Here is a 72,089-nt window from a genome sequence, read left to right as displayed (position 1 = left end):
AGTTGTGAATGAGAACTTAAAAATATATATTTTTAACTGCTTTTGTTCGCTATATATCTCTCTGAACCTGTCAGGGTTCCACCTGTCACCAGAGGGCGGCAGGTACTGTCCTAGAGACATTAACAACACTCAGGTGTGTCCTATTTACTCATGATTTCCCTGTTCAAAGAGGTGTGTTTTATGTTGTCTTTTGCAGAAGCTTGACTTGTTTATCGTGTGCGGTCGTTTCCTGAGTGAGTTTTTTGAGACCTAGTGTTGTGTTTTTTCTAGTGCACAGTGATCCTGCGGCTATGGTGTCTCAGTAAAGTATTTATGTGTACCCTTAACCAATGATTCCTCATTCCTTTTCGCGTTATGCTTGTAAGGCTCCGATTGTCAAAAAGGATTTCCCACCCGTCTTCTACTATTGTTCTCCTCTTCAGTCACAACGTATCCGGTGACTTGCCGTGTAGACCTGAATAGAACTACAGAGTTTATTCTATTTCCATTCGCTTTGGAAGATGCTTATTGAAGATAGGCTAGCCAGCCGTGTCGATGGTTCCCAATGGGGTGATGAGAGTAGCGTACTATGGGGGTTTGAGCAGAGTAGTAGAATGGTCCCACTTCAATTAGCTTTCTAGATACTTAGAACAGCTAATCAGCTGTACCAGTGATTGTTCAGGTGGTGACTTTATTGGCTCTACCTCGTGTTGAGATTCAGAGTTCAAACCACGTTAAATGTGAGCTGGAGCTCTATGTCTCTCTGGTCTGACATGTTAATTTCGATACCAATAATTTATGCAGTTTGTTTAAGAAGGGTGGTTCTGTCAGGCTGACACACACTCTTTCCTCACTCCGGGGGATGACGTGTCACTTGAAAAAAGTTATGTAAAACCATTATCTCTTATGGCTCCTAAAACCATGTCCCGCTTAGCACTAACACAAATGTCATATTTCATTCACAACGCATCGGATGGACACTTCGTACATGTAGCGTATGTACTTTTCAAGTTACAGTATTTCCAACCAAACGACATTAGTGTCCTTTAGATCGTCTCTTACCATTCCCCACATTCTATGTTAGATGCAGTTAACATACACTTAGGTTGGAGTCATTAAAACTAGTTTTTCAACCACTCCACAAATTTCTTGTTAACGTAAAAAAAATACCTAAAGTTGTATTACAAAAGTAATTTGAAATATTTTGGCAAGTTTATGAGCAACTTTTGAAATATTTTGTAGTGACGTTGCGCATTTTGGAAGCTATTTTTTCTGGATCAAACGGGCCAAATAAATTGACATTTTGGATATATATGGACGGAATTAATCGAACAAAAGGACCAATTGTGATGTTTATGGGACATATTGGAGTGCCAACAAAAGAAGCTCAAAGGTAAGGCATGTTTTATATTTTATTTCTGCGTTTTGTGTAGTGCCTGCAGGGTTGAAATATGCTACCCTCTTTGTTTACTGTTGTGCTATCATCAAATAATAGCTTATGCTTTTGCCGAAAAGCCATTTTGAAATCTGACACGGTGGCTGGATTCACAACGAGTGTAGCTTTAATTGAGTATATTACATGTGCGATTTAATGAAAGTTTGATTTTGATCAAATTTTTTTAAAATATGCAGCGCTGCATTTTCCCTGGCTTTTGCTCAAAGTGGGACGCAAACGTCCCCTATACCATAAGAAGTTAAAACCTCTTTGCGATAGGGGGCAGCATTTTCACTTTTGGATAAATAACGTGCCCAATGTCAACTTCCTGCTACTCATGCCAAGAATATAAGATATCCATATCATTAATAGCTTTGGATAGAAAACACTGACGTTTCTAAAACTGTTTGAATCATGTCTGTGAGTATAACAGAACTTATGTAGCAGGCAAAACCCCGAGGACTAACCGTTCAGATTTCTTTTGTTGAGGTCTGTCTGTTCATTGAGGTCTCATTGGCAAACTATATTTCTTAGGAACTTGTTTTCAGTTCCTACCGCTTCCACTGCATGTCAACAGCCTTTGGAATTTGGTTGAGGTTATTCCTTTGTGCAATGAAGAAGTCCGGCCATCTAGGAAATGGGTAACACTGTTGAGAGTTATGTTTGACTTGAAAAGTAGAGTTAGTTTCCTCTCGTCCTCTGTTGAAAACAGATAGACCCGTCTACAATTTCATCGATTATTAACAAACTATAGTTTTGGCAAGTTGGTTAGGACATCTACTTTGCATGACAAGTAATTTTTCCCAAAATTGTTTACAGACAGATTATTTCACTGTATCACAATTCCAGTGGGTCAGAAGTTTACATACACTAAGTTGACTGCCTTTTATACAGCTTGGACAATTACAGAAAATGATTTCATGGATTTAGAAGCTTTTGATAGGCTAATTGACATAATTTGAGTCAATTGGAGGTGTACCTGTGGATGAATTTCAAGGTTTACCTTCAAACTCAGTACCTCTGCTTGACATCATGGGAAAATGAAAAGAAATCTGCCAAGACCTCAGAAAAAAAATTGTAGACCTCCAAAAGTCTGCTTCATCCTTGGGAGCAATTTCCAAATGCCTGAAGGTACCACGTTCATCTGTACATACAATAGTACGCAAGTATAAACACCATGGGACCACGCAGCCGTCATACCGCTCAGGAAGGAGACGTGTTCTGTCTCCTAGAGATGAACGTACTTTGGTGCGAAAAGCGCAATTCAAAATCAGAACAACAGCAAAGGACCTTGTGAAGATGCTGGAGGAAACAGGTACAAAGTATAGAAATCCACAATAAAACAAGTCCTATCTCAACATAACCTCAAAGGCCGCTCAGCAAGGAAGAAGCCACTGCTCCAAAACCGCCATTAAAAAAAGCCAGACTACGGTTTGCAACTGCACATGGGGACAAAGATCGTACTTATTGGAGAAATGTTCTCTGGTCTAATGAAACAAAAATTTAACTGTTTGGCCATAATGACCATCGCTAGGTTTGGAGGAAAAAGGGGGAGGCTTGCAAGCCGAACTGTGAAGCACGGTGGTGGCAGCATCATGTTGTGGGGGAGCTTTGCTGCAGGAGGGACTGATGCACTTCACAAATAGATGGCATCATGAGGCAGGAAAATTATGTGGATATATTGAAGCAACATCAAGACATCAGTCAGGAAGTTAAAGCTTGGTCGCAAATGGGTCTTCCAAATGGATAATTGATATAACAATTTGTCTGGTTTGAGATAATGGCTAAAGTGTTCCACTCTGATATTGTTTAATGGTGTGAAATGTTTGAGAATCATAAGAAGATCATTTGAGGATGTGTGTGGCTCTGTTATAATTGTAATACTAGGGTATTATAGTCTTTAGTAGGGATGTAAGCAGAGTGAAGTTGTAAAACAGATAATAGAAAACCATCAGAGGTTTTCAAACCAAGAGGGCCCCAACGGGGGAGGGGAAGTGAAAGCCTTGAAGAATGAGACAAGATTGATGGTTCTTTCTCTACAATGTGGTTAGTGGAAAAGTATTGGTTGTTTGAGTTGGGAGTAGCCTAAAGAGAAGAATGTGCGTGTATTTTGGACTGGATCCTAAGTTGTCTCCTAGAGCTCTCGTGAATAAACATTGATTTGACTATTGTGAGCTGGGAATTCTGTCTGTTTCATTTAAACCAGAACTTTACAAACTCTGGGTTGCAGACTGATTGGAATAATTGAAATTTATGAACATTGATAACAAAATTCTATATCAATAATGACCTCAAGTACACTTCCAAAGTTGTGGCAAAATTGTTTAAGGACAACAAAGTCAATGTATTGGAGTGGCCATCACAAAGCCCTGACCTCAATCCTACAGAACATTTGTGGGCAGAACTGAAAAAGCGTGTGCGAGTAAGGAGGCCTACGAACTTGACTCAGTTACACCAGCTCTGTCAGGAGGAATGGGCCAAAACGTATTGTGGGAAGCTTGTAGAAGGCTACCCAAAACATTTGACCCAAGTTAAACAATTTAAAGGCAATGCTACACTCAATTAGTATTTGGTATGTAAACTTCTGAATGTGATGAAAGAAAGAAAAGCTGAAATATTTCTCGCACTAATATTATTCTGACATTTCACATTCTCAAAATAAAGTGGTGATCCTAACTGACCTGTGACAGGGAAGTTTTACTCAGATTAAATGTCAGGAATTGTGAAAAACTGAGTTTAAATGTATTTGGCTCAGGTTTATGTAAATTTCCAACTTCAAGTGAAAATAGTTCCAGTATTTGCTTTAGAACATGTTAGGGTTTCGATGGGAAAATTCTTCTTAAAACAAAGCATGTTCCTTGGGGGTATTTGGAGGTAGACCTAAATCTTCTCTCCTTGATTTACAACCGGGCGTGAGTTGTTAACCCACAACAGTTCCCCGAGAGGGGGTCTGGTTGAAGTAATTTATTGCAAACCTGATCTAACCTATTTGGATCCTTGCAGGACAGCCATGACAGTAGGCTAGGTTTGTTCACATACACTTATTATGACTGGCAGTATTTTTTATTTGACAAGGCAAGTCAGTGAAGAACAAATTCTTATTTTACAATGACAGCCTACCAGGGAACAGTGGGTTAACTGCCTTGTTCAGGGGCAGAACCACAGATTTTTACCTTCAGCTCTGGAATTCGATCCAGCAACCATTTTTTTTACTGGCCCAACACTCTAACCACTAGGCTACCTGCCACCTCAAAGCATGGTACAAGTAGCTGTGTTGTTTCCGAGCAACACACCCAGTGTTAGAACAAAGAAACAAAGAACAAAGAAACATGTTTTCATGGCAGAAATGAGCACGCGAGAGTGATTTAAATTATACATTTCATCAAAACTGTTGTCCCTAAAAACGTATTCAATCCGAAAGGTGTTAAGTCTAATGGTCACTTTATGAGCAGATTGTCTTGTTCCTATCTGACACCTAGATATTGAGCTAGTTCTGGGGGGAAAAAATTGTCTGATGACCCTAATGCTAACGACCCTGTTAAAAATCTGATATGTGGTTAACAATAATGTCTATTATTAATGCAGTGACCACTGAACCAAGGTCTCAACATACATTGTATTTGTCAGGATTATTACTGTATATAAATATCAATGATGATAGTAGGGTTGTCCCTGAATAGAGTGCCCTTTGCGTCCCTTTGATATTTTAACCTTTATACCCAGACTACACTGCTCTCGTCGCTCGTGAGCGTCAACGAGCGTCTGCGTTGCCAAGGGCTAAAATAGAAGTCCTATCTATTTTGACGCAGATCGCGCTGCAAGTCCTGCCTCTCCCATCTCATTGGTTTTTTGAAGCAGGTACCCACGTGACATCTCCTCATTGGTTATAGTAATACTATGAAAGTTTAAATGCCAATCAACATATAAGTTCAAAGATGAAAAGCCTGGAAGGAGGATCGATGACTAGAAACGATTCGGTTGACCGTTTTACGTGTGGATTAATTGTTGGAGTAGAGGACCTTGTGCATTTCATGTAAAATAACAACTCAATGTTTATATCCCAGGACAAATTAACTAGCAACAGCAAGCTAGCTAAATTGGATAAATTAGCTATCTAGTGCAAGCTAACTAGCTAAATTGCCATAAATGTTTAATGCTTTTCGACCTGTCCCCGACTTAATGTAATTGGTTCAGAGTTTGTTTTGATAATATAACCTGCGTGTCGTGATCGCGTTTGGTGTGGGGGGACAAAATAAATTTATGCACGATGTCGCACGCGTGCGCAGCCGGTTTGTGTTCCGTGTTATACTACCAACATATTTTACTTGCATGGATTAACAACTCCTTGACCCCAAGGAGAAACTATTGGAAAAAGAAACAAACTTGGCAAAATAAACTTAATTATTGAATTCTTTAAATAAAAAATAAGCAAAATTAGTTAATTTGCATGTTATGTAAAAAAAATATATAAATGTTTCCCTTAAATGTGTAGCTTCCCAATTATTTAGATTTCTGAAGAACAAGTTGATTGACAAAGTCCTGAATGAAGCACCTTTTGGGCTATGATCAAAAATATGCCTCTGGTCAACGGTAGTAGAAATTGAGCACCAATATTGACATTGGTGCACAATTATGTGCCATTTTTAATATAGACCATATGGAACATTCAATGAATCTGCATTTTGACATGTCCCTCACATTTTTTCAACTTCTGTGAAGATATCCTTTAAAAACATTTTTTTAAACCATTTAACATATATTCTAATCATAGTGTAAAAGCAGGTGAGCTCATTCTACTCTTATTGGCCATTTTGTGGTGAAAAACTGAGGTTGAGCATAACACCTCAACCCTGTTACCCATACTCTTCATGACATGTTACAATTAGCTGAAATAAATAGTTTTAAACTACCCAAAATACACTATTGGTGGAATGACCCCGTACATAGTCTACAAATCCTGTGGTCATATGCTTTATCTGACTCATCCAATCACAACCTTTATCTCAATTATGTTCAGTTACTCCAGGACTCTACGTGGACCAACAAATAGTGACTGGAGTTGTAGGAGGGAATGTCAACATTCGATGTTACTATAGTGAACCTGGAGCCAGAGGGAAGTGGTGCAGGATGAATGGCTCTGGCTCTTGTGTGGCTGTGGGAAGTTCTGGGACTTTAGATGTAGCATTTGTGATGTTAAAGCAGGAAATAATTAACTCCAGCAACTTTGTCTTTATGGTGGCCATGGGTGGACTGAGGATTGAGTATACTGGCTAGTACTGGTGTGAAAAGGGAGACCTACAGATGCCTATTCATGTCACTGTCAATCAACCAACCACAATATAGAGTACCACCACGAGTAAGTACAAATTAAACACTTATCCAATGTCCAATCCATGTCATATCTACCATCTGTATCACTCGTACCATATGGATTAATTGTAATCAACATCGCAATTACCAGGTTTTAATCTTATCAATCTAAATTATACGCTGTCAGTTTATTGGAGCTACTGTATAATCTCTCACAGTGATAAAAGCTCCAACCACTTACTAAACTTCACTAACAAGTGCTGAGTCTAACACTTCTCAGCCCATAGTCACCCCTTCTGTTACAGACCAGAACAATGGGGGAACTAACGAGAAGTGACAGGAAAGGATCCAGAGGTTGTATTCAGTCTGTTGCATATCTCACACTTTTTAGAATTCATGGTATTACTGTAAGGGTGTGGGCACCTGACTAGAAAGGCTGATCAGAGCAGAGACCGGTGTCTGGGTTAACAATAATACTTTAGTTTCACAAATTACAAAGAAATCTGTATTTATGTCTGTTATTGTTTCAACATTTACCACTTCCCCATTGGTAGATATATTTTTGTGTTTCCTGTGACGTACAGTATATACGCAGTTGTGGCATTCTTCTCTCTTTTGGTTAAATTCCTTTTTATACAGTTAATGTGTTAGGCAATGAAGTATTTCCTCTCTGTTGTAACAGTGCAAAGAAAATGATTCCTATGATCAATTTCTGTGCAGTAGCTGTGCGTGGGTAAAATCACTGGGAAAGCCAAGGTAAGAAAAAAGCCATATTACAACCTACAGTATGTGTTGTGATAATTGTGCTTTTCTTTCAAAAACATGGACATTTCTAAGTGACCCCAAGTGTATATATATATATATATATATATAGATAGATAGATAGATAGATAGATAACATACAGACATAAAACTGTATTTTTTTGTGAAGAATCAACAACAAGTGGGACACAATCATGAAGTGGAACAACATTTATTGGATATTTCAAACTTTTTTAACAAATCAAAAACTGAAAAATTGGGCGTGCAAAATTATTCAGCCCCCTTAAGTTAATACTTTGTAGCGCCACATTTTGCTGCGATTACAGCTGTAAGTCGCTTGGGGTATGTCTATCAGTTTTGCACATCGAGAGACTGACATTTTTTCCCATTCCTCCTTGCAAAACAGCTCGAGCTCAGTGAGGTTGGATGGAGAGCATTTGTGAACAGCAGTTTTCAGTTCTTTCCACATATTCTCAATTGGATTCAGGTCTGGACTTTGACTTGGCCATTCTAACACCTGGATATGTTTATTTTTGAACCATTCCATTGTAGATTTTGCCTTATGTTTTGGATCATTGTCTTGTTGGAAGACAAATCTCCGTCCCAGTCTCAGGTCTTTTGCAGACTCCATCAGGTTTTCTTCCAAAATGGTCCTGTATTTGGCTCCATCCATCTTCCCATCAATTTTCACCATCTTCCCTGTCCCTGCTGAAGAAAAGCAGGCCCAAACCATGATGCTGCCACCACCATGTTTGACAGTGGGGATGGTGTGTTCAGCTGTGTTGCTTTTACGCCAAACATAACGTTTTGCATTGTTGCCAAAAAGTTCAATTTTGGTTTCATCTGACCAGAGCATCTTCTTCCACATGTTTGGTGTGTCTCCCAGGTGGCTTGTGGCAAACTTTAAACGACACGTTTTATGGATATCTTTAAGAAATGGCTTTCTTCTTGCCACTCTTCCATAAAGGCCAGATTTGTGCAATATACGACTGATTGTTGTCCTATGGATTTGATTGATTTGTTAAAAAAGTTTGAAATATCCAATAAATGTTGTTCCACTTCATGATTGTGTTGTTGAATCTTCACAAAAAAATACAGTTTTATATCTTTATGTTTGAAGCCTGAAATGTGGCAAAAGGTCGCAAAGTTCAAGGGGGCCGAATACTTTCGCAAGACACTGTAGATGGGGGGTGCACCCTCTGTTGTTTCCTGAAGTCCATGATCTTCTCCTTTGTTTTGTTGACGTTGAGTGAGAGGTTGTTTCCCAGGCATCACACTCCCAGAGCCCTCATCTCCTCCATGTAGGCTATCTCGTCATCATTGGTAATCAAGCCTTCTAATGTTGTGTCATTACCGTGGCCTTCTTGGGTACAGGAACAATGGTGGCCATCTTGAAGCATGTGGGGACAGCAGACTGTCCGCAAACACACCAGCCAGCTGATATGCGCATGCTCTGAGGACATGGCTAGCGAAGCCTTGCGAGGGAAAACGCGTTTAAATGTCTTACTCACATTGGCCATGGAGAAGGAGAGTCCACAGTCCTTGGTAGTGGGCCGCGTCGGCGGCACATAGATGGGGACACTGTGTCCCTGTCCGCCAACGATACCCCCAGACAGGGCCAACCAGGCAGGATATAATCCCACCCACTTTGCCAAAGCACAGCCCCCACACCACTAGAGGGATATCAATAGACCACCAAATACACCCTGAGACAAGGCTGAGTATAGTCCACAAAATATATCCTCCACTGCACAAGCCCGACGGGGGCGCAAAACCGGACAGGAAGATCACGTCAGTGACTCAACCCACTCAAGTCGAGAAAGCACTTCTGTGAAGTGTGGACAGTGTGGGGTAATGGGAAAAGTAGCATATTCATCACATTATATAGGACAGTTTGTGGAACATTACTGTTCTTCGTCCTATTCATTCTGCTTTACTGAACACAGATGCTAGCAGTATATAGATTGTATACACTCTTACGTCGTCATCCACTACTCTTTTGATATCAAAAGAGTGTCCCCTGGCTCCAGATGTAGCTCACTGTCAATATTTGCTAGATGACATCATCAGTGATTAAGGGTCTTACCACTGCACATTGGACTGTCAGTTCATTACTGGGATTTGATCCTTTCTTATTTATTTTCATCCTGACAAACTTCCCAGTCCCTGCCCGTGATAAGCATACCCATAACATGAGTGGTCCAGTCTCAGTTCTTACTAAAATTTGCTAGAAGACCAGAGACAAGGTTTGAATATTGCTGATCATCAATGATTCCCAACCATATTGACTAAGTATGAGCAATTTTGACAAAAACAATGTATATATATTGTGATCACAAACATATTATTCTATTCTTATTTACAATAAACTTATTTATATTTTTGACAATTTTTACTTCACTACATTCCTAAAGAAAATAATGTACTTTTTACTCCTTACATGTCCCCTGACACCCAAAAGTACTCGATACATTTTGAATGCTTAGCAGGACATGAAAATGGTCTAATTCACACAATTATCAAGAAAACATCCCTGGTCATCCCTACTGCCTACTGATCTGGCAGACTCACTTCGTTTGTAAATGGTGTCTGAGTGTTAGTGTGTGCCCCTGGCTATCTGTAAAAAATATAAAATCTAGAATATGAGGCTGCCTGCTTTGTTTAATATAAGAAATTTGACATGATTTATACTTGTACTTTTGATACTTCAGTATATTTTAGCAATTACATGTACTTTTAACTGGGTGACTTTTACTTTTACTTGAGTCATTTTCTCTTAAGATCGGCCCCTTTATTTCAATTTTCGCCTAAAATGACATACTCAAATCTAAATGCCTGTAGCTCAGGCCCTGAAGCAAGGATATGCATATTATTGGTACCATTTGAAAGGAAATACATTGACATTTGTGGAAATGTGAAAGGAACGTCGGAGAATATAACACATTAGATCTAGTAAAAGATATTAAAAAGAAAAAAACAACCATCATCTTTGAAATGCAAGAGAAAGTCCATAATTTATTATTCCAGTCAAGGTGCAATTTAGATTTTGACCACTGGATGGTAGCAGTGTATGTGCAAAGTATTTCTGTTCAAAATGTTGTATCAAGACTGCCCAATTGTGCCTAATTTGTTTATTAATTACTTTTCATGTTCTGTGCACTCTCCTCAAACAATAGCAGGTTATTATTTCACAGTAATAGCTCCTGTAAATTGCACAGTGCTGTTAGATTAACAGGAATTTAAGCTTTCTGCCAATATCAGATATGTCTATGTCCTGGGAAATGTTCTTGTTACTTACAACCTCATGCTAATCGCATTAGCCTACGTTCGCTCAACTGTCCCACAGGGGACCCACCAACCCTGAAGAAGTTTTTTAAGGCATCTTTACTTTTACTCAAATTATGACAATTGGGTACTTTTCGACAGCTTTTTCCACCACTTTTTTTTACCTCAAGATTGTTTATAAATCTCAAACTGAAAATGCTGGTGTAGAGCGCTCAAATAAAATGTTTAGCTTCACTGTCCAAATACTTATAAACAGTTGAAGTCGGAAGTTTACATACACTTTAGCAAAATACATTTAAACTCAGTTTTTCACAATCCTGACATTTAATCTGAGTATAAATTCCCTGTTTTAGGTCAGTTAGGATCACCACTTTATTTTAAGAATGTGAAACCTCAGAATAATAGTAGAGCGAATGATTTATTTCAGCTTTTATTTCTTTCATCACATTCCCAGTGGGTCAGAAGTTTACATACACTCAATTAGTATTTGGTAGCACTGCCTTTAAATTGATTATCTTGGGTCAAACGTTTAGGGTAGCCTTCCACAAGCTTTCCACAATAAGTAGGGTGAATTTTGGCCCATTCCTCCTGACAGAACTGGTGTAACTGAGTCAGGTTTCTAGGCCTCCTTGCTCGCACACAATTTGTCAGTTCTGCACGCAATTGTTCTATGGGATTGAGGTCAGGGCTTTGTGATGACCACTCCAATACCTTTACTTTGTTGTCTTTAAGCTATTTTGCCACAAGTTTGGAAGTATGCTTGGGGTCATTGTCCATTTTGGAAGACCCATTTGCGACCCAGCTTTAACTTCCTGAATGATGTCTTGAGATGTTGCCGCAATATATCCACATCATTTTCCTTCCTCATGAAGCCATCTATTTTGTCAAGTGCACCAGTCCCTCCTGCAGTAAAGCACACCCACAACATGATGCTGCCACATGCTTCACGGTTGGGATGGTGTTCTTTGGCTAGCAAGCCTCCCCCTTTTCCTCCAAACATAACGATGGTCATTATGGCCAAACAGTTCTATTTTTGTTTCATCAGACCAGAGGACATTTCTCCAAAAATTACGATCTTTGTCCCCATGTGCAGTTGCAAACCATAGTCTGGCTTTTGTTATGGAGGTTTTGAAGCAGTGGCTTCTTCCTTGCTGTGCGGCCTTTCAGGTTATGTCAATATAGGACTCGTTTTACTGTGGATATAGATACTTTTGTACCTGTTTCCTCCAGCATCTTCACAAGGACCTGTGCTGGTGTTCTGGGATTGATTTGCACTTTTCGCACCAAAGTGCGTTCATCTCTAGGAGACAGAACGCATCTCCTTCCTGAGTGGTATAACTGCTGCGTCGTCCCATGGTGTTTATGCTTGCGTACTATTGTTTGTACAGATAAATGTGGTACCTTCAGGCATTTGGAAATTGCTCCCAAGGATGAACCGTGCTTGTGGAGGTCTACAATTTTTTGACTGATTTCTTTTGATTTTCCCATGATGTCAAGCAAAGAGTCATTGAGTTTGAAGGTAGGCCTTGAAATACATCCATAGGTACACCTCCAATTGACCCAAATTATGTCAATTAGCCTGTCAGAAGTTTCTAAAGCCATGACATAATTTTCTGGAATTTCCAAGCTGTTTAAAGGCAACCAACTTAGTGCATGTAAACATCTGACCCACTGGAATTGTGATACAGTGAATAAATCTGTCTCTAAACAATTGCTGGAAAAATAACTTGTGTCATGCACAAAGTAGATGTCCTAACCAACTTGCCAAAACTATAGATTGTTATCAAGAAATTTGTGGAGTGGTTGAAACACTTATGTTGGAGTCAGTACAACTTGTTTATGTAAACTTCTGACATCAACTTTATGCAGTAAATGCATTGAATAAAGAAGAGATGCAAAACACTACTGCTTCTTATTGATATAAACAGTTTAACCTGAGAGTCTGGAGAAGATAATAAGTAGGAGGGTGAGGGATGTATAAGAAACATTTGTGGGTTTTGAGTTTGTATGTCTTGTCATACTTATGCACACTCCTGTGTCAAGATCTGAGGCACCGAATACATTTCGAAATCTTCATAGACATCACTGATTATCTGATATTCTCTTCCTGCTTTTTTGGGTGCCAATGCCCCCCTCAGTGGCAGATAGCAACAATTGCATTTATTTTGTTTTTATTGAATAAACACACATGTAGAGTTAAGTGTCTACATGGGCATAGTTGTGACGGTTTAATACAAGTACAAGACGTTCAGTCTATAAAATATATATATTAGGGAGTGAACGTTAATTACAATAAGAATTACATAGAGAAAATCTGCCCTCCCTTCACCAAAATATATTTTACCCAAACCCTAGAAAGAAAACAAGTGACCCTCTATACCCAAAATAATAATTAAAAGAAAGTGGACAACAAAGATCATGTCTACCGTTTACGCTCACTTCTTGGACAGACCAGAGCCTTAGATATCCAGTTTTAGAAACGGTTCTTCGTATCGTAAGCATTACATGGCAACGCAGGAATTTTGATAGGATACAGGTCTGCGGGCCAGACGGATATGGATTCACAGGCCACACGTGTAGAGGTAGAAAGATCTCCTTTAGAGTAAAAGTATTACATGAATCAATCATGGTATTTTCAGGTCCGTGGAAAGAAATGCCTTTTATAAAAATGTCATGCAATTCTATGTCATTTTACATGTTAGCAGAATATTTAATGCCACACAAAGTATCTAAATTACAGGCTGTGTTCATCTTATCATTCTCCAATGCCAAATCAGTGTGTCTTGTTTGCAACGAAACTGTCTCTGTTTGCAAAATAATTTAAATCAGGATTCTGAGAATGGTACGTTCAAAAGTTAGGCCTACCTTTCCACCATAGACAAAGTAGGCCTACCTTTACACCATAGACAAAGTAGGCCTACCTTTCCACCATAGACAAAGTAGGCCTATCTGGAACCTAAAAGTGTAATTCGGCTGTCCCCATAGTGGAATCCTGTGAAAAAATATTTTGGGTTCGAGGTAGAACCCTTTACCCAGAGGTTTCTACACGGAACCCAAAATAGTTCTACCTGGAGCCAGAAAGGTTTCTCTGATGTAGAGAGCCAAAGAACCCTTTTGGAACCCTTTTTTCTAAGTATGTACAAACGCAGAAAGAATTAAGATTTAACTGCTGGCTAGTCTTCCTCCGTGGGTTAATTAACCAAATGAGAGAAGGTTACAAGTATTTCCTTAAAAGCTGTCTGAGTTTAAACATCTTCCATTGTACAGAAAGTGAATAGCTTAATCAATGTATAGTGATATAATTAAATGACTTCCCAAGCAAAGTCTCCTCGGCTACAGGTTGTAGCTCAGACTCTCAAGGTCATGGAAATTAAACAATGATACAGTATCTCCATATGCATCAGAGGCACCTCTTTCCCACATATTTTACAGCTTGTTTCTAGGATAAAGCATTGCGGACCAAAGCTCTGTTATAGATCACTTTAAATATGCTGATCCATTTTATTTTCTTCAAAACCTTAAGCTAGCAAGGGCTAGGCCTGTGGTTTTTGCCATTTTATTTAATTAAAGGTAGGTCTATGGCATACCCTCTCATAGCCCCTCAATTCGAGTTTTGGTTATAATGCAGCCTAGTTTTATTAACACCATCCCAGCAGCTATAGTATCTTAGAAATATATCTTTGCTCTGTGCTTCTCCATGCATGCACTTCGTAGCCTATAGCTTACAGGCTTTGGATTTAATTGAGACCACACAAAATAGCCTATAAGAGTACTTGATATTGCGCGCCCAGTGAAAAATCAGAGATGAGGGGTGGCATTGGGCACACATCAATATATAGACTAATAAGCAACTCATTTTAAAAACTGAAATATTGAAATTTGATAAATTACAAATTACATGACCCTCCCCCGGAGTAGAATTGATAATACTAAACCCTCCCCTTGACTGAAATTGAAAAAGCGTTACCCTCCCCCATGTCCCTCCACGTAACCATTCTGTACATTTTGAATCTTCCTTTGAAAAGAAAAAGTGAACAATAAAAAATAATAAGGAGAAAGGGTTGGGGCAGGGGGTGACAAATACAATAACCTTATATGTTTTACTGTCAATCTGGACACTTTTGTTCTTAGTACACTGAGATCCTCCAGTATTATCCCCCATAAAGCTTGTCTGGTTCTTTGGGCCCAATCATTTAATTAAGTTACTGTTCTGTTGCCTGTAAGACAGGAGGAACACTCAGACACACACAGTTATAATGGTGATATAGAGAGCCTTCTGTATTGACACAGTACACATTATACACAAAGGCATTAATAATTGTTTTGAAATCATCAAAACAGAAATCTGCTTTTTATGTAGGCCTACATTTTGATGGGTCTTGTTCTTGGTGACCACAGTGCTGTATGTCACTGCATCATCAGGTAATGGAACCTTCTCATAGCCAGACACACAGAGTTATTCAGAAAACACAAAACAAATTATAGTTGCATTTTTTAAATGTTTTAACAGGTGATATTGACAATGCTTAATCGTAATGTGCATCAATCTAATTAACATCATAAAAAAAGTCTCCATCAAAATCTGTCAGTTTAAGAGACATCATCTCAAGCTCTCTCATCCGCCTATGTCACCCTTCTGCATCTGCGGTGGAAGGTGGCCAAGCTACAGTGGTGTTTGTCAGACCTTGAGACATCCCGAAAATCGGTCTTCTCACGAAAACATCTGTGTGGTCTGAACAACTGGGCCTATTATGACAACTCTATGGAAATGGGGGACTCTCACGAGCACAATGGTGTTTTGCTCAAGTGTCAAGGGACTCTTCTGAAGGTAACCCATACAAATGAATGGAAGTGTGGAGGTAGTTTGGTGCCAACAAAAATAAGGGGTTAAATATTTTCTGATGGGGGGCAAATATTTTCTGATATAGTTTAAGCCATTCCCCCAATGGCTTAGATTTTTTGAAGTTTTAAAAAGGTACACTATAAAACTCAGTTCATAATAACTATTAGCCTAGCTATGGCTAGAACGCTGCTAAACAAGGAAAATAACATCAGTAAAGCAGCCTTAACTATGTCTGTACATTTAGTTGAGTTTTGTTCTTGGTGACCACGGTGCTGCATGTTACTGCATCATCAGGAAATGGGCCCTGCTGGTAGACAATTACACAGGGATTTAGTCAGAAAACATTTACATCCTTAAACACGTCACAGCTGTCAAATCAAGTTCTGCTTTTAAAGAGATAAGGGCCAGATTCAATCCGTAGTGCCAGAGAATAGCACTGTAGCGCAGCTGACATTTGAAGGTCATTTTCTATTCAGCTGACATATTCAGCGTTTATTGTGAATACAGACGTTCCACAAACGTGGAAACATTGCTTTTACTGTCAATCGGGCTGTAAAGCTGATCTTCTGCGCTATTGATTGAATCAAGCCCTAATACCCTACAAGACCAGCAGTACTTGTTTATTTATTTGAATGTTTACCCTTTGTGCTGTCCTGTGCTGCTTAGGAATCACAGTGCTGTATAAGTCACCATGGCTCTCAGGGTTTAGGTCATGTGTGGTGGAGGAGCGAGAGCAACATGATCACATCATCTCAGAGAGACTCGCATTGTGGACTTTCACTTTGAGTTGGGTTGGATTGAGTTTGATGGGGTTGTTCAATTGGGTTACGGAGGGTTTAGGTTGTGTTGAAGAGGGATTGGGTGAAAGGAGTTAGGTTTGACTTGTTGTGCTGTTCCTCTGGTGTGACTCACAGTGCTGTAGGTAATGTCCTGCTCAGAGTCTGCAGACGTCCGAAGGAATGAAACACAAACCTTGTTAACATCAAACTGTTTGACCATAGGCCTTAGAATGATGTTGTACCTCATGCATACTTACATATGAATTTGCACCTTTTTTATTATTTTCAAATTATTTCCAATGATAGCAAAATGTGCTATTGTTCAAGTGTCAGTAGTTGTGGTGTGTGATTTGAGGAAGTCTGTTCTGGTCAAAGAAGCATACTCAGTGCATGACTATTAAGAAACCCAGTTCTCTTGACATTGTTTATCTTAGTAGTCTTGAGTTCAGTAAACATAAGAAATTGGATTGAATTAGTATTAGTTATGACTAACTACTAACCAAAGCGAACCCTAGAATATCAAGGAGAGAAAGGAACAGTTGAGTGAGAAGATAACATGATCATAGCTTACTACTGAGGTGTTTGCTGGTTGGTCCTTTGCCTTCTTGTCCTCTGTAATAAAGGATGTTGGTACTAATGTTCTTTGATGTCAAACCTTTCATTTGTAGTAGCAACAACACTCCTGTAGTTATATTATGTAACCATCAATAAAAACATTTTTTAAATGTAATTAATTAAAAGAAATACTTACTATGTTTTCTCAATGTAACGGATGTGAAATGGCTAGCTAGTTATCGGTGGTGCGCGCTAATAGCATTTCAATCGGTGACGTCACTTGCTCTGAGACCTTGAAGTAGTGGTTCCCCTTGCTCTGCAAGGGTCGCTGCTTTTTGTGGAGCGATGGGTAACGATGCTTCGAGTGTGACTGTTGATGTGTGCAGAGGGTCCCTGGTTTGAGCCCGGGTGTGAGCGAGGGGACGGTCTAAAGTTATACTGTTACATTGGTGCCGTGACTCGGATCACTGGTTGCTGCGGAAAAGGAGGAGGTCAAAAGGGGGGTGAGTGTAACGGATGTGAAATGGTTAGCGGTGGTGCGGGCTAATAGCATTTCATTTGGTGACGTTACTTGCTCTGAGACCTTGAAGCGGTGGTTCCCCTTGCTCTGCAAGGGCCTTGGCTTTTGTGGAGCGATGGGTAACGATGCTTTGAGGGTGACTGTTGATGTGTGCAGAGGGTCCCTGGTTCAAGCCCCGGTATTGGCGAGGGGACGGTCTAAAGTTATACTGTTACATCAACATCTTCCATGTGATCAAGATACCAGCTATTGCCACCACCAACAGGCTCAGAGGAATGAACAGGACTTCCAGAAAACTGGAATATAATATGCAATCAAATAGAATATATAGATAATCACAGGCACAGTGGTGTGTATTCATGGATGCTAAGGGAAGCCAGGCTTCGCCAAAACATTTACCAAGAATTTTTATTTTATTTTTTATGATAAAATAATTTATTTTGTCTCTGTTTCATAATTGTCCTTCAATTCGCCTAGAGGCTGAATGTATCTCGCCAGAGAAAGCATCCAAGCGAGTGAAACAGTGCCCATTCTATCTGATACTGTCTTGTCAAAAATAGTAGGATATTGTTGCCTCCCGTAACAATGAATGTAAGGGAAGCCAGCGAGCATTTGGGCTCACTTGATTTTTTTTTTACTCATTAATTGCGAATCAGTGTTGACCTAAACTGAGTGATCTCAACTGTGAATGGTCCGGGTGCACCAAATAAAAAAAGTGTCAAGGGAAGCCAGTTTGGATTTGACTTCACATCAAATCAAGCAAACATCATTGACATTAAAAAAGCTTGCATCTCGTTGTGTCGTTGTCTTCCGGTGGCTAGCTAGCAAGCTAAATTTGTCCCTTTCCTAAATTAGCCATGGACGGAGATAGGTATTTGGTTTTACTTAGTTCTCAGTACTGGCCAATGATTATAATGGCTGATCCAACTACATATTTATACATTGTGCCTCTGACCTGTGTGGTGGTTCATTTCTGTATTATCAAATGTGGAGAGACAAACTTATTACACAAGTCAGAGTTAGATTTAAACTGAATCTTTATTAGTGAGAGCTTTGCAATAGCGATGGCTTGTCGCCGAATCACCGTCTCTGATGATTTGTTGAAAGCGCCGAGACAAATGTACAAAGGTCTTTTATAGCCAAGATACACCCCTTCCAACCTACATGACAAACAACAGACATATAGAATGGGTTACAAGTTTAAGATTTGTATGAAAGATACCTATAATACATAGAAGATAGTATCTGCTGTGTTAACAGTTTTCATTGTCTGGCCCTCTGACTCCAAACTGGAACCATCTCTTCCTGGTACGGTATAGAACAGAAACATTAACTCATGCTCTGGAATGCTCTTTAGGTTTTATCACCCAGAATACATCGTAAATCTCCTGTCAGTGTTATCTCCCAGAGGCCCATCCTCAGTAGAAGACACAAACAATAGTTAAGAATACTCTATTCTGTTGAATAAAACAACCATTTGATGCAGTGTATTAAAACGTAATCTTGCAATTTTGCTCTCACATTCCCCCATTTTGAGTCCTCTCAACTGAAAATAAAATTACAAGATTCAAGAACATTCATTCACGTGTAAAAAAAAAACTGCATAAATTCTACATAAATCAAGAAACATAAAAGCAATAACTCATTGCATGGGTTCCTCGACATAACCAGCTGCCACAGCATTGGCTCAGCCTCCTTCCAAGAAACTCATCACTGTCTCCTATTTCAACCGTCAACACATTTTCTAAGCACTCTAGCTATTTGTCTGGGAAGGTTATGATACAGTCACCTGCACGAACCCATGAAGAAAAACAAAAAATACATACAGTTTATGAGATTCAAAGGTATATCTTCATACACATTGAAAAGCACATATTGAATGCATAATGCTGTGCATGCAACAATGGAGTTTAATAAAATAAGCTTTAGTTATCCATCACACTCCAATGGATCAGCATGGTATGGTGGAAATGACTATTGCCATCCCAGAAACTAAAATTAGCATCTCTTGTTGGACAAATCCAGGTAGTGACTCCTAGTTGTGACTCCTAAATGTATTCCATTGGTGCCTAATGAACATGACCCAAGACAAGCATCATGAGTCCATTATTTATAAGGCAATGCCTGTAGATAAAATAGATTAGGATCAGTTTCACTCTCTGGATAAGTGTTCACCCTCTCCATTCACCAGGGCATGGTGAGAATAGTGTCAACATCTTTAGTTCATAACAATCAAAACAATCAATCCCTAATACATTAATTGCTTCACTCATATAGTTATTAACATACTAAACTCAAATCAATCCTTAAGTTAAAAAAATTATTCAGTTTCCAAATCGTAATTAAAAACCCAATTAATTATCCAACCAAAATGTAGAATGACATTGCTCAGTGATTCAAATTGGTCCTATCACTCAAAGTGAAAAAAAAATCAATTTAACACACATCAACACTGGCATAATGTATATTTAAATTAACATCCAGTATAATTATCCCATATTTCTACTATTAACTTGTTTTATCACGATTATAATACAGATCATTATCTGCATTCTAAATTGTATGTGGTGTAGACCTCTACAATCAACCTGATACCCCAAAAGTCTAAAACAATTTTGGGCACAGTTGACCAACCACCTCCTTCAGGCACTGATTCTTCTGGTGTCCTTTTTGTCTTCTTCAGATAGCTTTACAGTTCAAAGTGGATGGCTATGATAATGTCCCAATTTCAATGTCTCACCTTCACCACCCATTATGTCTTGTCCATTCACCAACCAGTATTCCAGCAACATAAGAGAAGTTTAGAACAGATCTCTCTCAGCTTGGTTTGAAGAAATCAACTGTGGGAGCAATTATTAGGAAATGGAAGACATACAAGACCACTGATAATCTCTCTCGATCTGGGGCTCCTCGCAAGATCTCACCCCGTGGGGTCAAAATGATCACAAGAACAGCGAGCAAAAATCCCAGAACCACATGGGGGGGACCTAGTGAATGACCTGCAGAGAGCTGGGACCAAAGTAACAAAGCCTACCATCAGTAACACACTACGCCGCCAGGGACTCAAATCCTGCAGTGCCAGACGTGTCCCCCTGCTTAAGCCAGTACATGTCCAGGCCCGTCTGAAGTTTGCTAGAGAGCATTTGGATGATCCAGAAGAAGATTGGGAGAATGTCATACGGTCAGATGAAACCAAAATATAACTTTTTGGTAAAAACTCAACTCGTCGTGTTTGGAGGACAAAGAATGCTGAGTTGCATCCAAAGAGCACCATACCTACTGTGAAGCATGGGGGTGGAAACATCATGCTTTGGGGCTGTTTTTCTGCAAAGGGACCAGGACGACTGATCCGTGTAAAGGAAAGAATGAATGGGGCCATGTATCGTGAGATTTTGAGTGAAAACCTTCCATCAGCAAGGGCATTGAAGATGAAACGTGGCTGGGTCTTTCAGCATGACAATGATCCTAAACACACCGCCCGGGCAACGAAGGAGTGGCTTCGTAAGAAGCATTTCAAGGTCCTGGTGTGGCCTAGCCAGTCTCCAGATCTCAACCTCATAGAAAATCTTTGGAGGGAGTTGAAAGTCTGTGTTGCCCAGCAACAGCCCCAAAACATCACTGCTCTAGAGGAGATCTGCATGGAGGAGTGGGTCAAAATACCAGCAACAGTGTGTGAAAACCTTGTGAAGACTTACAGAAAACGTTTGACCTCTGTCATTGCCAACAACGGGTATTGAGATAAACTTTTGTTATGAACCAACGTGCATTTGCATCGTCATAGAAGGTAATGTTCTATCTTTGTAATGCTCCCAACCGAAGAAAATAGAGTTATTTACAATGTTTTGACCATGTTGGTCGTCGTCAGGTTCAGCCTTTATTTCACCAGGATGTTGCGCAGGGCACAGAGTTGCGTTAAAGACAGTGATGTCTATGTGTGAATCGGGAAGTAGAAGACACACACCAGGTCACAAGTACCTAAACACACACGCTCTCTCATCCATTCATGGCTCCACATTTCCTCCTTGTCCTGCACATCCTTTTCTTCCTCGCTGGACTTTCAGGTAAGAGAGGGTACACCGTTTCTTCATTGATGTTAGTATCAGGGCTCAGTTCCTCCAAATCAGACACTGAGTACATTCTGACATTCATTGGTCTTGTAGCGTTCTGTCTACTTTGCCCAAGGACATGGTAGTCACATTGTGCATTGTCATATTTGGTCTGATGTGTTGATGAGAGCTGTTTTTAATGATAGGTCTCCACATTCAACATATGTATTTTTCAGCAGTCTTTTTTTCTCTTTTTTTTCAGTAAAAAATGATGAAATAGAAAAGGCAAAAGCTCCCATGTCTACAAATATATTTGTAGATTACAAATATTATTACCTATGTGTTTTCTAACAAATGTTGAGTAACATATTATACACTAACATAAAAATAAAGAAATTCAAGGATGTACTACAGTACTACAGTATCAGAACAACCATCCAGAGTATGTGACAATATACAAAATATTACAACAACTTCAACTCAGTATTCTTTTCAAACAGCACTTATTAATTAATTGAAACTAGAGATGTCTTCTTAGTTCAGGGGTGTAGTATGTCAAAGATAAGTATGATTTTAATGGTCAAAGTTTTGCCTCTGATCATGGCTAGACTTGGGTGTGACAACATCAGCACTTAATGTTGATATCTCAGTCATTATCTGCTGTCACAACCACATTTGGCCACATTTCCAAAGTAATTTGGTTGATCGGCTGGTGGGACTTGTTGAGTAAAATGTTTTAATTCAAAACGGTTTGTTGTTTGTTGTTGTCTCTACAGCTATACAGAGTGTGTCCACAGTGAGACATGTGTCTGTAAAGCAAGGAGGCTCCATCACCATCCCATGTCTCTATGATCTGAGATATAGAAACAGTGTGAAGTACTGGTGTGCGGGATCTAGTATCCTTGGTTGCTCTTCTGTAGTACGCACTGACCATCCTAAGACCAGTGGAAAGACCTCATTCTCTGATGACATCAACCAGCTAGTCTTCACTGTGACCATGACAAATCTTAGTTCTAGTGATTCTGATTATTACTGGTGTATTGTGGAGAGGAAGAACAAGGCAGGTGATGGGAATAGACTGCAGATATTTGTTACTCCAGGTAAGATTCACTGCTTGCACATCCAGTAATGCAGGATGAATAGTGATCAGTAATGTTGCATGGACAACCTGTTGATGAGTGTGTTACTTTTCCCTTTGTAGCTCTAGGAGACAATCACAAATACTTTCACCAATTAAATCCATAGAGGAATATTGCTGAATTATAAAATAGGATCGAACATACCAATCACTGCTGGTTTTTCCAATGATACAGCAAAATATGCTTTATCAAACATACAGTCTGTTCTGACCCAGGAGGTGTACACAAATAATTCATTTAATTTAATCTTGAATATATTATTTGATTATTAAAAATGGCTTCAATGCAAAAAGGCACAAAATAAGCATTTGATTGAAATCCATAGACAGTTGCATATTGCTGTAATGAGATCATTCACTTCTGTGTTATTTTATAGGGGCTAGTGTATCTTTGACAATATTTATAACATTGGTGACTTTAGGATATCTCCCAATCTTATGGGTGTGGTCTTTTATCTGACTCATCATATCACAACTTCCTATCTCCATTGTGTTCAGATACTCCAGGACTGTATGTGGATCAACAAGAAGTGACTGGAGTTGTAGGACAGAATGTCACTGTGCAATGTTACTATAGTGAAGCTGGAGCCAGAGGGACTTGGTGCAGGATGGGTGGGAAATGTCTGCTGAATTCTGGAACTCTAGATGGAACATCAGTGACATTACACCAGCAGACCAATATTGTCACCAATGGCAATGTTTTAACGGTGACTATGAGTGCACTGAGGATGGTGGACACTGGCTGGTACAGGTGTGCAAATGGAGACTATCAGATGCCTGTTCATATCACTGTCAATCAGCAAACCACAAAGCAAAATGCTACCACCTTCAGTAAGTACTGAGTGACAATTATTGGTAATGTTAGGTTCTAATATTCAGAGTCAAACTCAACGGACACTATGAGAGCTTTAAACCAAGTTCATTCTTCCCAGAGAGTCAATACAGCTGCGTTAGACAAAGACATGGTTTCACCCGAGGTAGTATACATACCCCACTTAGGGTGGAGTCTCCTCCTCACCCGTGGTAGTATACATACCCCACTTAGGGTGGAGTCTCCTCCTCACCCGTGGTAGTATACATACCCCACTTAGGGTGGAGTCTCCTCCTCACCCGTGGTAGTATACATACCCCACTTAGGGTGGAGTCTCCTCCTCACCCGTGGTAGTATACATACCCCACTTAGGGTGGAGTCTCCTCCGTATCGCTATACATTGCATCATTATTGCTAGGCAGGGAGCTGAGTGATATGGGTCTTAAACGGTTCCTCCCCTTATCAGTACGGCCACATGTGACCATGTTCCCTGCACTCAGCCCCTCCTAAGCTTCATTATGGCACCCCTCGTGTCTCTTTTAGAACTAATGATTCACAATAGTTAAAGCTCAGAAACCAAACCTATCAGTAAATAATGCTTTAGTTCCCAAATTAGAAGCTAGTTTGAGAAATGCTGAAAGTGTTGTATATTTCTTCTACCTTGACACTGACAACATTTCCAGTGCCAACAGCCCAATCTGCAGTCTCTTCTCAGCCGTCAGTCAGCAACATCCAGACGTAAGTGTACACAAACACCCCTCAAAAATCACCACTCAATTTAAATGTGCATGACTGAAATGTGGACTGTTGAAAACCATGGTTTCAAAACATTGTTCTAGCCTACAAAAGGTCTGTGGATGACTTTACAGCAAATTCTTCCTTCTACAGAAATGGCAAAAGAATGCACAATTGTTTTTATTTATTTTACCTTTATTTAACCAGGCAAGTCAGTTAAGAACAAATCCTTATTTTCAATGACGGCCTAGGGTTAACTGCCTGTTCAGGGGCAGAACAACAGATTTGTACCTTGTCAGCTCGGGGGTTTGCAACCTTCCGGTTACTAGTCCAACGCTCTAACCACTAGGCTACCCTGCCGCCCCGGTTAGAGGTGATATAGAGAGCAGAGGTTGCTTCGGGAGGTATCTCTACCTACATGATCTAAGTGATTAATAGCTGGCATTCAGCAGTCATAAAAGTATGCCTTATTTACTTTCAAGAGTTACAAGATTTTGTCACACAGCACATGCAGCAGCTCTACAGAGACGAGATGTTGACTTGGAATGAAAAAATGTAATATACACAACAACTGAAATACTTGATTAAAGTAAAGTAATGTGCATAAATGGTTAATAAGTGATGATTAGTAATGGGCAGTCACTACCATCATGGGACTTTTATTCATTGTTTTATTCTGTGTTGTTACAGCATTCAAACCAAATAATAGAAAACTAAATTGAAAACTGTGATATTTTATAAAGAATTGAATGGAAACCGACCGGCCTCAAAAAGCACTAATTGCTCAGCACTAACTCTTCTACAGATTGGAACGTACATTCTTCTACCTGCTGAAAGTTGGTAATGCACTGCTCTTCCTCCTGTGCAACATCATTGGAGTGGTAAAGTTGAGGAAAAACCGACATCAAGATGATACCAAGGATGTATAGAAAACGAGGTCTGTCTGGAGTGATCAAGGGTCAAATTTACCAACGATTTGCACCAAATGCAAGGCGTGCACCTTTTTTTCCAAGTACAGGGAGGAAAAAACTATAATATGCCTCTGTCATTAGGCTTAACCTCTTTTCTTTACCACAACCTTCATTTGACATATTTGCGTACCTTTCATTTTGAATTCCCTTAGAATAAGACTAAGATATCATATTATATTCCAACAACACATTCTATTTTCTTTATCCAGCTTTATCTGTATGAGTCATTTTATTCAAATTATTATATTATTATGTACATACATGTGTTGTGGAATTAAATTATTCTCTGATGTGTCTCTAACCCTTTTCCTGATGGTTATTTCTCATGGTTTAATTGTCATGTTCTGACCTTAGTTCTTTTATTATGTCTTTGTTTTAGTATAGTCAGGGCGTGATTTGGGTGGGTTGTCTATGTTAGTTTTTCTATGATTTGCTGTTTCTGTGTTTGGCCTGGTATGGTTCTCAATCAGAGGCAGCTGTCAATCGTTGTCCCTGATTGAGAACCATATTTAGGTAGCCTGTTTTCTATTGTGTTTCGTGGGTGATTATTCTCTGTTTTCTGTTGTGTGTCTGCACCAGCCAGAACGGTTTTCGGTCGTTTCTCTTTGTTATTTTGGTTATTTCCGTGTTCATTCTAATAAATATGGACACATACCACGCTGCACCTTGGCCCTCTCCTTCTTCCACCAACAACGGCCGTTACATTAATTCAACAAATCACAGCCTGGTTGAACTGTTCCATTAATAATTCCTCTAGCTTAATAAATAAAAATAGACTAATAGACTAAATTGTTCATAAACATTGTTAATAAAGAAACTAGACCAACACCGGACTCAGGAGTTAATACATGACAGGTTATTAGTGTATAGAGGATGGGGAATAAACCACAAACAATCATCAAATTAACCAGTATACACAGTAGCTTCATTTTTATTTATCTGTTATTTTACCAGGTAAATTGACTGAGAACACATTCTCATTTGCAGCGGAGAAATGAGCCATTTGTAAACTGGGGATTATTAGGTGTCCAGATTGGGAATTTAGCTAGGACACTGGGGTTAACACCCCTACTCTTACAATAAGTGCCATAGGATCTTTAATGACCTCAGAGAGTCAGGACACCCGTTTAATGTCCCATCCGAAAGACAGCACCCTACACAGGGCAGTGTCCCCAATCATTGCCATGGGGCATTGGGACATTTATTTATTTTTTGACCAGAGGAAAGAGTGCCTCCTACTGGCCCTCCAACTCCACTTCCAGCAGCATCTGGCCTCCCATCCAGGAACTGACCAGGACCAACCCTGCTTAGCTTCAGAAGCAAGCCAGCAGTGGTATGCAGGGTGGTATGCTGCTGACTATATCACCCTTGGTCAGGTTCAACAGTTCAACACCAGTTTTAGACAAGGTCTTTCACGGGGCACATGGTTGCATTGTGTCATTAAAACAGGAAGAGCCTTAAAGGAATGATGGATCAGGAAGTAGTATCAGTTGCTTGGATTTCTTGGTCCTCTTCTTGGTTTCTTGGTCCACCAGGGTGTCCATAAAACATAAATACTCACAGACACTCTCTCTCTCATCCATGGCCGGCTCCAGGTATAAGTGACATAAGCGGTCACTTAGTGGCCAAGACCTCTAGGGAGCCCCCAACGAGCCGAAAAAACTCAGTCAAGGTCTCATCTTACTGTCGAGAGTTAAAATAATAGAATACACAAGGCGCAAGTTCAAAATGTGGCTGTGCATCACCAGTTCTTCTCTTGTTTTGTCAGTCACTTGATAGTCACTCAATTAGCCATGTCAGCTAACCATTTTCAGAATGGTAAATTAGTCTAGCCAGCTATCTAAACTTTTACTGTATTAATCATGATCACATAACAACCGGTCACGCAGGGCATGTCCCCAGGGGCCCTGACTTCCCCATTGATTTAGCCTGGTATGGAAACTGCTCGGCCTCTGACAACAAGGCACTACAGAGGGTAGTGTGTACGGCCCAGTACATCACTGGGGCCAAGCTTCCTGCCATCCAGGACCTCTATACCAGTCGGTGTCAGAGGAAGGCCCTAAAAATTGTCAAAGACTCCAGCCACCCTAGTCATAGACTGTTCTCTCTGCTACCACACGGCAAGAGGTACCAGAGTGCCAAGTCTAGGTCCAAAAGGCTTCTTAACAGCTTATACCCCCAAGCCATAAGACTCCTGAACAGATAGTCAAATGGCTACCCAGACTATTTGTTGTCCACCCCCGCCCTTTTATGCTGCTGCTACTCTCTGTTTATTATCTATGCATAGTCACTTTAACTCTACCTCCATGTACATACAGTATTACCTCAATTACCTCGACTAACCTGTGCCCCCGCACATTGTCTCTGTACCCCTTGTATAAAGCCTAGCTTCTGTTATTTTGCTCTTTAATTATTTGTTACTTTTATTTGTTATTTTTTACTTATCTATTTTTTACTAAACGTATTTTTCTTAAAACTGCATTGTCATTAATTATCATGGCATAAGTCGCGGCAAAACGTGTATAAACATAGAAAACCTAATATAGCTTCTATAAACTTCTGTTGAGAATTAGAATAGTACAATACACAATGTGCAAATTCAAAATTTGGTTAGTCATCAGCAAATTGTGCTACAATCAAATCTCTTAGGGCCCCCAAAAAGCTAGTGCCGGCCCTGCTCTCATCATCCACTCACTTAACTGGCCTGCACAAAACCCTGATCTCAACCACATCTATCACCTTCGGGATGCATTGGAACGCCAACTGCGAGCCAGGCCTAATCGCTCAACATCAGTGCCCGACGTTACTAATGCTCTTGTGGCTGAATGGAAACAAGTCCCCGCAGCCATGTGTGATAGTGACTATGGGTGGACTATAATGATGTACACAGGCTGGTACCAGTGTGCATTGGGAGACCTACTGATAACTGTTCATATGACTGTCAGTCAACGAACCACAAAACAGAATCCCAACACCATAAGTAAGAACTGAGTGACTATTTTCAACAAACCACACTTTAATCCATGCTTTACTTCCCACAAAGACAGAAATGTGGTTAAGAAAGACCTCCGTGCAGAACCTCTGGAAGTCAATGAATGGCTAGCTGACAATAAGAGTCCACCCTGTTCAGGTCCAAAGTTCAACTGAGGAAACCCCCTAGCTTTAAGATGGTAGTAGGTGACACAGTAGTCACAGCAAAATAGTCAGTTAACTATCTTGGATGTGTACTAGATAACCATCTGACTGGAGAGAGCATGGTCAAATAGTTATCTCCAAATTGAATCATAAAATCCTTTTTCTGGCAAGAACTTCCACATTTCTGTTAGAAAGGAAGGCAATGGTGTCATTGGCTGGGGCTCTTGTTCAGTGCCACTTTGATTCTGCATGCTCTTCGTGGTACAATAGTGCCCCCTAGATAATTCAAAACAAACTGCAGACAGCTCTGAACACATTTGGATTATTCTCAGACTTCCAGCACACACTGTACTCATCTTGACCACTCCCACTTTGAAAGCCTCAGAAAGATGAAAGTGGTAGAGATAGTCCCTCAGATTAAATTGTGTCTTTTCCACAAGATTGTCCACAGTATGGTCCCCAAGTACCTATGTAACTACTCTAACTTGGCCAGGGTTCAGGGATAACTATAACTATTCTAGAGGGACTGAAACTGATCCATTCCAATGTAGGTATGGGAAAAGAAACCCTTTTGTACTCAGTTCTCATTATTTGGAATTGTCTTCCAAAGAACAAAATAATGAATAACCTCCCTGGTTGGTTTCACATTCTCACTGAAAATATTTGCTTAACAGCAGTAAATCTCAAACGTGAGCGTTAGGCCTCCAGCACGTGGGTGAGAGGTAATGCCAGGGAGAGCATGTGGGTTGGTTTTTGGTGCCTATTTTGTTTTATATTGTGTCAAATGTATTGTGTTAGGAGTAAATGAGACAAGGGCAATGTACCTCTCCCCCTTAAAAGGACCACCATGGAAATACATGTTTTCAAGCTTCGTTGTGTTATCCTCGATTCATTTTGTTATTGTTTGTGGAGGCTTCTCCGGCTGGAGCACTCTTATGTCTGTTTTTAAAATGGTCTAATGAATTCAAATCAGTCAATCATTAGGCATTATCTTAATCTATTTTTTCTTTATCATAACCTTCCTTTGTCATTTTTGTATACCTTCAACATTTAAGGCCCTCTGGGTCTAAGAATAATACTAGGGTATCAGATTCTATTCCCAACATTACATTGTATTTATCCAAACTCTGTCCAAACACCACACATTACCAATAACAATATCTATAATTGATGTATGTACTGTAGCTTCATCTGTACATGATGTATGATTCATGGGTTTATATAATTATTCTTCTCAAATGTGCATGTAGTGTGGAATGAAACTCTTGACCAATGTAGTGTTGCCTGTTGGCAGTGTATCCAACCCTTTTCCTGATGGTTGTTTCTTATGGTTTAATGTAACAAATCACAGCTGTTGTGTACTGTTCCATCAATAATTCCTCTAGATTTCTAAATGACAAATAAATGTGCTAAAATACTAACTTGCTGAACATGAAACTCTACTGATCTCATTTGCCTCTTAAGATTACACCTGCTTCTTTGGGATAGGATCTAATTTCCTGAATTTACACTTGACTGACATGCCCAAAGTAAACTGCCTGTTAGGCCCAGAATCCGTAATGTCTGAGACTAATACAGAATTGATATGGCAGGTGGAAATCCAAAGAAAAACCAACCAACATTTTTTTTTATTTTTAGGTCCCAGGCTCTTATAATGGAAACGTATTGTTCCTACGTAAATTTGTCTCCCAGATTGCAATTCCTATGGCTTCCAGTATATGTCAACAGTCTTTATTCAAAGTTTGGCTTGTTTCATCAAAAATGAGCAAGAATTTTGAGTTTTTGTGAAGAGACCACCGGTAAAATATCAGTCTTTCGGTGCACGATTAGGAGGGATCGCTTACTAATTTTACTTTCTCATTGAACATACTACTTTCCGTATGAAATATTATAGTTTATTTACATTTTAGGATACCTGAGGATTACATAGAAACGTCGTTTGACCTGTTTGGACGAAGTTTAGCGGTAGCTTTTCGATTCCTTTGTCTGCATGTTGAACGAGTGGATTACTGAAATCGATGATGCCAACTAAACTGACTTTTTGGGATATAAAGAAGGATTTTATCTAACAAAATGACCATTCATGTTGTAGCTGGGACCCTTGGGATTGCAACCAGAGGAAGATCTTCAAAAGTAAGTGATTTATTTAATCGCTATTTGTGATTTTGTGAAGCCTGTGCTGGTTTAAAAACATGTTGATGTGGGGCGCCGGCCTCAGACAATCGCATGCTATGCTTTCGCTGTAAAATCTATTGTGAATCGGACAACGCAGTTAGATTAACAAGAATTTAAGCTTTTAAATTATATAAGACACTTGTATGTTCATGAATGTTTAATATTACGATTATTTATTTGAATTGCGCACCCTTCAATTTCTCCGGATGTTGTCGACAGGTGTCCCACTAGCGAGACGCCTATCCCTAAATGAACAACCAGCTCATTCCAATAATCTGGTGATATTTGGACCTCATAACCTTACAAAAAAATAATTAATATGTGTATGTTTTTTTGTATTCTGTTAGAAAAGGACATGTTTGCCTTTCAGAAAAACATATAAGTCAAGCTGTTTAGGTGCATTTTCCAACCTGTTAGGTGCATAATCCTAACAGGGTGGAACCTAACAGGATGGAAATTTGTAACCTAAATTAGCCATAGCTTTGTGAGTGTGCAATATTGAGCTAGAATCATTTTAACTTCTTTATCAAATATATTTTAAGTGGGACATACAGACCAACAATATGACATACAGACTAACAACATGACAAATGTAAAAATAGATACAACTGAGTGTTTATATTTATTCAGTTATGCACCGTTGTTTTCCCACCAATAGAATTATGACACTTTATGAATGTGGTGTAATTGTAAGAAGAGGATGTTTTCTTGAAGGAGAAGTACAAACTAACAGGGAGGAAAGTGATATCAGGGACACAGAAAAATCTTCAACAAGAATAAATACAATAATCATGAAATACATTCTTGAGAGAATTATTTTAACAAAGACTATGAAATAATGAAGAAAGATTTTAAACATTATTTTTGGCTTATATTTCTCATGGAAGTTGATGAATAACACCCAGGGACATGGTACAAACGTCTACATCCACAGAAATAAAAGTGCTAAAATGAGTAAAACTTTCTTTGAAGATCCATATTTTTGTGTTTTTAAGGTAAAGGACACCTGACGTTCTATTTAAAGCCTATTGGAAACCACTTTTTAATATATATACTGAATAAGAAGTGATATTTCCTGAGGACAGAAAAGCCACCACGAAGTAGGAATGATCCAACCAGCCAAGGTACGTTTTACATGCACTTTATCTGTACCATTGTAACTCATTCGATGACTATAGCCAAGGTGTAAAGTGGTTATGAGGTTATCAGCGTATTAAGGATGGTGAATATTCCATAAATAATCATCATATAAACAAGCATATGTTTTAGCATACATTTTGACACATTTTGACCATATCAGCCTTGGTCAGGTTTTCAACAGTTCAACATCATTGAACACACAAGGTCTGGAACAGGGCAATGGTTGAGCTATGTTGTTAAAGCAGGAAGAGAGTTGAATATAGTGATGTCTATGTGAATCAGGAAGTAGCCAGTTGACTGGGTGCCTTGATTGCGGACACACCAGTACTCCCACACAAACATAAATACTACCAGAGACGTTCTCTCTCATCCATTCATGGCTCCACATCTCCTCCTTGTCCTGCGCATCCTGTTCTTCCTCACTGGAGTCTCAGGTAAGTGAACGAAGACCTTTAGTTGTTTGATATTATTGGGCTTAGTTCCTCCAAGTCAATCAGTGAAAACATGCTGAAAGTCATAACACTTGTAATGTTCTGTCTACTTTGCCCATAGACATTGTGGTCACATTATGGATTTCAGCATTTTGTGGTCAGGTGATAGATGCATGCTGTTTTTAATAATTTATCTTGTGAAACAGTTCAACAGTTGTATATTTCTAGTTGTTGCGTAGCACATGTAAATGAGACTTCAAGTAAAAGAGAAGTAACATATTATTAATAAATAGAAGAGAAAAAGTGATGTGTCTATCAATATCAATTCAAACAAATGTGCAAGTTACATATTTTGCAGAATTGTTTTTTTTCTGGGTTCAATGTACTACAGTAGATGTCAAGAACAATCCAGTCAATTGTTTTACCACAGTTGTCAGACGTTTACATACACTTAGGTTGGAGTCATTAAAACTTGTTTTTCAACCACTCCACAAATATCTTGTTAACAAACTATGGATTTGGCAAGTCGGTTAGGAAAGTATCTATATCCACAATAAAACGAGTCCTATATAAACATAACCTGAACGGACGCTCAGCAAGGAAGAAGCCACCATAAAAAAAGACAGACTACGGTTTGCAACTGCACATGGGGACAAAGATCATACTTTTTGGAGAAATGTCCTCTGGTCTGATGAAACAAAAATAGACCTGTTTGGCCATAATGACCATTGTTATGTTTGGAGGAAAAAGGGGGAGGCTTGCAAGCCAAAGAATACCATCCCAACCCTGAAGCCCGGGGGTTTCAGCATCATGTTGTGGGGGTGCTTTGCTGCAGGAGGGACTGGTGACCTTCACAAAATAGATTGCTTCATGAGGAAGGAAAATTATGTGTATATATTGAAGCAAAATCTCAAGACATCAGTCAGGAACTTAAAGCTTGGTCGCAGATGGGTCTTCCAAATGGACAATGACCCCAAGCATACTTCCAAAGTTGTGGCAAAATGGCTTAAGGACAACAGAGTCAAGGTATTGGAGTGGCCATCACAAAGCCCTGACCTCAATCCTATAGAAAATGTGTGGGCAGAACAGAAAAGGCGTGTGCGAGCAAGGAGGCCTACAAACCTGACTCAGTTACACCAGCTCTGCCAGGAGGAATGGGACAAAATTCACCCAACGTATTGTGGGAAGCTTGTGGAAGACTACCCGAAACGTTTGACCCAAGTTAAACAATTTCAAGGCAATGCTACCAAATACTAATTGAGTGTATGTAAACTTCTGACCCACTGGGACTGTGATAAATTGAATAAAAGCTGAAATAAATCATTCTTTCTGCTATTATTCTGACATTTCACATTCTTAAAATAAAGTTGTGATCCTAACTGACCTAAAACAGGGAATTTTTACAAGGATTAAATGCCAGGAATTGTGAAAAAGTTTAAATGTATTTGGCTAAGGTGTATGTAAACCTCCGACTTCAACTGTATATTCTAAACATTCCCAAACTTGAATCTTTTTTTATTTTTAAATAGATATTTTAGTTGATTAATTAGAGATTTTCTCCATAGTTTAGTGGTGTAGTAATTTCCATGTCAAAGCTAAATATGACTTTAATTGTTCAAGCGTTGCCTCTGTTCTAATGGATGGACATGGGTGTGTCAACATCAGCAGTTACATGTCTCAGTTACTGTATGGTGTTACAAACACATGGTGTGACCACAGTTTGCCATTTTTTTTACAGAAGTCACAAATTCAATCATTACAGTAGATCAAGTTGTTTGGCTGATCATCTGATGGGATTTTCTCTGTTGTTGTGTCTACAGATACACAGAGTGTGTCCACAGTGAGTCATGTGTCTGTAAAGCAAGGAGGCTCCATCACCATCCCATGTCTCTATAATCAGAAATATAGAAACAATGTGAAATACGGGTGTAGGGGATATTATTGGTTAGGTTGCTCTACTGTAGTACGCACTGACCATCCTAAGACCAGTGGAAAGACCTCAATCTCTGATGACATTAACCAGCTAGTCTTCACTGTGACCATGACAAATCTTAGTCTTAGTGATTCTGATTATTACTGGTGTATTGTGGAGAGGAAGAGCAAGGCAGATGATGGGGATAGACTGCAGATATCTGTTACTCCAGGTAAGATCCAAACACTGCTGTGTCCATTAATGCAGAATTAATAGTAGTGCTCAGTAATGTCTCACATGTTAATGTTTCATAACAGTCCTGTTGATGAGTGTGTTACTTTTCCCTCTACAAAGTAGTCATGCATATTTTCACCAAATGAAATCCATAGAGGATATTATATTGGTATATTACATCTCTGCGCACCTCCTGGGTCAGAACAGACAGTGTGTTTGATAGAATCACATGTTTCTGCATCATCATCAAACACACTGTCTGTTCTGTATGCTATAGTCTGTCTATTGTACGTACTATCAGTGACTGACCCAGTGTTTCAACTTATACTTTCTCAGTGTAATATGAATATCAATAATGACTAGATAGTCTCCAATATATATAGGTGTATTCTTTGTCAGACTCCTCCAATCACAGCCTCTGTCATTGTGTTCAGGTACTCCAGAACTCTACGTGGACCAACAACAGATGACTGGAGTTGTAGGAGGGAGTGTCACTGTGCTCTGTTACTATAGTTCACAAGGAAGCACAGGGGGGTGGTGCAGGATGGGAGGCTCTTGTGTGGCTGTGGGACTTTCTGGGGCTTTAGATGGAACATTTGTGAAGTTAGTGCAGGAACAGAGAGAAACCACCAACGGTTATGTCTTAATGGTGAATATGAGTGGATTGATGATGAAGAACACTGGCTGGTACAGGTGCGAAAAGGGAAAACTACACATGCCTGTTCATATCACTGTCAATCAACCAACCACAACGCAGAGCACCACCACAAGTAAGTACAGAGCAATCCCATATAACCAAGTCTGATTCTCTTTTTATTCATCCAGTACTGTTAGAGATTAAGGAACATTGAAAGACCTTTTCTGAAACAAAGTGGAAATCTATTGACCATGCATTCTCTTGAATTTATCCGGTCATTCATGTTAAATATCATTAAGAAAATGGATTCATTGAATTAGATTCAAATGCGTGTCACACATTAGCTAAGGAAGCCTGGCAGTGATTAGTTTCAATCAACATCACAATTACCCGATTTTATTCATTTGAATATTAATGATATACCAGTCAGTTTGGTGCTTATTTATCATTTCTGCCTCTCACAGCAACACAAGCTCCATCCACTCACCAAGCGTCACTAACCAGTGCTGAGTCTAACACTTCTCCGCCCACAGTTTCCCCATCTGTTACAAACAGGGACAATGTTGTAACTAACGAGAACACAGATGAGAAGCACCAGAGGTCAGTATTCATTCTTCACTATTTCCCTCACTTTTACAGTCATCCAAATAGTTGGTGATAGTGTAAGGGTGTTGGGGATAAGGTTATTATAATAAATACAAACGAATAATGAAGAAACTATTTAGTTGAACTTCTGAAATAAAATAATTAACACACCTGCTTAAAAAACTAAAACTATACTGAAATTATTTTCTTTAACTCCAAAGCGAACTAAAATATAACATAAATAATTACGATCATCTTCAATTTTAGTTTTGGGGCAAAAATGAAATGGGGTTTTCAATGTTGTTTTATAGCTTCTGAATCTGACGGGTCACATTGAGACTGACTTTCCTTTAAAGGTATACTCAGCGAGATGTTGTTGCCACCAGCAGCACTGCTGATATTGGTTGCATTCCCCTGCTCAGACATTACATGCATCAACCAATGGTAGCGTGCAACGTCATCGACTGTGCAGTCAGACACCAGATCGCTATAACATGTCCGTCATATTCCTCTGCTCAGACGTTGCTGACGCCTGCCAGATCTTACAACACCTGGATAGGTATTTTACGTACATGTTATATCACCTGACCACATCATATGGTAAAACAGTCTGGTGCCTGACTGCACAGTCGATGACGTGTCATGAAACTATTGGTGGATAGAGCCTGTAAGTAAGCATTTCACTGTAAGGTCTACCTACACGTGACAAATAAACATGGATTTGATTTGATACATGCAATGTCTGAGCAGGGGAATGCAGCCATGATGTGGTTAACTGATATGTAAAATAACTTTCAAGGTGTTGCAAGCTCTGGCAATAACACAGAGTATCTGCCCATGTGCACGGGTGCTCTTCACACTATTACAACACCATAGCTACTGACCAAAACTACTGAGAAGTTTAGCCTCTCGCTACAATGTTCCTGGTTGTTGCGGCTATTGACATACTACTGCAGTTTACTTTGTGCATCTATGTAATCTCACTGAGTCTACCTTTAAACCCAACCTTACCAACGACCTCACCCATCACCTCGTGCGTTACTGTCCCACAGTTGCAAGAAGTGACATCCCATAAACACATAAACGGCTCCTAACCTCCCATGCGTTGGCTACAGCCGAATCTAAGTAATATAAAAAATAAATGTTAAAGTTAACCTTAAACTAAATAAAACTAGTAAATCAGATCTGAAAACTAACTGAAACTAAACTGAATTACAAATAAAAATATTAAAACAAATAGAAATAAAAACTCAAATCAAAACACAAAACTATAATAACCTTGGTGGAGACACCTGTGACTAGCAAGGCTGATCAAACCAGAGACCAGTGTCTGGGTTAACAAAAATTACTGTAGTTCCCCACATTACAAAACTATCTGTCTGTTTCATTTTCAGATAAAGAAAAATGTATACAAAATGAAACATCTTCCTTAAATGTTCTTGCTTAAGCATTTACCACCATGCCTGTGGTTATCTATATATTCAATTTGATTGTATTTTATATTCCAGTTTGCTGGAAGTCCTGTTCATTCCTCTGAGCCTGTTGGTGGTGTTGATAGCTGTTACCTTGGTCACATTGAAGATGTTGAGAAAACATAGTAAGTCTTTTTTTTTATTATATTTAAAATTGTCTAATGTTTATGACTAATGTCATTTGCAGAATATTATAAATACAGTAGAGTTCTTGCTTCCACAAATGAAAGGTTTGACATGAAAGATCATTAGTACCAACATCCTCTTTTTTATATTTCAGAGGACAAGAAAGCAAAGGACCAACCACCAAACACCACAGTGGTAAGCTATGATCATGTTATCTTCTCACACATCTGTTCCTTTCACTTCTTGATATTCTAGGGCTCACTCTGGTTAGTAGTTAGTCATAACTAACACTTTATAACCCAATCTCTTACAGTATGTGAATATTAAAATAAACAGTTTAAAGATGACTAAATAAAAAAATAAAAGTTCTGCGCTAAGTGTGCGTCTTTAACTACTGGGGAAAAATTAAACTGCAAAAAAATATCTAATTCATGTCAGTATGCATGAGGTACAAAATTCTTCTATGGCTTATTGTAAAAAAACATGGTTTGATGTTAACAAGGTTTGTGTTTCATTATTTCAGCAGTCTTCTGACTCTGAGCAGAACATTACCTACAGTACTGTGAGTCACATCAGAGGATCAACACAACAGGTTAAACCTAACCCTTTTGACCGAATCTCCTCCAACACAACCTAAACCTTCTGCAACCCAACTCAACCCTCCTCAAACCAACCTAACCCCCTCCAAACCAACCTAAACCATCTGCAACCAAACTTCAGCCCCCCACTTCAAACTCAACCCAAACCAACTCAAAGTGAAAGTCCACAGTGTCAGTCTCTCGCTGAGATGATGTGATCATGTTACTCTCTGTCCTCCATCAAACAGGTCCTGAACCCTGAGAGCCACGGTGACTTGTACAGCACTGTGATCCCTAAGCAGCACAGGACAGCAAAAAAGGTAAACTATGCTCATGTTATCTTCTCACGTATCTGCAGGGGTGGACTTAGTGATTTGGAGGCCCCTGGCAGAGGCCAGTCTGAGGCCTCCCTCTCACTCATCTGTGACTTTCTCTTCTTGATATTGTAGGGTTCTCTTTGGTTGATAGTTAGTCATGCCTAACATTTTAAATCAACTCAATCTCGTATTTTTATATACAGCACTGTGATTCCTAAGCAGCAAAGGGTACATTTAAAACTAAATTAACACACAAGCACTGCTGGTCTTGTAGAGTTTTTCTGTCTTGAAAAGCAGAACTTATTGGTTAGCTGTAATGTATTGTAGTGTCATGCCTTTACTATCATTAACTGAAGACTGATAGTTTTTATCAAAGATTCTCTGTCATTAGTTACTATGCGACCAACTGATTAATCACATAAGTAATTAACTATGAAATCGGGGCACCAAGGAAAAATATTCAGATTACAAAGTTATAATTTCCTAAAATAACTTTTCAGATATTTTATCTGATCAATTAGTCTTTGAATTAATGAATTATTTACTTTACCTCACGTTAGTGTCATTCCAAACGTCGTAAATTGTTGGTTATCTGCACAAACCCAGTCTTCACTATGAATCATCCATACATCAATTGTCTTAAATCATTTATTTTTTGCTAACTAAGTAATTCACAGAAATGCATAAACAAACAGTAAATATGGTTACATGAAATGATAGAATGTACCCTATTGGGCTGAACCGGCATGGTGGCTTGTTTGACAAAAGGGGAGTGGGGGGTCGACTAAGAAGTCACTACAGAGTTAATAATTATAACAATTGAAATGCTAATCCTTACACATGAACGCTCACTCAGTCGGGAACAATTGCAATCAATATATATATTTACGCTCTGTGTGTCATCTAGATCGCTGGTGAAAAGTTCATTTATTTTGTAGAATTGTCCGTCTCTCTCCCTCTCTCACTCTCAAGGTTGTGGTTAGAGGGGATTGTTCAGGGTGACATTCGTTATAGAATGGATGTTTTGGTGGTTGTCGTTCTTCGCGTTCAATGATGCCGAATTCCTAGCTGCAGACTAGTAATCAATACCAAAGACTTGTTCTTATTCTGTCGGTATCGACACTCTAAGAGTTTAACCACGTGGTATGGTTGAAAAGATTCAGCAATGGTCTACACCTTTAGCCATCTTGTAATTGAGGTAAGCTTAGTCTGGAGATAATTTCTCGAAGTTGGGTTTTATTCGGAATGGCAGAAAAGGGCTGTCCCAGGATGTCTGACCCTAGCTGGACTCAGGGGCGGTCCTCTGATTTAGTTCAAATCAAAAGGGAATTGTATTTTTCTTCATTAAACAGTCCACAATCATATTACACAATTATACAAACAGTATCATACTCACTCATTCATATTATACAACAATTAGATGTAAACCTCATATCTGAGGCTATTATATAAACAGCGTTATGGTAATGTGGCCACACCGTCTCTCTTTCCCAAGTTTCCCAAGTTGCCCAAGTTGTGACAAATGGACTAGTTCGTAGCTGGATTCTTCACCGGTCTTTTACACTTTCTCTGGAACATGAAATTTGTTCGTACCTCAAGTTCTGTGAGGTGGAAGGATTTTCTTTGTCTCCATGAAAAACTACTCTCTATAACTGTGTCCATGAGGTCTTCTCAGGAATTTACGACCTCTGACCACAGCAGCCTAGTTGAAGGAGGCAAGGGGGGGAGGGGGGGGGGGGGGGCAGGGAGAGGGGGATGGTGTTGCTATACTCAAAGAGGCCAATGTCATGACAGTAGAATGTAAAATGGATGTATATGTTTTCTGAATAACTCCTTGTGTAACAGGACCCATTACCTGATGATGCAGTGACATACAGCACCGTGGTCACCAAGAACAAGGTCCAACCAAATGTACAGAATTTAATGATGTTATGTTCCATGTTTAGCAGTGTTCTAGCCACAGCTAGGCTAATAGTTATTATGAACTAATGTGTATACTCTGACTGTTTAAGCATGGTAAATAACACCAGTTAAAATATTAAGAAAATGCAAAGATTGGGCTGACTAACAATTATTATGTGTTTTGTGTTTTCTGAATAACTCTGTGTGTCTGTCTATGAACAGATTCCATTACCTGATGATGCAGTGACATACAGCACTGTGGTCCCCAAGAACAAGACCCAACCAAATGTAGGCCTACATAAAAAGCAGATATTCTGTTTTGATGATTTGACTAACTTATTTGTGCCTGTATGTGTCTACTGTGTACTGCATCAATACAGAAGGCGCTGTATATCACCATTATAACTGTGTGTGTGTGACTGTGTGTGTGTGTGTGTTCCTCCTCTCTTACAGGCAGCAGAACCAGATGATGTGGTCTACAGCACAGTGGCCCAACACCAGAGATAGGTCTGTGTAAAGCATAAACATAACATTACTCTTCAGTCATGCAGCATGTTTGCCTTTTCATTTGCTGTCATCCTTTAACTTCGTCTGACAACATGTTGCTATGATAGTGAATCCAGTGGAAAACCACACTGCACACAAATGATGGTTTTAGGTGAGTGACTGAAGGTTCACTTTCTCTCCAGCAGGGAGTAGCAGCAGAGCAGTGACAGCATTAAATCCTTGGTCCCAAAGAACCAGACAATCTTTATGGGGGAAAATACTGGAGCATCTCAGTGTACTAAGGCATCAGAAGAAATGTGTCCAGATTGACAGTAAAACATATAAGGTTATTTTATTTGTCACCCCCTGCCCCAACCCTTTCTCCTTATTATTTTTTATTGTTCACTTTTTCTTTTTAAAGGATGCATTAAAATGTATGTAAGGGGACAGCCGAATAACCCTTTTAGGTTTGATATGGCACATCTTTTTCTAAGAGTGTAGGCTGACTGTCTTAAGTGGAAAGGTAGGCCAAACTTTTGAAAGCACCATGCTCAGATTCCTGATTTAATTATTTGCAAACAGCGACAGTTTCGTTGCAAACAGGACAAACTGATTTGGCATTGGAGAAATATGAAATATTTAAGGCTCTGGTCTGTACAGGAGGTGAGGATAAATGGGATACATGTTCAATGCAATCCACTTTGTTTAAATTATTTATTTTGGGTAGAGGGGAGGGTCACTTGTTTTCTTTCTAGGGTTTAGGTCAAATATATTTAGCTGAAGAGCGGGCCATCCAATTTCATTTCAGAGAGGTCCGATTTTCTCCATTTAACTCTTATTATAATTAACGTTCACTCCCTAACCTGTATATATTATAGACTGAACGTCTTGTATTAAATTGTCACAATTATGTCCATGTGGACATTTAACTAACGTGTGTTTCTTCAATAAAAACAGAATAAACCTGAATGTTTTATTTTTATTAAAGAATATTGAGTAAGAGCCTTATGTCAAAACTAGCCTATTGAATGCAATTGTTGCTATCTGCCACTGAGGGGGGAATTATCACCCAAACAAAAGCAGGAAGAGAATAACAGATAATCAATGAAGTTTACGAAACGGAGTCATTTGATTCGGTGCCTCAGATCTTGGCACACAATTGTACATAAGTACCACAAGACATACAGACTCCAAACCCACAAATGGTTCTTGTACATCCCTCTCCCTCCTACGTATCATCTTCTCCAGACTCTCAAGTTAAACTGTTTATATCATTAAGAAGTCGCAGTGTTTTGATTCTCTCTTCTTTATTCAATGCATTTCTATGTAAGAAAGATCTGAACTACATCACAGTTTTGGGTGGGGAATGAACACTGGCGAAAACACATTGCTTCTGTCGTGAAAAAATACATCAATATTTTATTGAAATCAGAAACAATTTTATTTGGTTTCTTTAATAAATACATCTCTTAAACTTAAAAAATGTATATATATATATTTTATATTGTTGGTAAAATGTCTTTACATTGTTGAGTTGCTTTAATTACAACCTAAATGGGTGTCATGTTTTGTTGTCTGCAGGAAGTCATGATGTGAGTGGTGCTTGTGAAGACAGGAGGATCCATTACAGAGCTATAGAGATATAGAAATCATGTGAAATACTGGTGTAAAGGATATCGTTGGAACAGATGCTGTTATGTAGTCCTCAATAACCATCCTAAGAGCAGGGATAAGACCAGAATCACTTATGATATCAATCAGGGAACCTTCACTGTGACCATGGCTGACCGGGAGCCAGGGGACTATGGGTATTACTGTTGTGATGTGGCGGATAAAATGACAGTTTACAGGATACAAATGTCCTTATCATTCACTCCAGGTAAGATGCAGACACTGTTTGCATCTGTTCTTCATTTTCCATTGACTATCCTGTTGTTGAGTATCCAGCCTAATGTTGCCCCATTGTACATTTTTCGACGACAATACTTTTATGGTGGATATTTCCAAGTCATGTTAATCTGTTTGATGAATAAGCTAGACCATACATTGTCCAGATCTTAATCTCTCTCAGTGTTGTTTACTTTGTGTGTAGATAATACAGAACTTTACATGGACCGACAACAGTTGACTGGAGTTGAAGGAGGGTGTGTCACTGTCCATTGCTACTGTTACACCCATGGCCCGAACATGGTTTGGTGCCTTGTGTTTGGGGTATCCTGAGACTTTGGATGGCACATCATTAACATTACAGCCAATCAATGGTCAATCCAGCGGTTATGTTTTGATGTTGACCCTTATTAAGTGGACTGAAGATGAAAAACACTGACTGGTACTGGTGTGCAATGGGAGACCTACAGATGCCTATTCATATCAATTAAGGAATAAGGCATGAGGGGGTGTGGTATATTGCCAACATACTACTGCTAAGGGCTATTCTTATGTACGACGCAGCGGAGAGTGCCTAAACACAGACCGCAGCCATGCTATATTGGTCATATACCACAAACCCACGAGGTGCCTTATTGCTATTTTAAAACTGGTTAACAATGTAATTAGAAAAGTAAAATAAATGTTTTACTGTTCAGCCAATCAGCATTCATAATTTCAATCAACCAATCAAAACACAGAGTACCACTACCACCACAAGTAAACACAACAGTGTTATGTAATTAAGTATCATCTTGCTTGGGTTTCATGTGCACCAATCAGATTTTCGAATTGAGTCTTGCTATACAGCTAGATCTGAAGTTGCTTTATTTGCTGAGCAAATGTTATTGTAATTGAAACATGCTGTTGATGACGGCTTGTTTTTCATACACTGCAGTTCAGGCTGTCTTTCTGGTATACCAGCTATTTAATGTGTCTTCAAACACTCAGCAACCCTCTGCCAGTCCAAATTCTGAGCCTGCTGTCAGGAATGACAAGTCTCAGTCTGCAGACAACCCTTCTGTTCCTGTACGCAACACAACCCTGGGAGCTAAAGGGGACGTAGACGACAACCACCATAGGTCAGGCCGCTCTCAGATCCATCTCTTAATTATTAATCCCAAACAAATTATATTAAATAGAAATAAAACAATATTTTGATTTCATTTTCAGATGCAATATTTAGAAAAAACAGCATTTGAAAAGGGTATACTAGTAGCCTATCCATTTGAAAAGGGTATACTAGTAGCCTATCCATTTGTGACAGCAGCATATAACAAATGATCCAGCCTGGTCTCATAGACTGTATGAACTAACGTAAATATACATCTGGGACAGTCAAATTACTATGACATCTTACTTTTGGTATGTTTACATAAGACAGATGGTTACTTAAGGTAAAAGCAAAAGTAGGGTGGTTGGTCGGGGTTGTACTCACAACCCAAAGGTTGTGAGTACACATCACATCACGGACAACTTTAGCTAATTAGCAACTTTTCAACTACTTACTACTTTTTAGCTACTTTGCAACTACTTAGCATGTTAGCGAACCCTTCCCCTAACACTAACCTTAATAATTTTAGCTAAACCTTTCCCTAACCTTAACCCATTAACCAAACTCCTAAACTTAACCCTAACCCCTAACCCTAACCAACGTTAGCCATTTAGCTAATGCAAGGCACCTAGCTAGAATTTGTAGCATATTAGATGTTTTGCAAATTCTTAAAATATAATACAAATTGTAATTCATAACATATAATACAAAATGGGTGATGGACATCCACAAATGAATACATACCATACGAAACATAACATATCATACAAAATGGATTGTCTCGGATTACATACAGAATAATATGAAATGCTTTGAGACTAGTTTCGATTAGTCTAGTAATAATCTATTTAGCTGTCTTTTTCTATACAACATATCATGAAATGTAAGCTTGCTGTTTGTCCTCCATCAGTTCCAGAGACCTGAAAGATTGCTCATGCCTCTGAGCATGGTGGTGGTGATGACAGTTGGTGCCTTTATTGCAGGGAAGATGTTTAGAAAGTACAATAAGTATGTATTCTATTATTTTTAAACAATAGTATATATTTGACTAAGTTGAGTTACAGTTGAATGACTCCTGCACACATTATTATGATAATACTCATCATAGATCATATTTTGTACAGCATCATTCAGCACTGAGGAGACTGGTGTGTTTTTTTAGCAATGTGAAACCCCAGGGAGACAAGTGTTTTTGAAGTGAGACAAAGTTTAAGGGGCACTATTGGAACAGATTCAGGACTGTGCTACTGTAATTAATGTAATTGATGCCCCTCTCTTTCTTTCAGAGCACAATAAGGTCAATGCCCAACCAATGAACACCTCAGTGGTAGGCAAATCTCATGTTATCCTTCATTTTTGATGCATGCTTTTCTCATCCTTATCCCTCTCTGACTCGAAGGTGCTGTCTTTGGGTGATAATCCAAATCTGTTAACCAATAATAGATACACGCAGTTAAATGCTTGATTGAGAACAGGATGCAGGATTGCGCAGGATTTTAATCATACAGTAATTAGTATTTAGGCCATTAACTGTAAGTATGTATGCCTATTTTTATGAAACTGACTGGATGCCAGAAATATGTGCAATATGGAATAAGTATACATACTGTGGAGAAATGTGTGCATGTTATCTTTCTTACTCTTACTGTGTGCTTTGACTGTGGTATTGTCACACTGGAAATAACTTGGGGAGGTTGAGGCAATTGGTGTCATTTCTTGGTCAATTGTTGTTCCTTTGTGGTCTAAGACAGTGTGTTGCTTTTCGCCAGAGAGACGTAGTATATTGATGCTGTCAAAATGTATTAAAATAACATCTGTGTATATTCTAATTGAAATTGTGGATTGTATTGATTGTTGAATATTTTGGTCTTAATTATTTTATTAAACCTGTTTTTTTTTGTGTTGACCTGCAGGAGTAATTTCCTGAAGTTGATGATGTAACATACATACTGTGGTCACCAACTAAGAGCAGAACCCTACAAAAAGTACAGACCAAGGTAGACCAATGTGCTGATATCTGTTTTGATAGCTGATGTTTAATATGTGTTTTAATACCTGACACATATTTTGTCAGTGTAAGCATATTTACAACAGTGTAATAACAATTATAACCGTGTTACTACTTAACATGAATGACTAATTAGACTAATATGTTTCCAACCTGTATATTCCATCAAAACATACATCAGTCTTCACCTCTACCTGTCTATGTGTTTCTTCTATCAGGCAGCAGATCCAGGTGATAATGTGGTCTACAGCTCACGAGCCCTACACCAGAGAGAGGTTTCTGTTGGCTACTAGTGGGTTACTGAAGGTTCATTTTCTCACCAGCAGGATAGGCTTTTTTTTTTTGGTTTCCATTTCTGAGAAATTCTTACAAAGTAAAAGCACTGTCTGCAACCATATCTGTCCTGTTTGTTCCCACAAAATCTCATGAGATGAGATGAATGGAGGTAGCCTATAAACCATCCTAAACATGATCATTCCTCTGAGATTGAAAATGATAACAATGGTCAGAATGAAGAGCCTTCCACAAGAAACAGCCATTCTACAAGAAACAGCCACTACAAGAAACAGCCATTAGTATGTAAAGTATTTTATTGTAAAAGATTACAATTCTACATTTGAGGGTATCAATCTGTTGAATACATAGTGGTATGAGTGCAGACGAGTTTATGAATAAATCCTTAATAGTAATTGTAACCTATACACTAGGAGGCAGGAATCATGTGCAGAAAGTGAGTTTAATAATAAAACAAAGGCAGATTAACAAAACAGGAGAAGCGCCCTGAACATGACCAAACCAATACTACCTGCTGACTGAGGCTACTGAGGGCTGAATAAAGGGAGAGTAATCAAGGTAGTGATGAGGTCCAGGTGTGCGTAACGATGGGGAGCAGGTGTGCGTAATGATGGTTGCCAGACTGGTGGTTAGTAGACCGGCGACATCGAGCGCTGGAGCAGGGGAGTAGGCGTTATAAGTAATGAGCTGATTAACTGTGTTCTCATTAAACTTGTTTGAGAGATTTTAAGGAAAGACATGCTTATCTAACATTAAAAGCATTAAACGATGCCATCTCTTTCTCTCCAAGCCAAGCTACACAGGTAAAACTTGTGAAAATGTTTTCTTGAAGATTAGTCTCTCATCCTTTCTACTAGGCAAAGTATCCAAATTAATTACATGGACATCATTTCAGCAATAGATGACACATGGATTTGACAAGGCATGTTTCCGAGGCATGTTCATTGTGACAATAGCACAATTGTAATACTTACAGGTAACTGCCAAAATAAAGGAAACACCAACATAAAGTGTCTTAATAGGGCATTGAGCACCACGAGCCAGAACAGCTTCGATGCGCGTTGGCATAGATTCTACAAGTGCAAGGAACGCTATTGGGGGATACGACACAATGTTTCCATGAGAAATTCCATAATTTGGTGTATTGTTGATGGTGGCGGAAAACGCTGTCACAGGTGCTTTTCCAGAATCTCCCATAAGTGTTCAATTGGATTGAGATCTGGTGAATGAGACACTGGACGGCTCTGACTTAGAATACGTGGACAACTACAAATACTTAGGTGTCTGGTTAGACTGTAAACTCTCCTTCCAGACCCATATCAAACATCTCCAATCCAAAGTTAAATCTAGAATTGGCTTCCTATTTCGCAACAAAGCATCCTTCACTCATGCTGCCAAACATACCCTTGTAAAACTGACCATCCTACCAATCCTCGACTTTGGCGATGTCATTTACAAAATAGCCTCCAATACCCTACTCAACAAATTGGATGCAGTCTATCACAGTGCAATCCGTTTTGTCACCAAAGCCCCATATACTACCCACCATTGCGACCTGTACGCTCTCGTTGGCTGGCCCTCGCTTCATACTCGTCGCCAAACCCACTGGCTCCATGTCATCTACAAGACCCTGCTAGGTAAAGTCCCCCCTTATCTCAGCTCGCTGGTCACCATAGCATCTCCCACCTGTAGCACACGCTCCAGCAGGTACATCTCTCTAGTCACCCCCAAAACCAATTCTTTCTTTGGCCGCCTCTCCTTCCAGTTCTCTGCTGCCAATGACTGGAACGAACTACAAAAATCTCTGAAACTGGAAACACTTATCTCCCTCACTAGCTTTAAGCACCAACTGTCAGAGCAGCTCACAGATTACTGCACCTGTACATAGCCCACCTATAATTTAGCCCAATCAACTACCTCTTTCCCAACTGTATTTAATTTATTTATTTATTTTGCTCCTTTGCACCCCATTATTTTTATTTCTACTTTGCACATTCTTCCATTGCAAAACTACCATTCCAGTGTTTTACTTGCTATATTGTATTTACTTTGCCACCATGGCCTTTTTTGCCTTTACCTCCCTTCTCACCTCATTTGCTTACATTGTATATAGACTTGTTTACACTGTATTATTTATTGACTGTATGTTTGTTTTACTCCATGTGTAACTCTGTGTCGTTGTATCTGTTGAACTGCTTTGCTTTATCTTGGCCAGGTCGCAATTGTAAATGAGAACTTGTTCTCAATTTGCCTACCTGGTTAAATAAAGGTGAAATAAAAAAATAAAAAAAAACACACACACACACACACACACACACACACACACACACACACACACACACACACTTTAAACCCCTATGCTCCTTTAAGACCCCTCTTTCAAAGTCACTTAGCTCTCTTCTTCTAGCTATACTTGCCAAAATAATGGGCAACTAGGCATGTGTATACATGACCCTAAGCCTGGTGGGATATTCATTGCTTAATTAACTCAGGAACCACATCTGTGTGGAACCTCCTGCTTTCATTAAACTTTGTATCCCTCATTTACTCGTGTCTCCTTTACTTTGGCAGTTACCAGTATCTGTTTTTATGTCTCAACCATAAAGCTTTCTTAGAAAACATCCTACAGGCAAAGCTGCAGGAAATTGGGGTGCTGAGGGTGCTGCAGCACCCCCTGAAGAAAAAAAACAATATATATACATATATATATATATACATATACAGTGGGGCAAAAAAGTATTTAGTCAGCCAACAATTGTGCAAGTTCTCCCACTTAAAAAGATGAGAGAGGCCTGTAATTTTCATCATAGGTACAATTCAACTATGACAGACAAAATGAGAAAAGAATCCAGAAAATCACATTGTAGGATTTTTTATGAATTTATTTGCAAATTATGGTGGAAAATAAGTATTGCACTGTTGTTTTCCCACCAATAGAATTATGACACTTTATGAATATGGTGTAATTGTAAGAAGAGGTTGTCTTAAAGGAGAAGTACAAACTAACAGGGAGGAAAGTGATATCAGGGACACAGAAATTCTAAAATAAGAATAACTAAAATAATAATGAAAAAAACATTCTTGACGAGAGAATTTAACAGACAATAAAATAATGACTTAAATTAGGGCTTATTTTTCTCATGGAAGTTGATGAATAACACCCAGGGACATGGTACAAACATCTACATCCACTGAAATAAAGTGTTAAAATGCGAAAAACTTTCTTTCAAGATCCATATTTTTGTGTTTTTAAGGTAAAGGACACCTGACTTTCTATTTAAAGCCTTTTGGAAACCAAATTGTAAACAATTTAATACTGAATAAGAAGTGATATTTCCTGAGGACAGAAAAAGCACAGCAATGTAGGAATGAGCCAACCTGCAAAGTGACATTTAACGTATACTGTACCTGTACCATTGTAACTCATTCGATGACTATAGCCATTGTGTAAAGGGTTGAAACAAGTAGTATGCCATATTTATGAAGATATTTCTGCGAGAATATGAATCAGCAATACTTAAAGGTTCTTCTAAGCAGCAACGCCAGTGAAGGCTCCATTTGCACCTCATTACTATCAGACAGGAACAGACCAACACAGGACTCAGGAGTTAATACACAAGATTATCAGTGTATTGAGGATGGGGAATAAACTACAAATAATCATCATATAAACAAGCATGCTGTATGTATTAGCAGACAATTTACAACATTTTGACCATTTCAGCCTTGGTCAGGTTTTCAACTGTTCAACATCAGTGAACACACAAGGTCTTGCACAGGGCACTGGTTGCATTATGTCTTTAAAACAGGAAGAGTTAAAGAAGTGATGTCTATGTGGATCAGGAAGTAGTCAGTTGCCTGGGTGCCTTGATTGCTGACACACCAGTACTCCCACACAAACATAAATACTACCAGAGACGTTCTCTCTCATCCATTCATGGCTCCACATCTCCTCCTTGTCCTGCGCATCCTGTTCTTCCTCACTGGAGTCTCAGGTAAGTGAACGAAGACCTTTAGTTATTTGATATTATTGGGCTCAGTTCCTCTATGTCAATCAGTGAAAACATGCTGAAAGTCATAACACTTGTAATGTTCTGTCTACTTTGCCCATAGACATTGTGGTCACATTATGGATTTCAGCATTTTGTGGTCAGGTGATAGATACATGCTGTTTTTAATGATTTATCTTGTGACTTATCTTGTACTTTTCAACAGTTCTGTATTTCTAGCTGTTGATTAGCACATTTAAATGAGACTTCAAGTAAAATAGAACTAACATATTATTAATAAATAGAAAATAAAAAGTTCCTGTGTCAATCAATATGAATTTGAACAAATGTGCAAGTAACTTATTTTTATTATTTTTAAATAGACATTTGAATTGATTAAAACCAGAGATTGTCTCCATAGTTTAGTGGTGTAGTAATTTCCATGTCAAAGCTAAATATGACTTTAATTGTTCAAGTGTTGCCTCTGTTCTAATGGATGGACATGGGCGTGTCAACATCAGCAGTTACATGTCTCAGTTACTGTCTGGTGTTATAAACAGATGGTGTGACCACAGTTTGCCATTTTTTTTTTTTTACAAAAGTCACAAATTCAATCATTACAGTAGATCAAGTTGTTTAGCTGATCATCTGATGGGACTTATGAGCAGCTGGGTAAAATTAAAGTACCTAAATGTGTTCTCTGTTGTTGTGTCTACAGATACACAGAGTGTGTCCACAGTGAGTCATGTGTCTGTAAAGCAAGGAGGCTCCATCACCATCCCATGTCTCTATAATCAGAGATATAGAAACAATGTGAAATACGGGTGTAGGGGATATAATTGGTTAGGTTGCTCTACTGTAGTACGCACTGACCATCCTAAGACCAGTGGAAAGACCTCAGTGTCTGATGACATCAACCAGCGAGTCTTCACTGTGACCATGACAAGTCTTAGTCTTAGTGATTCTGATTATTACTGGTGTATTGTGGAGAGGAAGAGCAAGGCAGATGATGGGGATAGACTGCAGATATCTGTTACTCCAGGTAAGATCCAAACACTGCTGTGTCCATTAAAGCAGAGTTAATAGTAGTGCTCAGTAATGTCTCATAAGTTAATGTTCCATAACAGTCCCGTTGATGAGTGTGTTACTTTTCCCTCTACAAAGCAGTCATACATATTTTTACCAAATTACATTCATAGAGGATATTATTCTGGCAGATTACAAACATCTCTGCGCACCTTTTGGGTCAGGACAGACAGTGTGTTTGATAGAATCACATGTTTCCGTATCATCATCAAACACACTGTCTGTTCTGTATGCTATAGTCTGTCTATTGTACATACCATCAGTGACTGAACCAGTTTTTCAACTTATACTTTCTCAGTGTAATATGAATTTCAAGAATGACTAGATAGTCTCCAATATATATATTGGTGTATTCTTTGTCAGACTCCAATCACAGCCTCTATCATTGTGTTCAGGTACTCCAGAACTCTATGTGGACCAACAACAAATTACTGGAGTTGTAGGAGGGAGTGTCACTGTGCTCTGTTACTATAGTTCACAAGGAAGCAGTGGGAGGTGGTGCAGGATGGGAGGCTCTTGTGTGGCTGTGGGATATTATGGGGCATTAGATGGAACATTTGTGAAGTTAGTGCAGGAACAGAGAGAAACCACCAACGGTTATGTCTTAATGGTGAATATGAGTGGATTGATGATGAAGAACACTGGCTGGTACTGGTGCGAAAAGGGAAAACTACAGATGCCTGTTCATATCACTGTCAATCAACCAACCACAACACAGAGTACCACCGCAAGTGAGTACATAAAACCAAGTATGATTCCCTTTTTATTCATCCAGTACTGTTAGAGATCAAGGAATATTGAAAGACCTTTTCTGAAACAAAGTGGAAATCTATTGACCATGCATTCTCTTGAGATGATCCTGTCAGTCATGTTAAATATCATTAAGAAAATGAAAACATTTTATACAACTTTTTCATCATAGCTACGAAACAGATTTGAAATGAATAGTGAAAATTAAAAGATTTGGATTATAATCATCATCTGAATTTCCTGTTTCAATTTATTTGAATGTGAATGATACACCAGTCAGTTTATTGGAGCTACTTTATCATTTCTGTGTCTCACAGCGACACAAACTCTGACCTCTCACCAAGGCTCACTATCCAGATTTTACACATCTCAGCCCACAGTCACCCCTTCTGTTCCCACAGACCAGAACAATGGGGGAACTGACGAGACGCAACAAGAGAAGGACCAGAGGTCAGTATTCAGTCTGCTGCATATCCCTCACTATAATAGCCATCCAAACAGTTGGCTATACTGTAAGGGTGTGGTTCACCTGACTAGAAAGGCTGATCAGAGCAGAGACAGGTGTCTGGGTTAACAATAATACTTTAGTTTCCCAAATCACAAAGACATCTATTTAATTTTCAGCTCAAGAGTAGTGCATACTAAACAAAAAACCTTCCTTAAATATTCTTGTTTGAACATGTGTCACTTCCTCATGGTTCGATATCTTTGTGTGTGTCCTGGGACTTGCCTACAGGAGGTCTGTGGATGACTTTAAAGCAACTTTTCACACTTCCACATTCAAATATGAAAACTAAGATGTTGAGCAGAGGAGGCTGGCAGGATAAACTGTAGGAGGATGGGCTCCTTTTAATGGCTGGAATTGAATGAATGGAACGGTATCATTCCATGAATTCCATTCCAGCCATTACAAGGAGCGTGTCCTCCTATCTCTCCGCCAACCAGCCTCCACTGATGTTGAGTGGTTAGGAAATCAATAGATATACAAGATGTGTTCTGAAGAAGGACAGTACAGTATGACAGCTTATGTTATCTCTCTTTTTAAATACAGGAAGTTCCCCCTGGACACTTATCTCTCCAAAAACTGTCTACCTGACTGCAATTTTTATAATGTCATGACAAAGTAATTGTGTTCTTCTACAGATTGGAACACATGTTCTTCTACCTGTTGAAAGCTGGAAGTGTACTGCCCTTCCTCCTGTGCACCATCATTGCTGTGGTGAAGTTCAGGGAAAACAGACATCAAGATGATACCAAGGATGCATTGACACCAGAGAGTTGTTTCTGGAGAAATTTACCAACAGTTTGCACCAAATACTTTTTCCCCGAAAGAAACAACAACACACTGAGTGTACAAAACATTATGAAGGAATCACTACAGTAAATATAATATGTTTCTAAACACTTCTACATGAATGTGCATGCAACCATGACCACGGATAATCCTGAATGAATAGTGAATAATGATGGGAGAAAGTTACAGAGGCACAAATACACCCAAGACAAACACAATAACAGAGGAGGTTAGCATTTTTTGCAGGGTGGGAGGGGTGGTACGATATTTGTGCATCTGTAACTTTCTCACTCATAATTTTTCACTATTCATTCAGGACTTTCCGTAATCATGGTAGCGTCCACATTAATGAAGTAGTGTTTAGAAATGTATTCTATTCTTATTTACAATAAAAGTGACGACAAAAGTGATGACACATTACATTGCTTACCATTCATTTCTATTAGGCACAAAATAATCTCAAACACAACCAAAACAAAAAGCAAATGCATCCAACAAGTTTGTAGAGTCACAAACTTGATGTAATCATTGCATGCTGGGAATATGGGACCAAATACTAAACTTTGGACTACTTTAATATATATACGTGAATTTGTCCCAAAACATTTAGTCCCCTAAAAGGGGGGACTGTGAACAATCGGTTGTTGTAATTTCTAAACAGTTCACCCGATATGAAAGGAAATACACCAAAATTAAAATGAACAGTCTGCAATTTAACCCCACAGTAATTGAGGTTAAATTGCAGACTGTCAAAATTCTAAGTGTTGAAGTACAGAGCCAAAATAACAAAACATGTGTAACTGTCTCAATACTTCTGGAGGTCATACTTTTGGCCAGGTGAATCCAGGTGAATGTTATGATCCCTAATTGATGTCACTATTTAAATCCAATTAAATACGTGTAGATGAAGAGGAGAAGACAGGTTAAAGAAGGATTTTTAAGCATTGAGAAAATCGAGACATGGATTGTGTACCATTACCCTCTACAGGATCGGTTGGTTTCCCTGTGGGAAGGTTGAGCTAACGTAGGCTAATGTGATTAGCATGAGGTTGCAAGTAACAAGAACATTTCCCAGGACATAGACATATCTGATATTGAAAAAAAGAGGTGGATCCTTAAAAGGTTTTAAGAGGGTGAATGGGCAAGATAAAATATTTAAGTGCCTTTGAACGGGGTATGGTAGTAGGTATCAGGTGCACCGGATTGTGTCAAGAACTTTAAAATGCTGCTGAGTTTTCACATTCAATAGTTTCCTGTGTGTATCAAGAATCGTCCACCACCCAAAGGACATCCAGCCAACTCTACAAAAATGTGGGAAGCATAGAAGTCAGCATCGGCCAGTATCATTGTGGAACACTTTCGACACCTTGTTGAGTCCATGCCCTGACAAATTGAGGCTGTTCTGTGGGCAAAGGGAAAGGTGTTTTGTGCAATCAGTGTCTACAACGGTCAATAGGCTTTACCTGTATTTTTCCTTATCGTAACCTTCATTCTACATTTTTGTATACTTTCAATATTTAGTTCCCTCTGGGAGTAAGAGCTATACATCTTCATTCTTAGATCTACGTGCAGTATGCCATGCTGTAAATGTGGGTATCAGATTCTATTCCCAACAACACATTGTATTTTCTATATGAAAAATCTGTCTAAACACCACACATTAGCAATAAGGATATATATACTTTATGTGTGTACTGTATTTTATCTGCACATGATGTATGATTCATGGTTTTACATAATTATTCCACTCAAATGTGCATGTGTTTTGAAATGAAACTCTTGACCAATGTAGTGCTGGCTATTGGCAGTGTCTCTAACCCTTTTCCTGATGGTTATTTCTTATGGTTTAATGTAACAAATCACAGCTGTTGTGTACTGTTCCATCAATAATTCTGTGTGCTAACTTGCTGGTAAACCTTGTTAATAAAGAAACTCTACGACTCTCAATATCATTTGCCTGGATTTTATAACCAGAAAAAACACTAAAGACTGCCTCCTAATATCTTACATATTGGTGACATTGTAACTCATTCAATGACTACAGCAAGGGTGTTAAAATGGTTGAATGAAACATTATGGCATGTTTCTTGTGGTTAATTATTTATTATCAAATGAGGAGAGACAAACTTATCACACGAGTTATACTTAAACAAATTATTTATTCACTTATTAATAAGGGAGCAAGGTCACTACATGCACACAGAGTGAAAGGAGTGAGAGCTGAGACACAAGGGGTTTATATAGAAACCCAAGATCGGCTTAGTCATGGTTGGTTCCACCCCTCCCTGGCAGATCAGGGCATCATAAGCTCTACCAAGCTAGCCTCCGTTCTCTTCTATCTCCCCACAGCTGTGCCCTTGGAAGATAGCAAACGAACAGGATGGGCTGAAGAATTGTGGTCACTTCTCAGAGGCTCTTTGTCTTAATGCCGTGTGACCAGGTTACTCAGAAGCAAAGAGAAATTTGAAACAATACCAGTCTATTTGTTCCTCAAGCTTATCTGTATCCCATGTCAATGACTACATGCGTAGGTAGACCAGCTGTGGGGAGTGAGTGTGGAAGAGATGAACCATCCTTTCTCAGAAGCACAGCACTGGCACTAAATAAATGTCTTTACTATTGTTAAGCATATAAATTGTTAACTATTAATATTAAACAAAAAAGGTAAATATGTGATTTGTCTCTCACATTCCCCTCTTAGAAGATTCAATCTTCTATAAAATAACATGACATATTCACACCATATGTAAAGATAAAATTAGAAAACCTTCCAGATGTAACATATTAGGTTTATTTATCCCTGTCAAGGTACTGAGTTTCAAACCTTTAACCTTCATACCATAAACAGTTCAAACTTGCCAGTGTCTGCTGATGACAGCCAAGTGGATCCTTTCTCAGCAATGCGCTTGCTCCCAGTTTACGAGAGAACACCTGGCAATCACAGAGTCTGGGCGTTCAGCCAATATTCCACTCCCACTGACCTGACCTTGTCATAGCAAAGCCTCTGTCTACAACAGACGCATTTCTAAGTATGCAACAGGTCAAACATCACTGTCTTCAGCAGTAAAATGTAGCTCATGCTTCACATCATTGTCATGGCAACAGTTAACATTACATTTGGCCTTGAATTTGTTACCAGTTTTAAACACATATTGCAACAAAACTTCAGCATGAGGATGAGCTGCAAAATCAATGCAATGACTAAAACAACGGTCAGACACAGTTGCATGATCCACCCTCCAAACTTAGTATTACCTGGCCTAGCAAACAACGGTGGTCCTGTGTGGTTGTGACACAACAGAGAAATGTCATAAGGTCAGAGTTACATGGTATCTCCACTAAGAATGGGAAATCCATTTGTATAGTCAGATGAACCCCTATGGGAACTCCCACAAGTTGTGAATCTGCTCCTACCTTAACTTGATTGTGGCATTTAACTTGACTGTGAAACATCCACTAAAAACAAAAATTTAAATAACAAATATTCATAACATAAACATTTAGTTAGTTTTCACTTTGCTAAATCTTAATCAGTCCAAACCATTTAAAATTTGAATTCTTACTTTCTGATTAACTTTCCAATCAACTTTGCCTTCACATAGTGCAAAACATTCTCAAGGGAACCGTTTAAACAATACAAAATGATACAGAAGTACACCCTTCATCTGTACAAAGAAGACAATCATCGCGTTGATGCATTGATCTCCGTCTTCTTAAACAATGGGGGGGCTATTGTTTTCTGGACTCCTGTACTGAGCCTGCCGTTGACTCGAGATGGAGCGGCTGTTATTTAAGTCCCGCTATGGGACTGAGCGGTCATCAGTAGAGTGCGTACCATTTTGCCCATCTTCCAGGACCGGTTGACCTTGAGTCACTGTCCATATGGTAACTGTAATGAGAATGCTCAAGACAAGAGCAAAAAACACATGATGCATAGAGTCTGGGCCAGATTCTCCCATGGCCATCTAGTCGGTGACCTCAGGCATCTCGGCTCCTCCATCCTCTGGGTCTGGTGGGCAGTATGGCACCTTCCTACAGTGGCTGGCATGGATCCAAGTAGACCTCTCAGCTATGCGAACAGCAGTGGGGATAATCAGCATCACCTGGTATGGTCCAGTCCACCTCTGCTGGTTCCAATGACTTCGTCTCAGGACTTTCACCACCACCCAGTAACCTGGTTGCAGTTTGTGCAGGATCCCCACCAGAGGCTGGGGCAGAGCCACTTTCACTCTGGGGAAAATAGCCTTCAGAACATTGTTTAGAGCAGTACAATAACTTACCATGTCATCGTCACAGCCCATCAGTATCAACTTGTTCTGTGGGAAAGGGGAATTGATCATTCTCATTGGTCTACCTGTCAGAACGTCATGAGGAGCCAATAGGGCCCTTCAGGGGTTGTATGAGCCGACATAGGCATGGGAATCCCTCTTCCCATGTTGTTAGTCATACAAATTACATATTTTTCACATAATTGTTCAGCAAACACAGAAAACCCAGGTGCAAACCAAAATGTATTTACAAAATCAACCACTTTCCCCTTTGACACATGGTCTCCAACATGTGACAATTTAGCCAAGTAAGGAAAACAAGAACGTGTTAGGACTGGTAGCCCAGCCGGACCCAGCAAGAGTTTCTGCACCTGATCGTATGTGCAAAGTCATTTCCACTTCTTCGATTCAGCTGGACCTACAGAGGATTGTACGTCAGATATATCAGTAGGAGATTAAAAAGTTAACTGGAAGTGAAACCATCAGTAACACATGGGAATAAGCAGACACAGTTGCTGCTTTGCTGCCAAATCAGTAATTGTGTTGCTCTTGGAGACAGAATCAAAATAGTTAGTATGAGCCAAACATTTACAGAAAGGGGAATAATTCCCCTCAGAAAGGGGAATAATGGCTGTCAAGAGGTTATCAACAAATTTCAAGTGAGAAATAGTTTCCTCAGAGGAAGTAAGGAACCCACGCTGTTTTCACAGGGTGAAATCTGACCTTTGTTTTCATACCATGTCAACCAGAGAAGTGCAGTCGTAGGGTTCTCCATCCATGGTCGGCAACAGTGTTGCTGGATTGAGCCTGAGTCAACACAGGAGACATAAAAGCATTCTTCTCACACACAAACAGATTGAAAGGGTTTAGAATGTGCACAGGGAGACCCAGAAATGGAGAAGCCATGTTGTGACCGTAAATGAGATCTGAGAGAGGCTTGACAACCTCGGCATAGTCAGGCAGCCACACCCTACAGTACCCTGTTATACCAGTCAGTGACATCATATGTCGTTTGGTAACCGGCTGTGGGACAGTGATAATAGCTCGTACTCTCTCTGGACCCCAGCTGCCTGCCATGGGATGGTATCATGTCTCAACATAAAAAATACATTGGGATGGTATCATGCCTCAAAATACAAAATACATTGGGGTGGTACCATGTCCAAAAATAAAAATACATTGGGGTGGTATCATGTCCCATAATAAAAATACATTAGGGTGGTATCATGTCTCAAAAGAAGTTGCAACTAAAAAAAATGTATACTTCATAGCCTTTCTCTGCCAGAACGATCAAAGGAGCTTGAGTGTCAGTATCAAATGCCTCGAGAGTTTCAAAGCACAGTTGTCACATCCTGACCTTAGTTCCTTTTGTATGTCTCTGTTTTAGGTTGGTCAAGGCGTGAGTTGGGGTGGGCATTTATGTTTTGTTCTATGTTTCAATGTCTATGTGTTTGGCCTGGTATGGTTCCCAATCAGAGGCAGCTGTCAATCGTTGCCCTTGGGTTGTGGGTAGTTGTTTTCTGTTTCGTGTGTATCACCTGACAGAACTGTTTCGTTCTCGTTATTCCTCGTTATTATTTTGTTTAGTGTTCAGTTTTGATTAAATTTCCACCATGAACACTTATCACGCTGCGTTTTGGTCTATTCCTTCTTCCATCAACGAAAACCATTACAGAACTACCCACCACAACTGGACCAAGCAGCGTGGTAACCAGGAGCAGAGGGTTCTGCACTCCTGGACATGGGAGGAGATTTTGGACGGTAAGGGACCCTGGGCACAGGCTGGGGAATATCGCTGGAGGCAGCTAAAGCCGAGCGGCGGCGATATGAGGAGTTAGCATGGCAGCGCAACAGGGACGAGAGGCAGCCCCAAAAATGTCCTTAGTGTGGCTAAGTCAGGTAGGAGACCTGAGCCAACTCCCTGTGCTTACCGTGGCGGGAGGTTGACCGGGCAGGCACCGTGTTATGCCGTGAGGCACACGGTGTCCCCAGTGCACAGGCATAGCCCGGTGCGCTACATCGCAGCTCCTCGTATCGGCCAGGCTAGAGTGGGCATCGAGCCAGGAGTAATGAAGCCGGCTCAGCGCATCTGGTCTCCAGTGTGTCTCCTCGGCCCGGATTATATGGCACCAGCCCTACGCATGCACCAGCACAGCCCAGTGCGGTCTTTTCCACCCCGCCGCACTTGCCGGGCTACAGGGAGTATCCAGCCAGGACAGGTTGTTCAGGCTCGGTGCTCGAAACCTCCAGTGCACCTCCACGGTCCGGTCCATCCTGTGCCTCCTCCACGCACCAGGCCTCCTGTGGCAGCCCCACGCAGCAGGCTGTCTCTCTGTCTCATCCCTCCAGGTTCTCCCTCCTGTCCGGCGCTTCCAGAGTCTCCCTCCTGTCCGGAGCTGCCAGAGCCGCCATCCTGTCCAGAGCCGCCAGAGCCGCCCGTCAGTCAGGAGCCGCCAGAGCCGCCCGTCAGCCATTACCAGCCTTTCAAAGCACTTCATGGCTACGGACGTGAGTGCTACGGGTCTGTAGTCATTTAGGCAGGTTGCCTTTGTGTTCTTGGGCACAGCGACTATGGTGGTCTGCTTGAAGCATGTTGGTATTACAGTCTCAATCAGTGACATGTTGAAAATGTCAGTGAAGACACCTGCCAGCACATGCCCGGAGCACACACCCTGGAAAACTGTCTGGCCCCGCAGCCTTGTGTATGTTGACCTGTTTAAAGGTCTTACTCACATTGACTACAGAGAGCGTGATCACACAGTCATCCGGAACAGCTGATGCTCTCATGCATGCCTCAGTGTTGCTTGCCTCGAAGCGAGCATAGAAGTGATTTACCTTGTCTGATAGGCTCGTGTCACTGGGCAGCTCGGGGCTGTGCTTCCCTTTGTAGTCTGTAATAGTTTGCAAGCCCTGCCACATCCGACGAGCGTCGGAGCTGGTGTAGTGTGATTGAATCTTAGCCCTGTATTGACGCTTTGCCTGTTTGATGGTTCGTCGCAGGGCATAGCGGGATTTCTTGTAAGCTTCCGGGTTAGTGTCCCGCACCTTGAAAGCAGCAGCTCTAACCTTTAGCTCAGTGCGAATGTTGCCTGTAATCCATGGCTTCTGGATGGGGTATGTACGTACAGTCACTGTGGGGACGACGTCCTCAATGCACATATTGATAAAGCCTGTGACTGATGTGATGTATTCCTCAATGTCATCAGAAGAATCCTGGAACATATTCCAGTCTGTGATAGCAAAGCAGTCCTGTAGTTTTTATAGACCGAGTCACTGGTGCTTCCTGCTTTAATTTTTGCTTGTAAGCAGGAATCAGGAGGATAGAGCTGTGGTCGGATTTACCAAATGGAGGGCGAGGGAGACCTTTTTACGCGTCTCTTTGTGTGGAGTACAGGTGATCTATCATTTTTCCTCTCTGGTTGCACATTTAACATGTTGATAGAGATTTGGTAGAACTGATTTAAGTTTCCCTGCATTAAAGTCTCCGGCCACTAGGAGTTCTGCTTCTGGGTGAATGATTTCCTGCTTGCTTATTTCCTTATACAGCTGACTGAGTGTATTCTTAGTGCCAGCATCTGTCTGTGGTGGCAAATAAACAGCCACGAAAAGTATAGCTGAGAACTCCCTAGGCAAGTAGTGTGGCCTGCAGTTTATCACAATATACTCTACTTCAGGCGAGCAAAATCTAGAGACTTCCTTAGATTTCGTGCACCAGCTGTTGTTTACAAATATGCACAGGCCGCCAGTGCCATGATATCTGTATTTATGTGAAAGCCATTGTATGCTTGCAATGCTCAATGATGGAAATGTACTGAGAAATGGAGATGTACTGCTTTAGTTCTCAGACTGAGAACTGCCTGCACCTGCTGATAGTCACGCAGCCTCAAGGCCGAGATGTTCCGAAAGTAGCAAAGCGCCTGAGACTACACAGGTGTGGTTGATGGCTTATAGTACAGAGTGAGAAACCACAGTCTAGACATGTTTTCTCATCTTAGATACGTTGTATCTAATCCAATGCAACAATGTTAAGGTATGATTGACGGTAGGTTGTCCTCACCAACTAGTATAAAGAGTGTTGTCTCCTGTTTCGCCAAACAGATCTTTACTATAGACTACTGAGGTATTCTGTATGTGAATCTCTGTCTGCAATTCCATTTTATTACTAAAGACTTTTATACCAAGGTTCCTGTGTCTTACATTAGTGGTTATCTTTTAGGGGTGTTTTTATACACTTACTGACACGCCCTGATCTGCTTCACCTGTCCTTGTGCTTTTCTCCACCCCCTCCAGGTGTCGCCCATCTTCCCTACTTACCTCTGGGTATTTATACCTGTGTTTTCTGTCTGTCTGTCTGTGCCAGTTCATCTTGTTTGTCAAGCTTACCAGCATTTGTCCTGTCAGCGCCTGTCTTTGTCCAGCCGCTCTTTTTATCGTCCTCCTGGTTTTTGACCCTTGCCTGTCCTGACCCTGTACCCGCCCACCTGACCACTCTGCCTGTCCCTGACCCTGACTTCCATCCTGTACCTTTGCCCCACCTCTGGATTACTGAACTCTGCTTGAGACTGCCTGCCGTCCTGTACCTTTGCTCCTACTATGGATTATCGACCCCTGCCTGCCTTGACCTGTCGTTTGCCTGCCCCTGTTACAATAAACATTGTTACTTCACACAGTGTTGTTGGCTGAAGCCTGACAGGTAAAAGTGACTGCAGAGACATCTTGGGTTGATGGAATTTGTATTGCTGGAAAGTTTTTAAGAAAATAACACTACTTTCAGCATTTCTGTGACTAGTTTCTAAAATGGTAAGTAAAGCATGGATTAAAGTGTGGTTTGTTGAAAATAGTCACTCAGTTCTTACTTATGGTGTTGGGATTCTGTTTTGTGGTTCGTTGACTGACAGTCTTACGAACAGTTATCAGTAGGTCTCCCAATGCACACTGGTACAAGCATGTGTTCATTTTTTAGTCCACTCATAGTCACTGTTACGACTATTTTACCATTGGCATGAATGATCCGCTTTAGTTCTACTGATGCTTCATCTAAATTCCCAATTACTACTCTCCACACGAGTCACCCAGCATGCACAAACTTCTAGCTCCAGAATTACCATAACAATTGACAATGACACTCCCTCCTACAATTCCAGTGACCTGTTGTTGGTCAACATAGAGGCCTGGAATACCTGAACTCTCTGAGAGACAAAAATACAGGTTGTGTAAGAAACTATATGATATGAACACCATAACTATTCAATCATGGAAACATTTCTTCAAATTGAAATGACATGTATTGATAAAGTCCTTTTTACATCAGCAGATGTCATGAAGTGCTTATACAGAGCCCAGCCTAAAACCCTAAACAGCAATCACTGCAGATGTAGAAGCACGCTGGCTAGGAAAAACTCCCTAGAAAGGCAGGAACCTAGGATGAAACCTAGAGAGGAACCAGACTATGAGGGCTGGCCTGTGCTCTTCTGGCTGTGCCGGGTGGAGATTATAAGAGTACATGGCCAATAAGGCCAGATCGTTCTTCAAGATGTTCAAACATTCATATATGATCAGCAGGGTCAAATAATAATCACAGTGGTTGTAGAGGGTGCAACAGGTCAGCACCTCAGGAGTAAATGTCAGTTGGCTTTTCTTAGCCAAGCATTCATAGGTCGAGACAGCAGTAGAGAAGGAGAGCGAGAGGGAGGGAGATGGTTAGAGAGGGTTGAAAACAGAAGGTCTGGTACAAGGTAACACATCCGGTGAACAGGTCAGGTTTGAATAGCCACAGGTACAACAGCAGAAACTAGGTCAGCAGCATGATCAGGTGGACTGGGGACGAGGACAGCCAGGAGTCATCAGGTCAGGTGCATGGTCCTGTGTCTCAGGTCCTCCGGGAGGGGAGAGAGAAAGAGATAGATGGAAGAATTAGAGAGAGCATACTTAAGTTCACACAGGACACCAGATACAATAGGAGAATTTCACCAGATAGGACAGACTGACCCTAGCTCCTGGGCACATAGACTATTGCAGCATAGATACTGGAGGTTGAGACAGTGTGGGTCTGTCGTGGGACACTGTTGCCCTGTCCCACGATACCCCCAGACAGGGCAAACCGGGCAGGATATAACCCCACCCATTTTGCCAAAGCACAGCCCCCACACCAGTAGAGGGGTATCAACAGACCACAAACTTACTACCCTGAGACAAGGCTGAGTATAGCACACAAAATATATCCTCCACCACACTAGCCCGAGGGGAGCGCAAAATTGGACAGGAAGTTCACGTCATTGACTCAACCCACTCAAGTTGAGTAATTGTTTCTGTGAAGTGTTGACAGTGTGGGGTAATGGGAAAAGTAGCATATTCATCACATGATATAGAACTGTTTAGGTAACATTACTTCATCCTATTCATTCTGCTTCAATGAACAGAGATGCTAGCAGTATATAGATCGTATACATTCTTATGTCGTCATCCACTACATCTTTGATACCAAGGTCACACCAGTAAAGCCCAGTGTCCCCTGTATCCAGGTCTAGATCACTGTCAAGATTTGCTTGTTGACATCATCAGTAATTAAGTGTCTGACCACTGCTCATAGGGGTGTCAGTTCATTACTGGCTTTGATCCTTTCTTCTTTCTTTTGATCCTGACAAACTCCCAAGTCCCTGCTGTTGGGGTAGGTTCCTTGTCAATCATAGGCTTATTGGTGAAATCATCAATCAGACAATATCTTCTTTAAGAATACAAGTATTTTACACAATTTTAAAGATAAACTTCTCGTTAATCCAGCCACTGTGTCTGATTTCAAAAAGCCTTTACGGCAAAAGCACACCAAACGATTATGTTAGGTCACCACCAAGCCACAGAAAAACACAGCCATTTTTTCCAGCCAAAGAGAGGAGTCACAAAAAGCAGAAATAGAGATAAAATGAATCACTAACCTTTGATGATCGTCATCAGATGACACTCATAGGACTTCATGTTACACAATTCATGTATGTTTTGTTTGATAAAGTTCATATTTATATAAAAAAAATCTGAGTTTACATTGGCGCGTTACGCTCAGTAGTTCTAAAACATGCTGTGATTGTGCAGAGAGCCACATCAGTTTACAGAAATGCTCATAATAAACATTGATAAAGATACGACTATTATACATGGAACTTCAGATACACTTCTCCTTATTAATGCAACCGCTGTGTCAGATTTCAAAAAAACTTTATGGAGAAAGCAAAACATGCAATAATCTGAGTACAGCCTTTAGACAACGAAGAAGCCAAAAAGACACCCGCTATATTGGGTAGTCAACATTACTCAGAAATAGCATTTTAAATATTCACTTACCTATGATGATCTTCCTCAGAATGCACTCCCAGGCATCCCAGTTCTACCATAAATGTTTGATTTGTTCGATAATGTCCATCAGTTATGTCCAAGTATCTTCTTTTGTTAGGGCGTTTGGTAAACAAATCCAAAACCGCGTTAAGGTCGCGTCGAACGTCGGACGAAAAGTTCAAAAAGTTCCGTTACAGCCCGTAGAAACATGCCAAACCAAGTATGGAATCAATCTTTTGGATGTTTTTAACATAAAACTTCATTAATGTTCCAACCGGACAATTCCTTTGTCTGTACAAATGAAGTGGAACGTAGCTACCTTTCACGAGAGCGTGCCAGACCAAGGCTGTGGCACTCTGCCAGACCACTCACTCAATGAGCTCTTATGAGCTCCTCCTTTAGAGTAGAGTCCTCAAGACAGGTTATAAATACTGTTGACATCCAGTGGAAGCCTTGGGAAGTGAAACATAACTAATATCCCACTGTATCTTCAATGGGGGCTGAGTTGAAAAACTACAAACTCAGATTTCCCACTTCCTGGTTTGATTTTTTCTCAGGTTTTTGCCTGCATATGAGTTCTGTTATTCTCACAGACATCATTCAAACAGTTTTAGAAACTTGAGGATGTTTTCTATCCAAATCTACTAATTATATGCATATTCTAGTTTGAGTACGGCTGAGTAGCAGGCAGCTTAATTTGGGCATGTTTTTCACCCAGGCTACCCAATATTGCCCCCTACCCCAAATAAGTTAATTATGCACACTCCTGTGTGCCAAGATCTGAGGCCCCGAATAAAATGACTATTTTTCGTAATATTCATAGACATCACTGGTTATCTGTTAATCTCTTCCTGCTTTTGTTTGGGTCCCAATGCCCCCCTCAGTGGCAGATAGCAAACATTGAATTCAATAGGCTAGTTTTGACATAAGGTTCAATATTCTTTAATAAAAATAAAACATTCAGGTTTTATTTACTTTTTATTGAAGAAACACACATGGACAGTTAAGTGTCCACATGGACATAATTGTGACAATTTAATACAAATCAGAACTCTCTGAAATGAAATTGGATGGCCCTCCCTTCAGCTAAATATATTCGACCTGAACCCTAGAAAGAAAACAAGTGACCCTCCCCTTTATCCAAAATATTTATTAAAACAAAGTGGATGCAGAGATCATGTCTACCGTTTACCCTCACTTCTTGGACAGACCAGAGCATTAGATATCCAGTTTTAGAAACTGTTCTTCATATTGTAAGCATTACATTGCAATGCAGGAATTTTGATAGGATACATGGCTGCGGGTTGTGAGTACACAGGCAACTTTTGGACATGTATAGGGGTGGAAAGATCTAATTTATAGTAAAATGATTGCATGAATCTATCATGGTATTATCAGGTCCATGGAAAGAAATAGCCCTTTATATACATTTCATGCAATTTGATTTCATTTTACATATTAGCAGAATATTTTTTAATACCACACAAATTATCTAAATTACAGGCTAAGAATGGACAGATAAGATGAACACACAGGCCTATCATTCTCCAATGCCAAATCAGTGTGTCTTGTTCGCAACAAAACTATCCTTGTTTGCAAGTATCAGGAATCTGAGCATTGTACTTTCAAAAGTTTGGCCTACCTTTCCACTTAAGACAGTCAGCCTACACGCTTAGAAAAATCTCAAACCTAAAAGGGTTATTCGGCTGTCCCTATAGGAGAACCCTTTGAAAAGCCTGTTAGGTTTCAGGTAGAACCCTTTTGAGTTTCATGCAGAACCCTCTGTGTAAATGGTTCTACATGGAAGCCCAAAAAGTTCTACCTGTAACCAAAAAGGGTTCTACCTTGAACCAGGAAGTGTTATTCTATTGGAAAAGCCAACAAACTCCCTTATGATGGCGTCGGAGGGGAAGGCTGCTGTCTTATCAGCTCTTAACCAACCATGCTATTTTGTTTGTTTTTTCATGTTGTTCGTAATTTGTTTTGTACATAATGTTGCTGCTACCGTCTCTTATGATCAAAAATATCTTCTGGGCATCAGAACTGCGATTGCTCACCTCAAACTGGACGAAGAGTTCTTCTTCAATGAGTCGGACTGGAGGGATATAATACAGACACCCGACCAGGCCCAGATCCCCGTTATTCGCTGGAGAAGGAAACAGAGATTTCGCAGAAAGAGATCAGGGTGCTTTGTGAGGATCAGGCGACGAGTGGCTAATCTGCCATTGCCATCCGTCCTGCTAGCTAACGTTCAAACGCTGGAAAATAAATGGAACGAACTGAAAGCATGTTTATCCTACCAATGGGACATTAAAAACTGTATAATCTTAAGTTTCACCGAGTCGTGGCTGAACGACGACATTAAGAACATACAGCTGGCGGGTTATATTCTCTATCGGCAGGACAGAACAGCAGCCTCTGGTAAGACACAGGGCAGGGGCCAATGCATTTATGTAAACAACAGCTGGTGCGCGATATCTAAGGAAGTCTCAAGGTTTTGCTCGCCTTAGGTTGAGTATCTCATGATAAGCTATAGACCACACAATCTACCTAGAGAGTTTTCAGCTGTATTTTTCGTAGCTGTCTACATACCACCACAGACCGATGCTGGCACTAAAACCACACTCAATGAGCTGTATACCGCCATAAGCAAACAGGAAAATGCTCATCCAGAGGCGGCACTCCTAGTGGCAGGGGACTTTAATGCAGGGAAATCAGTTTTACCTCATTTCTATCAGCATGTTAAATGTGCAACCAGAGGGAAAAACATTCTAGACCAGCTTTAATCCACACACAGAGACGTGTACAAAGCTCTCCCTCGCCCTCTATTTGGCAAATCTGACCATAATTCAATCATCCTTATTCCTGCTTACAAGCTAAAATTAAAGCAGGAAGCACCAGTGACTCGGTCTATAAAAAAGTGGTCAGATGAAGTAGATGCTAAACTACAGGACTGTTTTGCTAGCACAGACTGGAATATGTTCCGGGATTCTCCCGGTGGCATTGAGGAGTACATCACATCAGTCACTGGCTTCATCAATAAGTGCATCGAAGACGTCATCCCAAAAGTGACTGTACGTACATACCCCAACCAGAAGCCATGGATTACAGGTACCATTCGCACTGAGCTAAAGGGTAGAGCTGCCGCCTTCAAGGAGCGGGACTCTCAACCGGAAGCTTATAAGAAATCCTGCTATGCCCTACGATGAACCATCAAACAGGCAAAGCGTCAATACTGAACTAAGATCGAATCGTACTACACCGGCGCCGACGCTCGTCAGATGTGGCAAGGCCTGCAAACTGTTACAGACTACAAAGGGAAGCACAGCCTAGAGCTGCCCAGTGACACGAGCCTACCAGATAAGCTAAATAACTTATACGCTCGTTTCGAGGCAAGTAACACTGAAACATGCATGAGAGCATCAGCTGTTCTGTACAATTGTGATCACGCTCTCCACAGTCAGTGAGTAAGACCTTTATAGTGGTTAACATTCACAAGGCCGCAGGTCCAGGCAGATTACCAGGACGTGTACTCCGAGCATGCGCTGACCAACTGGCAAGCGTCTTCACTGACATTTTCAACCTTCGCTGTCTGAGTCTGTAATACCAACATGTTTCATGCACACCACCATAGTCCCTATGCCCAAGAACACTAAGGTAACCTGCCTAAATGACAACCAACCCGTAGCACTCACGTCTGTAGCCATGAAATGCTTTGAAAGGCTGGTCATGGCTCACATCAACACCATTTTCCCAGAAAATCTAGACCCACTCCAATTTGCATACTGCACCAACAGATCCACAGATGATGCAATCTCTATTGCACTCCACACTGCCCTTTTACACCTGGACAAAAGGAACACCTACAGTATGTGAGAATGCTATTCATTGATGATAGTTCAGCGTTCAACACCATAGTGCCCTCATAGCGCATCACTAAGCTAAGGACCCTGGGACTAAACACCTCCCTCTGTACCTGGATCCTAGACAGCACATCCACCACGCTAATCCTCAGCACAGGGGCCCCTCAGGGGTGTGTGCTCTGTCCCCTCCTGTACTCCCTGTTCACTCATGACTGCAAGGCCATGGTCGACCATCATTAAGTTTGCTGATGACACAACATTGATAGGCCTGATCACCAACAGCAACAAGACTGTATATAGGGAGGAAGGTCAGAGACCTGACCGTGTGGTGCAAGGACAACAACCTCTCCCTCAACGTGATCAAGACATTGGAGATGATTGTGGACTACAGGAAAAGGGGGACCGAGCATGCCCCCATTCTCATCGACGGGGCTGTAGTGGAGCAGGTTGAGAGCTTCAAGTTCCTTGGCGTCCACACCACCAACAAACTAACATGGTCCAAGCACACCAAAACAGTCGTGATGAGGGCACGAAAAAACCTATTCCCCCGCAGGAGACTGAAAATATTTGGCATGGGTCCTCAGATCCTCAGTTCTACATGGAACTGTACCAACGCAGACAAATGTACATTTTATCTGCTGGCTATTCTTCTTCCGTGGATTACAAGTCTTTCCCTAAAAGCTGACTGGGTTTAAACATCTTCAACTGTACAAAAAATGAATAGCTAAATCAATTGATAGTGACTGTCACATTCTGACCTTTATTTTCCTTTGTTTTGTTTTTATTTAGTATGGTCAGGGCGTACATCTTGTTTCTAGGATAAAGCATTGCTGACCAAAGCGCTTTTGTGGATCACTTTATATAATCAGATCTGTTTTATTTTCTTAAAAATCTTAAGCTAACAAGGGCTAGGACTGTGCTTTTTGCCATTTTCTTTAATAAAAGGTAGGATTATGGCAATCCCTCTCATACCCTGCAATTTGAGTCTCGGTTTTAACATAACAGCCTACCTCTGTCAGCCTACCTCTATGTCAGTGATGAATTATTTAAAGAGTGTATGGTGGGTGGAGGAATTGACTGACAAATCTTTGGATATAACAGCTTATAGCCTAATTTCATCTGTCAAACAGGTAGGCTTAACTCTTATTTCTAAACTAGGAAGAAATAGGCTCCAACACAAAGCCTTCTTGTTGTTAGTAAAGTCTAATTTAAACGAAGACTGTTGACTTCAATTATGCCTTCTCGAATTTGCCTTCTTCTGGCACCATGAGCTGGCCATTTCCGAAAGTTTGTGCTGCAGCTCCTGCTTCAAGTGTCAGCAGCCAAATGTAAATTACTCCAATCTGGCTTATTGTGAGGTCAATAACTCTGATACATATATCATTGGCTAGAAACATTTAGTTTTAGTCAAATAATTTATAGTAGTATCAAGTCATCAAAGTTGACCTCCAGTCCTCCTCCTCTTAGTGCTCTCCTTCTCAAAAAGAAAGGTGTAATCAAAACAAAGATTCAGAAGAAGCTTTTGACTCTCCTCATGAACCGCCGCTGAAGGTTTACACAACACAGCCATTGGTAAAAGTATTTGTTTAGTAAGAACAGAGCAGGCTGGGGCTCAGGGTTGGAATATCCATCGCAGTGTGTTTTATTTATACCAGCCCAGCAGCTACGGTATCTAAGAAATATAATGTTGCTCTGTGCTTCTCCGAGCATGCACACATTAAATAGCCTATAAGGGCACTTGATATTGCACGCCCAGTGGAAAATCAGAGATGAGGGGCGGCATCCGGCACACATTGTATATAGCCAAATAAGCAACTAATTCTAAAATGCTGTGAAATATGGAAATTTGATAAATTACAAATGACATAACCCTCCCTGAACTAGAATTACAAATACTAAACCCTCCCCTTGACTGAAATTGAAAAGGCATTACCCTCCCACATTTCCCTCCACGTAACCATTCTGTACATTTCGATTCATCCTTGAAAAAGAGACCAATACAAATAATTAGGAGAAATGTTTTGGGCAGGGGGGGCCAAATCAAAGTATATGTTTTACTGTCAATCTGGACACATTTCTTCTGATGCCTTAGTACACTGAGATCCTCCAGTATTTTCCCCCATAAAGCTGGTCTGGTTCTTTTGGACCAAGGATTTAATTCAGTCACTGCTCTGCTGTTACTCCCTGCTGGAGAGAAAGTGAACCTTCAGTCACTCATCTAAAACCATCATTTGTGTGCAGTGTGGTTTCCCACTGGATTCACAATCATAGCAACATGTTGTCAGACGAAGTTAAAGGATGACAGCAAATGAAAAGGCAAACATGCTGCATGACTGAAGAGTAATGTTATGTTTATGCTTTACACAGACCTATCTCTGGTGTTGGGCCACTGTGCTGTAGACCACATCATCTGGTTCTGCTGCCTGTAAGAGAGGAGGAACACACACACACACACACAGTCACACACACACAGTTTTAATGGTGATATACAGCGCCTTCTGTATTGATGCAGTACACAGTAGACACATACAGGCACAAATAAGTTAGTCAAATCATCAAAACAGAATATCTGCTTTTTATGTAGGCCTACATTTGGTTGGGTCTTGTTCTTGGTGACCACAGTGCTGTATGTCACTGCATCATCAGGTAATGGAATCTGCTCATAGACAGACACACAGAGTTATTCAGAAAACACAAAACACATAATAATTGTTATTCAGCCCAATCTTTGCATTTACTTAATCTTTTAACTGGTGTTATTTACCATGCTTAAACAGTCACAGTCCATAACGTAGTTCATGATAACTATTAGCATAGCTGTGGCTAGAACGCTGCTAAACAAGGAACATAACATCAGTAAAGCAGCCTTAGCTTTGTCTGTACATTTAGTTGGATCTTGTTCTTTTTGACCATTGTTCTGTATGTAATTGCATCGTCAGGAAAAGGGTCCGGCTGGTAGACAGTTACACATGGAGTTATTCAGAAAACATATACATCCATTTGACATGAGCATAGTTGACCTTTTTTGCTGTCCTGTGCTGCTTAGGGATCACAGTGCTGTACAAGTCACCGTGGCTCTCAGGGTTCAGGGCCTGTTTGATGGAGGACAGAGAGTAACATGATCACATCATCTCAGAGAGAGTGACACTGTGGACTTTCACTTTGAGTTAGTGTGGGTTCAGTTTGAAGTGGGGGGCTGAAGTTTGGTTGCAGATGGTTTAGGTTGGGTTGGAGTGGGTTAGGTTAGGTTGGTTTGGGGGGGGGGGTGGGTTGGGTTGCAGAGGTTTAAGGGGGTGTAGAAGAGGATTTGGTCAAAGGGATTACGTTTTACCTGTTGTTCTGTTCCCCATGTTTACATCAACCAGTTTTACCATACGCCATGGAAGGATGTCGTACCTCTCATGCATACTGACATGAATTTCCACCTTTTTTTTGCATTTACATTCTCCCCCAATGACAGCACAAAATGTGTTATTGTTCAAGTGTCAGTAGTTGTGGTGTGTGATTTGAGGAAGTCTGTTCTGGTCAAAGATGCATACTCAGTGCATGACTAAATATAGAAACCAATTTATTTGCAAACGGTTTTACTTAATAGTCTTGAAAGAAATTGGTTTGATTTAAAATGCTTGTTATGACTAACTACTAACCAAAGAGAGCCCTAGAATATCAAGAAGTGAAAGGAACATATGAATGAGAAGATAACATGATCATAGCTTACTACTGAGGTGTTTGCTGGTTGGTCCTTTGCCTTCTTGTCCTCTGAAATAAACAAAAGAGGATGTTGGTACTAGTGATCTTTGATGTCAAACTTTTCATTTATAGTATCAACTGTCCTGTATTTATTATATTCCGCAAATTACAGTCATAAACACAATTTTTTTAAATACATTTTCATTAAACAAATACTTACTATGTTTTCTCAACAAACTGGA

The 72,089-nt window shown here is 40.1% G+C and overlaps 3 protein-coding genes across 20 annotated transcripts; all 3 read left to right on the top strand.

The window, feature by feature from the left end:
* The first annotated feature begins 21,374 nt into the window (after positions 1-21,374).
* Positions 21,375-25,831, top strand: LOC118965494 (polymeric immunoglobulin receptor). Its single transcript, XM_036984831.2, has 5 exons — positions 21,375-21,529; positions 22,291-22,614; positions 23,151-23,483; positions 24,147-24,201; positions 25,004-25,831. The coding sequence occupies exons 1-5, from the start codon at positions 21,472-21,474 to the stop codon at positions 25,125-25,127; spliced, it is 894 nt and encodes a 297-aa protein (XP_036840726.2). The 5' UTR covers positions 21,375-21,471; the 3' UTR covers positions 25,128-25,831.
* A 5,948-nt stretch (positions 25,832-31,779) lies between these two features.
* Positions 31,780-41,268, top strand: LOC110528758 (uncharacterized). 16 transcript variants are annotated; one of them, XM_090240227.1, is made up of 12 exons: positions 31,780-32,053; positions 33,871-34,194; positions 34,631-34,966; positions 35,298-35,433; positions 36,927-37,015; positions 37,171-37,211; positions 37,540-37,608; positions 37,843-37,914; positions 39,757-39,810; positions 40,036-40,101; positions 40,267-40,320; positions 40,506-41,268. In XM_090240227.1, the coding sequence occupies exons 1-11, from the start codon at positions 31,996-31,998 to the stop codon at positions 40,318-40,320; spliced, it is 1,299 nt and encodes a 432-aa protein (XP_090096353.1). In that variant the 5' UTR covers positions 31,780-31,995; the 3' UTR covers positions 40,506-41,268. The 16 variants fall into 16 exon arrangements, with proteins under 16 accessions (XP_090096353.1, XP_090096349.1, XP_090096381.1 ...); XM_090240223.1 differs by having other exon boundaries at positions 40,503-41,268; XM_090240255.1 differs by having other exon boundaries at positions 31,855-32,053; positions 35,367-35,433; positions 40,503-41,268.
* An 8,130-nt stretch (positions 41,269-49,398) lies between these two features.
* LOC149985639 (polymeric immunoglobulin receptor-like) lies at positions 49,399-54,647 on the top strand. 3 transcript variants are annotated; one of them, XM_036984814.2, is made up of 5 exons: positions 49,399-49,576; positions 50,289-50,612; positions 51,052-51,387; positions 51,808-51,856; positions 52,550-54,647. In XM_036984814.2, the coding sequence occupies exons 1-5, from the start codon at positions 49,519-49,521 to the stop codon at positions 52,788-52,790; spliced, it is 1,008 nt and encodes a 335-aa protein (XP_036840709.2). In that variant the 5' UTR covers positions 49,399-49,518; the 3' UTR covers positions 52,791-54,647. The 3 variants fall into 3 exon arrangements, with proteins under 3 accessions (XP_036840709.2, XP_090096398.1, XP_090096393.1); XM_090240272.1 differs by having other exon boundaries at positions 51,751-51,856; XM_090240267.1 differs by having other exon boundaries at positions 51,724-51,856.
* The last annotated feature ends 17,442 nt before the right edge of the window (positions 54,648-72,089 follow it).

Source organism: Oncorhynchus mykiss, chromosome 1 (assembly GCF_057628025.1).
Source record: "Oncorhynchus mykiss isolate SJ-2025 chromosome 1, ASM5762802v1, whole genome shotgun sequence".
In the NCBI taxonomy this organism is placed as follows: Eukaryota; Metazoa; Chordata; class Actinopteri; order Salmoniformes; family Salmonidae; genus Oncorhynchus; species Oncorhynchus mykiss.
The sequence above is the reverse complement of the archived record's forward strand: the minus strand, read 5'-3'. Positions and strand labels throughout refer to the sequence as shown.

Coding starts and splice junctions, on each gene's coding strand:
- LOC118965494 (XM_036984831.2), top strand. CDS start 21,472: ATGGCTCCACATTTCCTCCTTGTCCTGCACATCCTTTTCTTCCTCGCT. Junction 21,530..22,290: donor CTTCCTCGCTGGACTTTCAG/GTAAGAGAGGGT, acceptor TTGTCTCTACAG/CTATACAGAGTGTGTCCACA. Junction 23,484..24,146: donor GCAAAATGCTACCACCTTCA/GTAAGTACTGAG, acceptor CAACATTTCCAG/TGCCAACAGCCCAATCTGCA.
- LOC110528758 (XM_090240212.1), top strand. CDS start 31,996: ATGGCTCCACATCTCCTCCTTGTCCTGCGCATCCTGTTCTTCCTCACT. Junction 34,195..34,630: donor GCAGATATCTGTTACTCCAG/GTAAGATCCAAA, acceptor CATTGTGTTCAG/GTACTCCAGAACTCTACGTG. Junction 39,823..40,035: donor AGAACAAGGTCCAACCAAAT/GTACAGAATTTA, acceptor GTCTATGAACAG/ATTCCATTACCTGATGATGC.
- LOC149985639 (XM_090240267.1), top strand. CDS start 49,519: ATGGCTCCACATCTCCTCCTTGTCCTGCGCATCCTGTTCTTCCTCACT. Junction 50,613..51,051: donor GCAGATATCTGTTACTCCAG/GTAAGATCCAAA, acceptor CATTGTGTTCAG/GTACTCCAGAACTCTATGTG. Junction 51,857..52,549: donor CAACAAGAGAAGGACCAGAG/GTCAGTATTCAG, acceptor GTTCTTCTACAG/ATTGGAACACATGTTCTTCT.